Source organism: Abrus precatorius, unplaced genomic scaffold, assembly GCF_003935025.1.
Source record: "Abrus precatorius isolate BTA unplaced genomic scaffold, Abrus_2018 Scaffold2, whole genome shotgun sequence".
NCBI classification, from domain to species: Eukaryota; Viridiplantae; Streptophyta; class Magnoliopsida; order Fabales; family Fabaceae; genus Abrus; species Abrus precatorius.
The window spans coordinates 32,990,223-33,055,748 of record NW_020874362.1 but is presented as its reverse complement, the minus strand read 5'-3'; the positions used below and the strand labels follow the sequence as shown (position 1 = coordinate 33,055,748).

The following is a 65,526-nucleotide window of genomic DNA, read 5'->3' as shown; positions in this document are numbered from 1 at the left end:
GTGAACTTTGATAGTGTGATTATGCTTACAAACAAAAATAGATAAAATTAACTATATTATGGTAGTTCATTTAATATTTTATTATAACTATATTATTACTATGGTAAGCATATTTTTCAAACTACTTAATAATAAGAATAATTTTTTTTTTTTTTTTTGAATTATCTATGTAAAGATTTTTACACAGCCAAATAATTAAATATATGGTAGTTACGAATTTTAAATTAATTATTATAAAATAATTAATAATTTTCACTGATAAAAATAATTCATGATTAGATTACATTGTAAAGCCGATTTATACTACTGATTTGACTGACAAAAAAAATTAAATACTTTTTAAAAATTTAAGAAAAATTCAAATCTAATAGTTTTGTCTAACAATTCAACTTTTTGTTACTGTAATTCTAAGTAGTCTTTTAATATAAATATTTTATTTGAATAAATTCAAAACTTCTAAATTATATTTTAACATTCCTTAATAAAATAAGGGAATAAATCATATTCTAAAAATTCTACTACTCAAAAAGAGGATTGTTAAATTTCTTTTTGACCTAAATTATAAATACAATTCTATTTAGGTTCAGGTTATGGACAATAAGAATATCCCTTCTCTATCAAAAGTTTTTCATTTTGTCCAAGGTGAAAAGAATCACAAGGCTGTAATATTGGAGGAAAAAAACATAGAATGTTTAACACTAGCATCTTCAAAAAAAGTCATCTAAGTTTGGATCGTTTGTTAAGTTCTCTTAAAAACCTAAGAAAGATGACCGTTGGTGTACTCATTGCACGTAGGGAATGGTTTTATTTAGGTTTAAAAATAAAAACTACCATTACCTGAATTCAACCAAATAAATCATATAAAACAAAAAAATTTGAACCCCCCAAACTAACCCTAATTTTGCTATCTTGTTTCTGAATTTCTATAAAGCGTTACTCTTCTTTTAATCCACATATCCCCCTTTTCATCTCATAAATCACTGTCTTTCACTCAAACTTCTACATACACAACTATACCTCATGGCCCTAGTCCTTTTCCTCAACTTTTATCTTCTTTTTCTTTGTCTTTCGTTTAATTTTTCCTCAATCATCTCATCGCAAGAATCAAATCAACAAACAAAGGTTTTTTCTTTTGGTTTGTTTCATCATCAACGCTGGTCTATCTTTTCATTTGTTTATCTCGACACCATTCTTTGTTATTGAATTCTCCCACCTATAGAAAACTCCAACCCTACCTTTGTTGTTGCTTGTTCTTTTGTTGACTTATCTATTGAAAGCTTTGTCTATCTTTCTATTGGGAGACCTAGATTTGTGTTGGGGAGTCCAAAGGCTAATAAGTTACGCTACTATGTTAGGATTTTATTTTTAGATTATTTTTGTTTATCTTTCTAATTTTTAGTTTATGGTTTATTCTTCTTTTATTTAAAACTTTTTTTTTTTTTTATCTAAAACTATTTGCAGAGACAATGTTGACAGAGGAGGGACACCTTTATTGTCAAATTGACAGGTAGAAAGACAAGAACCAAGCTCTGTGGTGGATAAAATGTTATAAATTGTGTTATTCATGCATGTATGTTTGAATAATAAATATATAGATATATCAGTTGATATATATTTATTTTGCGTGCCCTTTTTATCTTTTAGATTATTTTTGAATAGTAATTTTTCTCTGTTATTTGCAGTGAACTCTGAATCATAACCAGTTAAAGAGATTTTTGTCTACTTTGATAGGAAATTTGGCATTCTAATATACCATCTTACTTTTCTTGAGTTTAATCTGCGAACAATTTTGAGGTCTGCTAGCAGGCAGGTTTGTTTCATAGTAGAGAAATATAAATTTTGCCTCAAAATTTATTTACAGTAATGTTTGTTCTCTCTTAATTAGCCTATTGTGAGCGACAATGGCTTAGTCAGAAAAAAATATTGAAACATTACTGTGTTGATTGGAAATTTAATATATACCATCTCACAAGATTTTCTACTAGTATAATTAAAATTTTAATAATATTTTTATAAAGCCTTATATGATCAATTCAACTATAAAATCTTTTAAAATAAGTTAAAAAGAATTTATTTTGATAAATTATATTTAAAAACTTATTGAAATGGAAGTTATAAGTTACTTCTATCTTAACATTCTTTGATTCTCTTGTTACTTTATAAAAAATATGAAATTAAAAAAGCAAATACATATTGGAAATAAAAATATAAAATAATTTTATTTAGAAAATAATAAAAAAAGGAAATATATAGGAAAACATAGAATTATTTTTTTAACATTAGTTCACACTTGATATATTTGTTAAATTTGACATATTTATTATATGTATGAGTTTTCATATTTTAAAGATTATTAATAAAAATAAATAAGAAACTATTATTAATAAAATGTCAAAAATTATATATTAATTATTTTATGATTTAATTAGAAATACAATAAAAAGAAAATGAATTAAATGAGATTTTGATTTTCGAAAATTGTTTTTCTTTTTCATATAATACCTCTATTTGAAATTCATTAGTTTTTTTTTTTAATGCGTAACATATAATATGACTCATATAATATAACATAGAGTAGAGTTGACGTAGATGGTTATGTAATATTTGCACTTTCTTTCCTTTTATATTTTTAAATTTCAATTTTATAATTATGTTCTACGTCAATCAAATTGAATGTCATCTAAATAAATAATAAAATAAGTTAACACATTACTAATAGAGGGACTAGATAAATTACTTTTATTTCAATTTTATTTTTAAATTACTTTGACGCCTCTTCTGCATCCTCAGAACAGGGAACTCAACTCTCAACGCTCTTTCTTTCTGGTTCTTCCCTCCACCATCCATCACTTCTCAGAACTTCTATGGAATGTCGACAAACGTGACATTTCTTCCCTCTACCATTCATCACTTATCAAAATCTCTATAGAATGTCGACAAGCATAGCATTCACGAAGACAACAAGTTCAGGTTTTCAACTCTTCAAAGATCCTTTGTTTTTCATATTCTCATTCGCACACATTATTATTGTAGGGCAAGAATCCCCTTTTTGTGTTTTATATTGATACCCTCCTGCTTAATCATAATCTCAAACATCGGGTATAGCCATCACACGGATGCTAAGAAGCTTAAAGATGACGGTGTTTGCACGGTTGAATCCATTACTTACACTCCTAGGAAAGACCTCCTACAAATTATCATGTTCTTGTCATTTATATATTTTTAAGCACTTATTCTAAGACCTTAACATATTTGTAGACACCCTTGTTACAATATTAACTAATCTTCCATACAAAGGTGGCAACATTGGTACCGTGACAGTTGGCCATTGTTACTCCATTCTAACTTCAAACCGCGAGTACCCTTCTTGACTTGGAGATATCAAAGTTAAAATGGTTGGAATGAGTCAAACTAAATATGTGCAGCACAAATCAGAGACGACGTATAGAGGCTTTTTTTACATGTGAAGTTAACATTTATAAACTATTTTTCAAAATAAAAATGTTTTGAAATAAAATAGCAAGATGGATAAATTCAAGGTAAAAATATGACAGAAAAAAAGAAAGAAAAGGAGTTACAACACTGAAAGTTGATTATTCTTTAGAAACTACAGCGTTAACCGTTACCGTGTCAAAGCTTAGATTGGCTTGAAATTATCCTCATGGCATAGCCGTAGTTATATCAAAACTGAGAAAACTTGCGTGACAAGTCATTAGATTAATTAGTCAAATATATTTTAAGCAATTATGTTGATTTTTTTGGTGAAATTTAAATTAAATTATTAAGTATGATGTAAATTTTTTAAGGCTTTTTTCAAATTTTTTAAATTAATCTATACATTCTTATTCATGTCTAAAGCATTTTTAGATTTTAAATATTTTTTTCAATTATAAATATACCTATCTAATTTTGTCAATTTAAACCAATCAATTAAATCACTAAATTATATCAAAATTTGAATAATTCAAAATTTTAATTTATTTGATCACCATAAATATTTTCTTAAATTAAATAATATTTTCAATCTTAGATATATAATTGATAATGAATAGTGAATTGAAATAATCAAGTTACATTACCAATCTCTCATAAATAGAGATTTTATTTAGTATGTTTCTTCTAAATAATACTCTCTTTGATTCAAATATAAGTAAATTTAAAATAAAGTACGGTGGTTTAAAATATAAATAAAATTTAACTAATTTCATAAAATAGAGAGAAATATCCTTAAAACTAGTAGACAAAATTTAGATCTCTTCTATTAAGATATTAAAATTAATTTTCACAGATCAAGACATTAAATGAAATTACAATCTTTTTAATTAGCATAATTTAATTATTTTTTATTTATATTTAAGACCGGAGGGAGTAATAAATTATCATGTTGATAGAAATTAATTTATATTATAATCACTTTAAAAGTTATATTTATAATAATTTTTAATAATGTATAACAATAAATATTTTTTTAATTTTATATTTTTATTTTACTTTTAGTCATGTTATTTATGACCCTTATCTATTCCTAGTAAAAGTGGATAGTAATCTCTCATTTATTAGCTACAATTTTCTTATTTGTGTTAGTTTGTTTCATTTTCTCATAAATGCCTTCTGACTCTTTTATTTTATAAATAAATTGTATATTTTGAATGATGATTGTGTCGACTCAAACGTTATCAATTTAAATTTTTTGTTCATTTTGTCCTATTTTTATTGCCACTATAGCTATTTTTTCCTATTTCTTTTTTCTCGTGATCTTATTACCATTAACATTCCTTACTTGAACCTTTTTTTTTTCAAATTTTGGTCAATAACATCCTTTTGTGTTTTATGTTAGTTGTTTATTTTTCAAAATTATAAAAGAGTATTGATATTTGATCCAAACGTCAGATAAATTTCCTTGTTTAGTTATTGATTCATTTTTTCTCTTCACTAATAATAAGCACTATTCTTTTTGATATTACTATCTTATGCTTCTTGAAAATATGGGTATTCATGTTGAGTTTTACTTGGGAGATAAGAAAAACATTATAATATTTTGTAATAATTGTTATTATTATTGTTACTATTATTGATTATCATTTTCGTTATTATATCACGACAACTATCCATGTTAATTGTTTTTGCCTTCATTATCGTTGTGGCACTATAAGATATCATTGTTGCCTTTGTTCTTCCTCCCTCGTCACCCCCACTATGTATTACTTTTAATCTTGTCTTGCAACCATTGTTAGTCATAATTATTACTATAGTTATATTAATGGTAATTATATATTTTAATCACTAATTACTATCACTCATCACTGTGCAACTATTATCATCATCTAGTTCGGATCTCTCTGCAGCCATTCAGCGTCTCCCACATAAATCTTTACCATTAATTTTGCATCTAATGGTTATAAATGACTATATTATTTTATAATGAATTAATTTTGTATTTAATTGTAGGCAACTTTTCTGCAAGAGATGCTCGACAGGTAAATAGAATCTGAATGAATTATTATCATAGTAATTATTATTATTTGTTACTACTTTTATTATTATAATTATCACAATAAACATTTTTATTATTGTCACTACTGTAGTCATTAATTTTATTGTCTTCTTAATTGTGATGACTCTTGGTACTATTATTATTTTTGCTACCGAGTTAATCAACACCATAAAAAAAACCTAAGCATGAGTGATTTGTATAATTTAGATTTAAAATTATATAAAAATAAATAAAACTTAAAGAGTGAAATTTAAAACTATTTTTAGTTTTTAAAAATGTTAAGACTTAAAACTAAAAGTCACTCCAAAATTCCAAATAGACACTAAATTGTTGTGTAGTTTAATAAAAATATTATATCTTTTAAATTTTTTTAGTTTAATTGAAAAAATGTCATCTTATTTTAAATTTTTTATTTTTAAGATTTGTATAGAAAAATACTGATTTTTTTTTATTGTGTACTAATCTTTTAAAAATAAAAAATAAAATAAACATTATATATTATTTTTGTAATTAAAAGTAAAAATAAGTGATACAAATTATAATTATTTTCTAGCCCTAATATTATATACATAAATACTTTATTGAAAGCTAAGTTTAGACAAAGCTGATTTTTTTGCCTATTTAAAAGATTTTACTATATAACATAGACTTTTAAATAAGTTTAGGAGACATGTTCAAAAAAAAAAAACAGATTATACTTTAAAAAATTATCCACATAAATTAAATAAATAGAAATTCAGAACAAATCAAGCAAGACTAACTTGTTAGAAAATCTAATAAAATACATCATTCTTATTATCACAGATACTAAGAGGAAGGGTCATATATAGATCGTTATATCAAGGTCCACCTTCTCAAGTTTTCCTCTGCGTTATTTAAAGAATACAACTGTGCTAATTGGAATTTAGTAGGCAAATATAAAGACAAAATGGCAATGGATGAACATGACATGTTAGAAGTTGCTAGATAAGTACACATACGACAACATGGTCCCGTAGCTCAGTTGGTTAGAGCGTTGGTCTTATGAGCCGAAGGTCGCGAGTTCGAGCCTCGCCGGGACCATTAGCATTAATATAATAATTTTGTTTTGGTTCAACGTTGTAGCTTATGAATCATGCATGCTCTCACTCTTACTTTGTTTGTCTTCATCCCAAAATATGATAAAGTATATCTTTTTGAAATGCACGTTCATCAATCAAAAACACTGCGCTAAAAAGCAACTGGGTCACCATCAATATTCTGTTGTCATGGTTTGTTCTGCTGTCGTTGTAGCCTCCGTTGTTGAATTCTCCAAAAATCCAACCAACTGATTCATATAATACTTACGTTACTCTCTCTCTCTCAACTCCACATCAATATTCATTTTTTGGTGTTTTTCTCAGTTGTGGGCCTTGTCGTGTTTATATGCGTCGGTTGAGCCTTTGATTGAGTGAGTGAGACAGAGAGAGATAGATTTTTATTTTCTTTTCTCTTTTATATTATTCGGTTTTGTTTTCTTTCTTTCTCCATGTAAATCAAGGGGGATGGTATTGGGCCATAGCATTCCATATTTTACATCTGTCTTTTATTCTTTTCTGAGCCTTTCTCTTTCACTCTTTCCATTCATCTTGCCTTCTTCTTTACTTCTATACTGATATTATTGTCCCCCACTTCCTTTTTCTATCAGATACCTTGTTCTCCAAGTGAGGAAAAAAGGATTGCTTTGGACACTTTTCACCACCTTCTCTGGTATGTCAGATGCATTTTTGTTTGTCTTGCATTTTCTGGGTTAATAACGTGATTCTAGGATACCCATTGGCATGTTGGGGGGTATTCTGAAGCCTAGGTGGATTTTGACATATTTTGGTTTGCTTGCTTGCTAGACAATCCAATCATGTGTTTTCTTATTTATTTATTTATTAAGCAGTTTAGTTCTTGATCCATTTTTTGCTCTTCTGCTTGATGAATCAAAGTATGAGTATGATGTGGAAGGAAAATCAATGAGATTGTTTTTATATCAAATTCTGTTGGTTGGGTGATTATTGTTCGGATTTTTACATATTTTTATACAGGAAAGAAACAGTTGGGGTATCAACTATAACTGCATGGATATAATATTAACTGTTGTTTGGCTCAAAATGTGAAAATAAATGTTTTTTTTTCCTCTGGCACTATGATCCAGTTCCAGTCTGAATTGTAAATTTGATTTGTAGTTTGTAGTTGTAAGACCCTAGTTCTGGTTAGATCATTATAGGTGTTGCTGTGTGAAGTAGAATTGTTGAGTATATTGGTAAAGTAAAGGAAAGAAGAGATTGAGGAAAAGGGAGACAGAAATTGGGAAATAAAGAAATGGAGGAAGACTAGACTGAGGAAGGAGAAACATAAATTTTAAAATAATTTCAAGTCTCAATTAAAGTCCAACGCCCAAACTTAGTAAGTAACCATCCTTGAATAGCTTGCTTTATTCACTGCATGTAGCAATCCTAATTTTAATTAAAAATAATAAAATGCTCTACAATCTTGAAATACTAAAATTTCCAAAAAAATTACAAGAAATTCCACATATACTTCTTGCTCCATAAACCTTAAAATCCGAATATTCATTTTCTATAACCCAATGTTCCACTTGTTCCTATCCCATTCCCGATGATCAATATGATCTTAATGAGACAAATGTTTGAGAAATAGGACTGAAGCTTGCAGTTAATTATTTGGATAAAGAAAAGGACAAAAAATGGGAACAGGATCACAGGAATTCCAGCACTGTTTTTTTATTCTTTTTATGAAGTGAAATTTTTATTTGTGTAGTTCTGTGCTAATCCTTTTTATATTCATTAAAATACTCCCCAGGGTTATGTAACTTTGACGAAATAACTTCACATCAAGAATGGGTTCTGGTGATTGGTTTAAGACAATAATTAGCTTAAGAAAATCAAAAGAAGGCAGATCGAAGAAAGCAAAGGTACAATACACTTTCTTTCAATTTTAGTTTCTTGGACTAATACTTGCACGGATCAAGTTGAATGAGTGTAAAACTCTTTATTGTAAACCTTTTTATTACAATTATTTTCCTGAAAAATCAAATAAATCTTTTGAATGATTTGAAGGTCATTTATCTTGCTCATGTGGTATAACATATGCCTTATTTTAGCTACCAAGGTTTTGTGATTTGGAGAGTGAATGCTCATTTCCTATGAAGGATGAAACTGTAAGTTATCTTTAGACCCGAGTTATTGAAATGATGGATATTTTGTCAAAGCATAATACTTAGTTGACATTGTTAAAATCTATTAGAATCTTGTAAATATAGTAATTGTATATCTTGTAATTATTTACTCTTCTCTATAAATTGAAATAACTCCGCTGTACCCTAAACATAGAAATTCAATATTTTTTCTCTCAACATGGTATCTAGAGCCTAGAGAGGCAACCCTAATCCATTTTTTTTTCTAGTGGACCCACTGTTCACCAGTGCCTTTTTTTTTTTTTTTTTTTTCTGGCGCCACCACCATTGTTCCAGCACCGCTGCCGCTGTCGCTGCTGTCTGACTCTGATCACTACGGAAACCCGCCGTCGTGATCGCCCTTGTCAGATCGGCCGAACCCCACTGACCGCGCCTTCATCAGAGCCCTCATGCGCTCCCATGTCCGACGTCTTTTCTTGACGCCATCGACTGGGGTTTGTTCGCCCCTCTCTCCTCTACCTGTATCCGGCCTCGGTTAGTTGTTTGGACATTTATTCTCCCTTGTTTTGCCCTTTTTCGCTGTTGTTTGGGTATTTTCTCTCTCTTCTCGCTGACCAATGGCTGCCTCTAGCACTCCAAAAGCTGATACCCAGATTTTTACCAACCATGTCACTGCACCTCTTTCTTCTGAGCAGTTGGACGGTAAGCACTACTCCTCCTGGGCTTCTCACATTGAACTTTGCCTTGTTGGACGGGGTTATGATACACATCTCACTCAAACAGTATATGATGTCCCAAAGGCCGACTGTCCTCTATAGAAAAAGGTTGACGCCCAGCTATGCTGTATCATCCAAGCCACCATTCACCCATCTCTTCGTGATGTCTTTCGCACTCACAAAACTTGCAAAGCTATTTGGACACAAGCCCAACAACTCTTTACAAACAATTCTCGGCGACTCTACCAAGTTTGTGAAGACATCATGACTGTCCTTAGTGCCCATCAGATTAAGGATTCTATGTCGACCTATCTTGGCTCGGTATCAAGCCTTCTTTGTGAGTTCAAAGAATTGCTTCCTCCCGCTGCCACTCCAGATGCAGAACTTGACAATTGCAAGAAGTTTTTCATGTTCTTGGCTCTATACGGTCTGCCCCCATAATATTCTCATGTTCGTGATCAGATCCTGGGGAACCTCACAGAAGCTACTATGTACAGTACCTGGGCGACCCTCCTCTGTGTGTCTCCCAAATCCTCCTCTGAGCCTTTGCTTCCCTTTCCTATTGACTCTTTGGCTTTGGTTTCACGCAACACCAATCGACCTCCACAGCGCAAGAGTGGCAAAGGACGTCCCTGGTGTGATCATTGCCACCGCCCGGGACACACAATTGATAAGTGCTAGACTTTACATGGTCGACCTCCTCGCACTGTCCAGGTGGCTCAAAGTTCTGTGTCTCCTTCATCCACTTCTGCTCTGCCATTGGCTCTGGATCTACATCTATCACCTTCCTATGACGATTTCTTGAAATGGTATGACGATCATCAGGCCTCCGATTCTACTGCTGTTGTTGCACACACTGGTAATTCCTTCGTTGGTCTCTCTCACTCTTCAAGCCCTTGGGTCCTTGACTCTGGAGCCATCGATCACATCACTGGTAATAAATCTCTCTTTTTTTTTTCTTTTTACTTCTGGTTATTTACCTTTTGTCACCATGGTAAATGGGTCTCAAACTCAGTCCTAAGGTGTTGGTATTGTTCATCCTCTTCCTTCCCTTTCTATTAATAATGTCCTTTATGTTTCGGGGCTCCCTTTAGTTTATTATCCATTAGTCAACTTACTCGATCTCTTGATTGTGTCATATCTTTTACCAAAAATTCTGTTTTCCTGTAAGAACGGATTACGGGGAGGACGATTGGCTCTAAATGTGAGTCTCATGGCCTCTATCAGCTCAACAAGCCCTCTCTTGTTGGTTCGGCAGCAACGTCTTCACTTCTGATTCATGCTCGATTAGGACATCCAGGTCTTGATAAGTTGAAGCAGCTATACCCTAGTCTTTCAAAGTCAGAGTCTTTGTCTTGTGAGTCATGTCAATTAGGCAAACATGTTCGTAATTCTTTTTCTAGTCGCATTATGAGTCGGGCTTCGTCCCCTTTTTGTTTTAGTTCATTCAGATGTTTGGGTCCAAGTCGTATTTCCTCTACATTAGGGTCTAGGTATTTTGTCACTTTTATAGATGATTTTTCCCGTTGTACTTGGTTATACTTAATGAAATAACGTTCTGAATTTTTTTCAATTTTTCAGTCTTTTTTTTATGAAATAAAAAATCAATTTGGTATCCCTATTCGTACTTTACAAAGTGATAATGCATGTGAATATCTGTCCACTTAGTTTCAGACCTTTATGGCATCACATGGTGTGCTACATCAAACATCTTGTCCTCATACCCCCCAACAGAATGGAGTTACAAAACGCAAAAATAGGCATATACTTGAGACCACACGAACTCTTCTTCCCCACTCTCATGTTCCTCATCAGTTTTGGGGGTGATGCGGTACTCACTGCATGTTATCTCATTAACCGTCTGCCTTCCTCTGTTTTATAAGGTAAAATTCCTCATTAAGTTCTATATCCCCACCACTCTCTTCATCCTTTACCCCCTCGGGTCTTTGGTTCTACATGTTTTGCTCATGCTCTTGGTCCTGGCATTGATAAGCTCTCTCCTCGGTCTCATAAGTGTATTTTTCTCGGGTACCCATGGTCTCAAAAAGGATACAAGTGTTATTCCCTTACTCTTCGCAGGTATTTCATTTCTGCTGATGTTACTTTCTTTGAGTCCATTCCATTCTTTGAACCTAGAACATCTACACTCGAGTTTTCTCTGTCCACGACTGCCCCTAGTTCAATCCTTTTCTGTCCTCCAAAGGGGTCTCCATCACCTTCACACCCATCTCCTCCACCTTTGCAGGTATATTAGTGTCGTACTCGTCCTGTTTTGGAGCCACCGAGCACTGACAACACCATGGACTCACCTTTGGAGCCACCTCTTTTGCCTCATCTTCCGGTCCCACCCTCTGAATCTAACATTCCCATTGCCATTCGAAAAGGTATATGTTCTACTCGTAATTCTTCTCCTCATTATATTTCTTTAAGTTATCATCGTCTTTCTCCTTCCTATTATTCTTGCCTTTCTTCCTTGTCCTCTGTTTCTATTCCTAAAAGTGCTAGTGATGCATTTTTCCATCCCGGGTGGAAAGAAGCTATGCTACACGAGATGTATGTATTATAGAACAGTGGGACTTGGGACCTCGTTCCTCTACCACCAGGGAAGTCAGTCATTGGTTGTCGGTGGGTGTATACAGTCAAGGTTGGTCCAGACGGCAAGGTTGACCGGCTTAAGGCCCGTCTCGTCGCCAAAGGCTATACTCAAATCTTCGGGTTGGATTATGGCAACACCTTCTCTCCCCTGGCCAAATTGCCCTCTGTGCGACTATTCATATCCATTGCTGACATACGTCATTGGCCTCTCTATCAATTGGATATCAAGAATGCTTTCTTACATGATGATTTGCTCGATGAAGTCTACATGGAGCAATCGCCTTGCTTTGTTGCTTAGGGGAAGTCCTCTGGTCTTGTATGTCGATTGCGAAAATCTTTATATGGCCTCAAGCAGTCACCCAGAGCATAGTTCAGGAGATTCACTACTGTGATTCAATAGTTTGACATAACTCGGAGTGAGGATGACCATTCTGTCTTCTATCGTCACTCCTATACCGGTTGCATCTACTTGGTTGTTTATGTTTATGACATTGTCATCACAGGTAGTGACCATCAGGGCATCATACAGGTGAAGCAACATCTCTTGAAACATTTCCAGACAAAGGATCTTGGCAAACTCAAATATTTTTTGGGAATAGAAGTAGCACAGTCCAAAAATGAGATCATCATTTCCCAAAGAAAGTATGTAATGGATATTTTGGAAGAAACAAGAATGTTAACTTCCAAGCCAGTCGACACTCCTATGGATCCCAATGTCAAGCTCTTGCCAAATCAGGGGGAGCCTCTTCTAGATTCTGAAAGGTACAGACGGTTAGTAGGGAAGCTGAACTACCTCAATGTTACCCGTCTAGATATCTCATTCGTAATGAGTGTAGTAAGTTAATTCCTCAACTCTTCATGTAAGGAACATTGAGATGTAGTGATTCGCATTGTTCGATACATCAAAGGAGCTCCAGGAAAGGGTCTTTTGTATGAAGACAAAGGACACACTCGAGTTGTGGGATATTCTGATACAAATTGGGCAGGATCTCCCGTAGATAGAAGGTTCACCTCTGGATTCTGTATATTTGTCGGAGATAACCTTGTCTCTTGGAAAAGTAAGAAGCAGAATGTTGTAGCCCGGTCGAATGCGGAAGCAGACTATTGAGCTATTACTATAGCGAGTTAGGAGCTTATATGGCTTAAACAGTTGCTTCAAGAACTAAAGTTTGGAGAGGTCACACATATGTCACTTATATGTGATAATCAAGCCGCTATGCATATTGCTTCAAATCCAGTATTCCATGAGAGGACAAAGCACATTGAGGTTGATTGTCACTTTGTCAGAGAGAAAGTCATGTCCAGAGAAATATCTACTAGTTTTGTCAATTCCCATGACCAACTAGCAGACATCTTTACTAAATCACTAAGGGGTCCTTGGATTAACTACATATATAACAAGTTTGGTGCATATAACCTATATGCTCCAGCTTGAGGGGGAGTTTTAGAATCTATTAGAATCTTGTAAATATAGTAACTGTATATCTTGTAATTATTTACTCTTCTCTATAAATTGGAATAACTCCGTTGTGCCTTAAACACACACACGGATTCAATATTTTCTCTCTCAATAGACATAAATTATAAAACACAGTTTAGATTTGTTCTATATGCCTAGAAACTATTACAATGTGAACTAAGTCTTATCAAACTATTTGGGGTCAATTAACTTGGATCAGTTGATGCCATTGGGCTAATGCAATTAGTTTTCTAACAAGACTTTTGAACATAGAAATTTAATTTGTCTGGCATCATGTTTATGAGGGGCAGCGTGTGTTATTGTTTATGAAATGTTAATTATTAATTTTAATTGCTTATATTTAATTTATATAGTATTTTAAATATTTAAATTAAGTCTTTAATATAAAATTAGGACTTTATATTTTATACATTTTATTTAAATATTTTGTATATTTTTCTTTCTTTATTTATATAAATCAATAAAATAACATACCCCAATTATATTTTTATTGATTATTGGATGAAATTTTAGGGTGAATAACTTAATTTGAGCATTTACAAAAAATGAAGAGACTAAATAAGAGTGATTAAAACTAGAGTGACCAAAATTGCACATACATTAAAATAGAAGGACTAAAAGCTCAATTATGCCTAATTTATTTATTTGTTTTTAATTTAGGTTGCAGCAATGTCATTTATTAGAGTATATTTGAATTTGTGTATTAGAGCTGTTGTGACTTGGGAGTTTCTTATCCCTACGAAATCTTTAGCTTCAACGAAAATTAATTGTGTTGCAGACTAAGAATTATAGAGGAAAACGGTCCAATGGCTTAGCAAATGGCATTACAAGTGAAAATCTTGTGTCTACTGGGGTAACAGTTGAAAATATTGCTGCAACAAGGATCCAAACAGCGTTCAGGGCTTATAAGGTATGTCAATTTGAAAGTTTCATGGAGAAGAATCAGACCAAGTCCAACCCAACTTTTTTTATTTTAGCACTTCCTTAACAAGCATGTTTTTTTTAATTTTTTTATATACATAAAAAAAATGATCTTATATTAGTGTAAATCTAAAAATTCTTACACTTAACTTTAGACTTTTATTTAACTTACATCTAACTGTATAACCATGTAAATTAAATAAAAGACTCAGATTTAGTGTAAGAGTTTTTAAATTTAAACTAGTGTGAAAAGATTAGACCATATATATATATATATATATATATATATATGGATATAGCACAGAAAATGGATACAAACACTTCAACATGAAAATTTTTGAAAATCTTAGGACACAACACAGCTATATGATATCCTATAAATAAATCTAAATAGAGATCTTAAATCACAAGAGAAAATTCATGTTTCAAAAGTGAGTGAGCATGCGTCATTTGTAAATATAATAAAATAGTAAAGCTTATCTAATTATTATGGTATTATAGAAGTGTTTGTGCTTCTTAGACGTCTATGTGCTATCCTTTTATATGAATACCACTTGTGAAATTATTTGAGCTTATGTATGTATGCATGTACGTGTTACTAATTTATCATAGTAATAAACCTTCTGTTAATGTCTTCTGCTGGTTTTTGTTTTATGATGCTGACTTTTGAATCTGCCAGGCTAGAAAATATTTACGTCGCTTGAAAAGATTCACAAAACTGAAGATCATGACTCAAGGTTCCTCTGTTCAAAAGCAAGCCATTACAACTATAACTTATCTTCATTCATGGAGCAAAATACAGGCTGAGATTAGAGCTCGCCGAATATGTATGGTGACAGAAGACAGGATTAGGCGTAAGAAACTACTTTCTCAGCTAAAACTTGAGGCAAAGCTTCATGACCTGGAGGTAACCTTCCCTGCATCATAGTGTGTTAGATTGTAAAGTTCAAAGGTTTTCAGTGATGGTATTCTAGAATTTTTCTTTTCTAACTGATGCCTGTTTGTAGTTCACTCTTTCAACTAATATTCTTTTATATCAATAGCCAATGGTATACAAGTGATTTCATTTGGAGGCAACCTTATATTAAGTATCTATTTATTTTTCTATCTGATTAGTAAATGCATTTAACTATCAAAACAGTGCATGGGTGGGGATCCTCTTGAATCAGCTTGACTTCTAAGATGTACTATCATATAGTTAGTGTAGTGATTAAAACATGCAAAAGTATCTCCTACTTGTATAAATCTACGAGCATGTCAAATATGCCCTTACTGTTATCACTTACCACCTTTACCTCATTCCCTCTTATTGAATCTGCATAGATAATTTATGTCTTGAAGAACCAATTACTGTAAACTGGTGGTTCCTTTTCTTGTTATGTTAGAAATTAAGAGAAGCATTTCTAGCCTTCTAAAAACTTTCTTTTCTCTTTTCTATATCAGTATTAAGTTAAAATGCTTAGCGAAATGTCATAAAATGTGTACTCAATCAAAATCAGATTCCAGATATTAGTTATTCCTTTTTCCTTTTCAATTATGGATGAAATGCCTTAATCCTTTACCATTAACCATTTATCTTGAGTTGGTTAGATTAGGACTCCCTTCAGTTACTCTTTTTCTGACCAGCAGTTTAATTAAACAAGTAACAGGTGGACTGGTGTGGTGGTTCTGAAACCATGGAGGAAGTCCTTGCAAGGTTTCATCAGAGAGAAGAAGCAGCAGTCAAGAGAGAAAGAACCATGGCATATGCTTTCTCTCATCAGGTAGGAAAATGTTAGTAATGAACAGATATTCACATTACCTTATTTTCCCTTATCCAACTGAAAATCAAATGCATATCTTATGATTCATAGTGGAGGGCCAACTCTAGTCAAAGCCAAATGCTAGGTAATTATGAACTTGGCAAAGCTACTTGGTGTTGGAGTTGGAAGGACCGTTGGATTGCTGCTCGTCCGTGGGAAATTCGTGTCCCTAGTGCAGCCATTAGCCCCAAGAAAGCGCAACATAAGAAGTCAAGCAAGGTTGAGAAGGATAAGAATGCATCAACACCTAAAGAACCAGTTTCAGTTAAACCTCCTTCAGCTAATGCTAAAGGAACTAGTCCTTTGGGTAATGCAAAAGGGACTTCCAAAGCTAGGAGGTTGTCTTACCCAGCCACAGAGAAAACGGAGGTGCATGAAGCAAAGCACTGAGTACTCAAGGTAGATGCTAAGAACAAGTGCATGCATATTTTATCAAGCCTATTGTATAGCATCAGCAGAGTCAAATTGGTTTTCAAGTGGTTACAGTGTGTAAAGTCTAATGATAAAAGGCAATATTTTTTATTCGTTGGATCACTTCCGATTTGTGCATAAACGTGAGTGCAATTCAGTGATCTTAGGGATAGCAAATGGGCCAACAAACCTGATGTGTGTGTGATTTGTTGATTGCTGTTGTTTATTGTTTTCAATCTTGTAAATTTAGTGCAGTGCGGAGACAAATTATAGATAGATCAATCGTTCTTTTGTCTACTTCGTGTGTTTGTGAGAGTTTTTGAAGCCATGATCTTCTTGTTCGCTTGTCTGTGGTTAATATTTTTATGATCATATTGAGGCCCCTTATGAATAAATATATTTATTTTGTAATTATTAAATTTTTTTTTTAAAATAATACCAATTGATTAGATTTTTTATAAAATTATTAAAATTAATATGATAAAATTAAATAAATTTTTATATTAAATTTGTAACTATTAATATTCATTAAAATTATTTTAAAAATTAAAAAATAATTAATTAAACATAATTCATAAAATTGTTTAAAATTTATTTAAAAAATTAAATACACATGATAAATAAAATATTTATAAAAAATACACATGAAAAGATAAACTTTATAAAATGCTTAATTATATACTGCATAAAAATTGATAAATAAAATATTTTTTCTTTTATTTTCTATTTATAATTTTTTTTTGAAAGGTTGTTTTAAACCAATAAATACACATAACATTAACTGCACAATAAATTAAAGTACATAGTTAAATGTTTCGTGCAAATTGATAAGTTAATGATAATTTATTTTTTAATTTTTACTTTTATTTGTTGATTTTTATAAATATTTATTATTAAATAGGTAAAAAATATTTGGGTTCACAGCTTTTTTATAGTTTGTTGGCTTTACTCCCACAACAAAGCAATGGGATGAGACAAGATGAAATAAAAGTAAACTCTTGTAATGTCAAATTTCTTTTGACCAATTGGATTTTATATACTTGTGCTACTAATCATATATTCATTTTTGTCATTTGCAATGATAATCTTTTTAATAAGGGCAAGTGTTTTATCTTGAATATAATTACGAGAATGAACCCAAAAATTATTCTCAAGGTATTAAATATGATTTTTGGAATACAGTTATACAATTATGTAAAATGAGCTCGATACACTAGAAAGGAACCAAACATGAAAAATAGTTGAGTAGCCTCCAAACAAGAAATAAATTTACTATAAATGGGTATATGAAATTAAATATAAACTAGATAGAATCGTGGATAGATATAAGGCTAAACTTGTTGCTCAATGATACATTAAAGTTGCTCAAAACCGGTACTTGTTCTACCAACTTATATAGATAATGCTTTTTTCTATAAAAATTTGAATAATAAAGTATACATGATTGTACTTAAAAGGGTTATTACTACAAAATCAAACTAAATATGTCTTCTCAAATGATCTCTTTATGCCTTAAAACAGTCTAGTAAAAAATGATTTTCAATGTTATCTACAATATTTTTCAATGTTATCTATAACATTATAATCCAGGGGATACAAACAAAGTCTTGCTAATTACACTTTATATATGAAATCTATTAATTCTAGTTTCACAATATTTCTAATATAAGTTGATAATATGATACTAATAGGAAATGAATTAAATGAGATCAAGGTACTCAAACAATCTTTACACTAAATTTGCTAGATCTTCAAAAAAAAATATAGTCTTGTCTCAAAGGAAATATACATAAGAACCCTTATATGAGTTAAGATTACTAGATTGTAAGCATGCTAAGACTCCGATAGATAGCTCTCTTAAACTTAGGAAGGATAATGAAAATGCACTACAAGATATAGCATCTTATCAAAGACTTATTAGTAGATTACTATACATCACCATCACTAGGCTCAATATTGCATACTCCATACAACAACTGTGTCAATTCCTTTTAATCCCAATTGACATTCATCAACAAGTTGCAAACCGAATCTAATTTTATATTTTTTATCTTAAGATACGTTAGTGATTAGGTTGAGAACATTAATTAACAGTGATTAGATTGTTTGTTCAAATATCATAAAATCTATACCAGGTTATTGTGTTTAACTAGGTAACTCCTTATTTCTTGGAGAACTAAAAAGCAAATAACAATTGCAATTTAATGGTTACTTTATCTTCTCTTAGACTTCAACATCACTTCATCTCAATCACTTCATCTCAACTTATTTCCTAATAACAATTCACATTGCTCAAAATCTTTCATTCCATAAAAAAATAAAATATGTTGAGCTAGGTTATCATATTGTTTGAGACAAATTCAAAGCTAGACCTATTCATCTTCTATCCTTATCCATAGAAATACAACTTGCAAAATTTTTTTACCAAAGTACTCTACACATCATTCTTCTTCAACCTTCAACCCATGCTTGAAATGCATAGTATCCATTCATCAGCTTGCAAGGAACTAACACACAGTATTGGTTGTTAATTTGTTAAATTAGTTAATTTTTATTTTTTAGTTGATATATATTAGTAACAATGATTGTAAAGTTATATAAATAATTTAAAGCAAATGTATCAATTTGTTTTGAATTCAATATGGGTTCTTTGTTCACTCAAATTCTCGTTCTCTCTTTTTATAAACTTGTTAAATATGAATTCATTATAATATATTTCATATTTAATAGAAAAATAATGTTTGTTGTATTTGTATTCATTAGGATATAATTTTTTAGGTATTTATATTATAATTATATTTATTATCATTTTTAAAAAAATATATAACAACAATAAAATAATTCATTTTATGTTACTTATATTTAAAATTCAACTGTTATCCCTTTACTTTTATTTAAATTAATTATTTTTAAAAAAAATTTAATTTTATAAAATATTATGTTATTATTTAATTATTGTATAGTTAACTTTTTTATTACTAAAATTCTTTATTAAAATTATAAGTGATTAATATACTGTATTAAATTTAATTAAAAATTAAACAAATGAAAGAGTTCAATTAATTATATGAAGTATTTTATAATCTTTTTCAATTTAATTATATTTAATATTGTTTTTTATTATGATTTTTTATTATAATTTAATAAATAATAAATTTATGATTTGTTAAAACATATTTTTTATATTAATTTTTTTAATTAAATTTAAACAAAATAATTTAATAAAAATTATAAACAAACTCATACACTAATCTTAATTGATCGTTTACTTCATCTGTTAACTTGTTTTTTTATAGTTTATTGCTTTAGTGTGTGTTTTGTTCTACTTTGTAATATATATCATGGATCTGCATTCGGTCTAGAGTGTAGCATTTAAAAGTTAAACATAAATCTTCTTTGAACACATATCTTGACATATTATTAGGTTTTTTTTTTTCATGTCCTTTGATGGAAAATTAATTTAAATATGGTGTTTTTGTTAATTATATATAGAAATATAGAATTTTTGGCATAATTATGCATATATGGTCTTTTCAAAAAATGTCAATGACAAATTTGGTAGTAGAATATGTGGTGCAATGCTAGTCAAGTTGAAGTCTGGCTTGGAATTTCTTCCAAATAGAGAAAAATTTACAAGTCCAACATGATTAATCTCTAATATTGAAAGTATATATAAGACTAATTAAAACTTATTGTAAAGGAATTTATCATAATAATCGGTCACAAAAACTCATATAATTGATTGAAACGTGTTCTGTAAATTTTAATTAGTTTTATACATACTTCCAATGTTAGAAGTTAATCAGAACACGTTTCAATTGTAAGTCTTTATAACTGATTAGTTTATGATACATTTTTTTAGAAATAAGTTCTAATTAGTTTTATACTTAATTTCAATGTTGTAAGTTTAAAAAATAGCTTTGACATATTTATCAACTCTAAAATTTATAATAAAAATAAAGAAAAGTCACATTAACAGGTCCTTGAAAAATTGTTAATAATGATATCTTTTTAAAAATCTCATTTTATTTGATTATAAGTTTCATATTTTAATTAGGATTTTGTTAACTTTAACCCTTAAAGTTGAGTTTAAATATTCACAAATAAAAAATTTTATAAAAAAAAAATAATTATTATATTAAAATTATAAAAATATAATAAATACTTTTTTTAATAATTTTTTACTATTATTAACTGTTTATCTTTAACTCTGAACAAAACAAAATTTGTTTGATTATTATTACGAACTTTTTTCATATAAAAAAAAATCAGCATGTTTAGTTTGATATGAAATTAAAATAAAAATATTTCTCAAAAAGTCTTCAAATGAAAAAAAGAAAAAACACTGCACAATAATTACTAATTTCTTTACATGAAGAAAAGAATATAGAACTTATTCAATTATTGTTGAAATTTTCTAATTTCACCCCATAATAACTCAAGCTAAAAGAATTTACATTAACAAACTTTTAACTGATTTATCAAATAATCACTTAAACTGTTTAGCTGTTGACCCAAGAAAGAAGGACTGTTTATCAAATATTTCCCCTTAGTTATCTGTTTGTCACAGAAACATTTGAACAGCTTATTGGCTTCGCAAACGCCAAAATAAGCACACCACACGTCCATTTGTACAACAAAAGTAGTTATTTATTATTCACATTATATAACCCTTAAAGAAACTAAATACTTATCAAACTATTAGCCAATCAAATTCTGTTAACCTGTCAACTTATTTCACCTCTCATAAATCATATCGATTATATTTTAGAAACATTCTTTTTTTGGGAAATGAAACTGTCACAAAATACTTTTATAAAGTATTTTTAACTGTAAAATTTTTTATATTGTTAATTAATTAAAAATACGTAAATATAACTTTTAAATAATTATTATAAAAATTAAAAATATCAATAATATAATAATTTATAATTAAATAAATTCTCTGATTTGCTTATAACAATATTTTAACTTTAATTACATATATTAAGAAAGGCTATTAAAAGTAATTAATATATTAGCTTTTAAAAATTAATTACAATATTTTAAATTTACTTTTAATTAAAGTTAAGTTTTATTATTATATTAATTATTAAGAAGTTAAAAAAATAACAATAAATATGTAAACAAATAAATTATTATTAAAATTTTATAAAAATCTTATATTAAATATTAACAAAAATATGAAATATTCTTATAAAAAAAAATCGAAGCAGTAACAGTTTAAGAAACCTACCTTTTCAATTTCAAATCTTGTTAAGTTAATCCAGGTTCCCTATCTGATTTTCATTAATTTCTGAAAAAAGGAAAAAGTTAAAGACAACATAATTGACCAACGTTGGGGGGGTTGTTGGCGTTATTTTTTTACTGTGACACACATGGTTTCCATTCTGAGAACGTTGTCGACAATAACATCATCCATATTACCCAGAGCATCTATCTCCAAATTCATGGCTTCTTCTACAAACGTCAACATTGGAGGATCTCAGAGGCTCTTGGCCTTAGCACAGCACCTTCGCCAGTACAAGCCACCTCCTTTCCCTGAAGATATTGTGGAGCAAAGCATTGAAGAAATTGGTAACAAGGTTGTTTCCCTAGTGGGTTTTCCAGAATCAGCCACCCCAATTGCTCAAAACCCAGAAAAATTCAGACCCACAAAAGCTGCGGTTTTGATCTGCCTCTTCGAAGGGGATGATGGGGATCTAAGGGTCATACTCACTAAGCGATCCTCTAGGCTTTCTACTCACTCGGGTTAGTCCAGTGTAGGAGAATATGTATCAATTGTGTTTCAAGTTTCTCTTTTCTAATTTAAAATCTAAAAAATGTTTTTTTTTTTTAATAATTGCAGTTTGGACCCTGTGAAAATTAACAGGGGTGTTTTGTGTGTGTTTCATGGGTTGTTTTTGCAGGTGAAGTGGCCTTGCCTGGTGGGAAAGCTGAGGAGGGGGATAAGGATGATGGGGACACTGCAAAAAGAGAGGCAAAGGAGGAAATTGGGTTGGACCCAGAACTTGTCAATGTTGTTACTGTTCTTGAACCGTTCTTGTCTAAGGTATGTGTTATATTTGATGCTTCAGAAGATGAAGTAATTGGTATAGCTTTAGATGGATCTCTTCCCTGACCTGCTTGTGGCTGAAAGCAAAATAGAGTGTTCTGCAATTATGTGTTATTTGTAATTTTGCTGTAAAACTTGTAGATTTATAAAGATGGTTGATTAATGAAACAATTTTGTGCTGGAAGGTGCTGGTTTTGGGTGGTGAACCTCAACTTGTCTACTTTATTTTTTAAGCATCCTTTAAGTGAAACTCAAATTATGACTTCCTGTATTATCATAAAGGGGATTTGCTCATTGCACGCTATGAGAGAAGTGGCCATTAGATAATGTGTGCTGTGAGAACATGAGAGACGGAGGGTAATGATTCATGATTTTGAAAATCAATTAAAAGAATTTCATTTTATAATTTTACGGGTGTATTTCTTGTAAATTTTGAATAATCTCAGATTCACTATCTACAGAATTGAAATGCAGTTGAGGTACTTAGTATATTGTTAATTAATTGTGATTGTTGTCTTGGATGATAATTGATTTGTTAACTGTACATATCTGTATAACATAATGTGGTAATCCAAAGGTATGAGTTGCATCCTATTTCTTGTTTTTAGGGATTTCTATCTGACGAGGACAAACTAAATAGGTTTCCTCACTGTCCATATGTGATTATTTATGGATATAAAAACTAAGAAATTTTACATTGAATGATTCGATTTGGCCTTTGTTCCCAATTGAAGAAAATCGCCAAAATATAGATAGCCATGTATCATTGCCGGTCATTGAACTGGGTAAAGATTTTCAATGGTTCACAGCCACTAAACAAATGAAAAACAAAATGGCAGAGGGCTCTTTATTGTCTTCTTATTCTTTAACATTTAGAGGATGCTTTGATAAGTAAAAGAATTTTCCACATATAAACTAACAATAGAAATTGTTAGTGTTAAGGATTGCCCATTAGAGTGACACTAAACATTTGTGACAATAACAGCATTACTAGATGTTTAGAAGTTTGAGTAATATAATAATATCTTCATTCATTGATTCTCCTTGTCAAACATTGCATGGAAATAAGTTCTAAATAGCAATAACTGATACATGATGAATGAATCAATTTGAGGAAATGATGGACATAATCGCCACAGATTCAAAACTGTACACATAATTAAAACATAAAAACTCTAGCCGTGCATATCTTCTCATTTTTATTGATGGCATTGATGTTTAGATTCCCAGATGTTAGATAGTTTGGGCACTTTTTTGTCAGTATATTTCTCATCTGCTTCATATTATAATTGAAAGAGGAAATTTTACCAGTACATTTGACCTATCACTGTTTCATTTGTAGCACCTGCTAAGAGTAGTTCCAGTTATTGGCATACTTCATGACAAGAAGGCATTCAAACCTGTTCTGAATCCTGCTGAAGTGGAGGCAGTATTTGATGCACCTTTGGAAATGTTTCTCAAGGTTCATACTCAATTCTATGTTTACCACGTTTCCTTCGTTCTTTATATTCATCTAGAGGGTGTCTGACTTCGTAGGATGAAAATCGGAGTCAGGAGGAGAGAGAGTGGATGGGAGAGAAGTATTTGATACATCACTTCGACTACAATGTTGAGCATAAAAGATACCTCATATGGGGTTTAACGGCTGGGATCTTGATTAGAGCAGCATCAGTTGTGTACCAACAACCACCAGCTTTCATGGAACAGAATCCTAAATTCAAGGTTCCACAGGTTGTATCCAACGATACTGTCATGCGTTGAGTTCAATGTTCAGTGTACTTTGTCCGTGACATTTGTTATTCACGGTGCAAAAATATTCATAAATAGAATCCATAGCAACTGTTTATAGAAAAAGGTACTGTCCCATCACTAGAATTCATATTCCTGCTCACCGATTGCCATCATAAAGTTGATAGAGTTGCGGACATTGCATTTGTTAAAAGAGTGCCAACGAGTCGTAGAAGCATTTGCTGACTAGTAACTTGTTTTACCTCAGTTCTTTAGGTCAGTTTGGCCTTTGTCCTCCCAAAAATATTTCATGGGTGGCAGGGCCCTATCAAAAAATATGTTTGGTCTTTTAATGTGTTTTCTTTGATTTGTTTGGTAGTTAGTTTAACTTAAATGATTCAAGAGTGTTTGACCAAAATAAAATGGTTCAAGAGTGGAAACACGTGGCATTTGCCATCCTAAAATTAAGCACTGATGTTGCTAGGTTAGTGTTGGAAGGCCTACTTGAATACAGGAGTTTATTTTGTGACTTATTTGTTGAACAGATTTGTCTCTACAACTCTAGTCATCTTATATGATGCTGTCAGCAAATTTTGGGAAAGGAAAATGAAAATGACAAATATGTCGAGACTTGTTGATATGCACCATATGCGGTGATACAGCCGTGGATTCGTGTAGGCACATATGCGAAAAATAGTTTTACTCTGGTTTGTATTATATATTTTAGATGTGTGGAGAAAGTTCATACTAAGAGGTTATCATTTTACCGAAATACTAATTGTTTTTTCAGAGCTAATAAAGGACTAAATGTCATTTGAGAAACATCTTTTTTATTTTATAGGCTTCTCAAGCATATGCCATTTCCCTTTATAACGATTTCGATTTGGAAATTTAGGGTAGTACCCCGCTCTTACTTTGTAAAGTTGCAGATTCAGAAGAAAATATAGAAAGATCCTCACACCGTATAACGCAATAGGCCTGAAGTTTCAATCTTGCTCATGTTATTGGAAGATGACCATAGAAAAGGTGAAAATGTAATAAGGAAAAGTGGTAACAAATTGAATAAACACTAGATATGTTCAGCTGAATACCTCATAAAATTTCTCAATGACAAGTAAACCTGAGTCTATGGATTCCAAGGGATCCTTTCGAAGACGGTGTCTTAGGCAGTTAGGGATGACAGTAGCAATATCCTCTGCACTTACCTTGTCTCTCCCCTTGAGGGAAGCAAGAGCTTTTGCAGCTCTGTTGGTTACTATGTCTCCTCTCAATCCATCCACATTCAACTCTGCACAAACCTTGGAGGTTTTTACCTTGAGATCATGATCAATTTGAACAGAAGAAAGATAACTCCTTGCTGAGGCAATTTGTTGCCGGAGCTTTTTCTGCTCTGCCTTGTAAGAATCTCGGAACTCCTTTGGGTTCTTGTCAAAACGAGCTCTCTCCTCCACAATCTTAACTCTAAGCTCGGCATCCCTTACAGTTCCTACTTGAGCATGCATTCCAAACCTGTCCAGCAGCTGTGGCCTGAGTTCCCCTTCTTCAGGGTTGCCTGAACCAATTAAGATAAACCTAGCAGGATGTGAGATTGAAATACCCTCTCTCTCCACTGTGTTCCAACCTGATGCAGCAGAATCCAACAAGACATCAACTAAGTGATCATCCAAAAGATTAACTTCATCAACATATAGAATTCCCCTATTAGCTTTAGCCAGTAGGCCAGGCTCAAATGCCTTTACACCGTCAGTGAGGGCCTTTTCAATGTCAATTGTACCACAGACTCGATCTTCCGTAGCTCCCAATGGCAAATCCACCATGTTAATTTTGGCGAATACAACCTGAAGTTGTTCTCCTTTCGACACCCGCTCTCTCACTTCAATACCCATGAATTCTGGATCTTCTGGATCTGAATTATATGGGTCACCAGCAACAACCTTGATTTCAGGAAGCAAATCAACCAATGACCTAACAGTTGTAGATTTCCCTGTTCCTCTATCGCCCATGATCATTACACCTCCAATCTTGGGATCAATCACATTTAGGAGAAGGCAAAGCTTCATCTCGTCCTGTCCAACTATAGCAGAAAATGGGTACACCGGCCTTTGGCTTTCTTCAAAAGCAATCTTCTGAGTCTGGATTAAATTTACATAGTTAAGAAGTTATCAAGACAGAAAACAAAAATTGCAAAGGAGCAACTTTAATCTCACTAAGGTTAAGAATGACACGAGCAAAAATGGCAAGGTGAAAAACAGTTGAGTAAAAACCTGACAGGGTTTTAAGGTATTTGCACGCTACAATATAAGCCCTAGCCTTTTTTGTCATTTGACATTTCATCCCTATCAAATCAAACATCAAATGTGTACGCTTAATAGAAACTGATATACAAAATATCTCTCTATATATGGACCAAAAATTACATCAAAAGTTCAATCAATGCTTTGCTGAAATCATTGCAGATGTTCAATGACCCATAAAACATGAATCTTTCTCCAACAAAACCTAGAGTGCAACAAAAGTCCACTTTGCACCCATTCTACGTGAAAACTCAACGCAAAAGCCAGTATTATAGTAGCTTTTAATTTCCCTGATTGAAGAATGCCCTGAAAAATTATGGCAAAGGTAAAAAACACTGCAATAAATTCTGACTTCAAAACTGAAATATCCCTTACCTACCTGTTCTGCAGAGTTAACTTCAGTGGCAACACTCGCAACTGGGAACCGATACCTTCCCTTGACGCCATGAAATCCACAAAACTTGCGCCCAAATATTTGCCCTGCAAAGCCATAAACAAACATTCAATAGCACTGAAAACAGTGACACAGTGCTGGCAACCCCCCAAATTCCATTTCGGTTTAAAACACCCAAAGACCAGATATGAAATTCTCGCAAACCCACCAAAAACAAAGTTTCCGATGAGGGTTAAAAGAAAAAGCGAACTTTGGGAGACTATATACCTGTGGTTAGAGAGAGAGGGTGAAAGGAAGGGGAAGAAGAGTGGTATCGTGAAGGGAGGAAGGTAATTGAAGAAGTGCTGAACATGGACGCCATTATTTGTATGCAGCTTCTTCCTTTGTGCTGTCGCGCTTTTTACTCACATACACAGTCCAGCACTCAGATTGGTAAGTGAGGCACTGAGGCTAAGGATAAGAAGAAAGAAGAATAAAGAAAGATTTGATCCATATCACTATTTCAGTCGTATCTCTTTCTCGTCTCTCCTTTTAATCATTACCCATTGTTTAGCTTTTGTTAAAGTTTATAAAGATGGTATGCACCGTTTGCGAAAACATTTAAAAAAAAAAAAAACCCTAAATTCTCTTATTTATTATACCTATAATTTTTTATTATTATATTAAAAATATTTATATTTTTAAAATAATAAACATATACATTTTTATTTAATACATACTTATAAAAGTAGAAGAATTATTAAAAAAATCTCTTTATAAAAAAAAATTGCAGAAAAATATAATAAAGTTTAAGAAAAACTAGGTTGCTACTATTAAAAAAATGGACTCCTATACTCTTGCTAGCTAGCAATGTTTGATTATTTTTAAGGACTATATTTGATTGTTCAGTTTATTGGTTGAGACGTTTATTAACTATGGGTAAGAACAATCTTCTTGTCCTTGTCCCTTTATTTAAGTATTAATTTTTAAAAATAAATTACCAAAATATAACTTTTTTAAAACTATTTTTTTTTATTTTTTCTGTCACGTGTCATAAATTTTATTATTTCAGTTAGTAAAATTTTAATTTTTTATTTTAAAAATAAATTTTATTATTAAAACACTCGTAAGATATTAACATGTGTCAACTTATTTTTAGTTTCATAACTATTATAGTAAAATATAAAATTTGTATTAATAAAAGTTAGTTTCAGTGGTAAATAATTTGGTATTTCTCAAACAAAGTCTTGTATTCGAGTTTTTCTATATGCAAAAAAATTTTAATAATAAATTCACTCATCTAGATTTTTTAATATATTATAATATGGATAAATTATTATCTTCATCCCTTAAATATTCAAGTATAATGTTTTAATTTTTTAAAAGGAAAAAATTTATATAATTTCATGCTCCCAATTTTGTCAAAAGTAAAAGAAAATTCCTAGAGGTTAAATATATTTTGCCCCTCAAAATATAACAAATTCAAACAAAGAATAATTTTTAAAATATAAAATAAAAAATATATTTAAATCAAATCCTAATTTTGATATTCAGCTGAAGATATTTTACATGATAAAATAAATAAAATGATGACACTTTGTACTATTAATAATTAAATTGGTATAAAAATATTTAAAGGAGTTATACTTTTTCAAATATGAAATTAATAGAAGGCAAACGTCAATGATTAAATTATTAGTTTTGTTAACTCCGGTTATTAAGATTAAGTTTAAAGATTTAAAAGTAGTACATCTTTAGTTTTAAAAAAACATCTGCTACACTTTTGTATTAAAGTAATAATTATTCTTAAAAAATAATATTTTAGACGTTTTAATTCAATTTTAAATATTGAAATTAATGAAATCATAAAATTAATATTTTGTTTGTTTTGCAGTGAGAAGTGCTGATATCATAAAATGAGTTTTTATTCACAATTTTTTATTTAAAAAGTAACAAATATTAAAATAGATGGTTATGATGGAATCTGGATTGAAGATCCCACTGCAGACGATCCATGAAAACTCTGTTGAAATGTCTCGTGATTCCCGTAACGTGACTTTCAAAACGCGAAGACAAACAAACTAATGCGGTGACTAACAGTAACACTAATATTTTAGTTGGAGGCAAACCTTTACATAATAAAAAGATTATATTGTACTAACGTAAAAGTAAGCCTAAAAGCACTCTTTGTTTGCCCTTTATTCTAATACTAACAAATGCTCTTAAAACATTGATTAAGGAATTAAAAATAAAAAATACTAATAAATATAACAATGCACTTACTTTTATAACTTTTATTAATTAATACATATTAACATAATTTTTAATTAAAAAATATAATTTCTTAATTAATGAGTACCTTTTGTTGATAAAATCCTTAAAAATTTGCGAGAATAAGTGATAGTTAAATCAAATTTTTATGAATCATGCATTTCTAACAAGTTAATTACAAAACATTAAATAAATAATATTAATATAATAATACTAACACAAGTAATGGCAAATTTATTTAAATAATGTTAATTTAAAAACAAATTCTTAATATAAGTATCTTTAGAGATAAATTATCTGTCTGGTATTAATTTTGGTCAGATCAGTATCTATGTCGCATATGCATGTTAGATAGTAATTTTTTTTGTTAATTTTTTAATACACTATCATTTGAGGTAATCAATACTAGTTTAAATGTGAACACGTGGTCGAGAGAGAAGAAGTATCGCCAAAACAAGAGATGATCTGGACAGGTGTATCGGCCGGTTCCATACGATAAAGCATGAGTGACTGACATGTGGCAACGATAGCTGTATCGCTGGTCAAATTGCGTTTGCGTTGTCGGTTGTAGAGTACGATACAAATACAACACTTACACGTGTAAAAACTGCTGGTTATTAACCAGATTGCATTATTTATCCACGAGTTGATCTATCTCTATATATATCGCACTGTGTGAAATGGCCGCAACGTGAAGCTAGAAAATTTTTGCAGAGCTGAAGGTTGAGAGGTTAGTTAAATTTGTGAATTTATGTTATTTATTTATTATGATTTTTAATTATATTTGGGTTGAGAAAAATATAATATTTTATATTTATTATTTATATGAAATTGAATTTTTTTAATGAGTAGTTAAAATAAAATCGTATTAGTGTGATGAAGAAAAATTTTATTAAGAAAAAAAATGATAAATAGTATGTTATTATGTATTAATAATTAAAATTTTTGTAGATGTTATTTAAAAAATTACAAAAGTGTGAGAATAAATATAAAAAAAGATAATAAAATTAATTTTAAATAAAACTGTTATAAAAATTTTGGCTGATTTGAGTAAAAATTTATTAACTATATAAATAAAACTTGGCATATAAAGTTATGTCTAATAAAATTTATAAGCTGGTGTGATAGGTTACGTTGGTTTTAATATATAAAATTTAAACAATTTAATAATGCATATAAAGTTGTTGTTTAATTTACGTTGATATTTAAATATAATATACTAAATGTATTGTGTTAAAAAATTGAAGAAAAAAATATAAAATATATGTTAATGCATTATTATTTAATCTTGTATGGGTAGGGTCCTAATTAGGTACATATAGTAAGAATTATATTACTCTATTTATTTTATAAAATTATTAATTTTGATTGATTAATTTGTTTTATGTAAATTTAATTTGTTAATGCAGGATAAATGATTTTGTGATAATAGTATATTAGAATGGTCGAATATTCTCAAGTAACGAGAGTGTTATCTTTAAAAGAAATAATAAAATGATTAAAATTGAACGTGAAATAAGTTTTGAAATATTGAAAGGAAAAATTCATAAAAAATTGAAATTTTTTACTAATCAAGTTATATCTAGATTGATTTCACTATTTTTAGTAGAACCAAGTAGAACCAATTGGTAGACAATACACGATGATAGTTATATGTAATGATGAAGATATTGATTGTATATTAAGTATTTCTTTACAACAAAATCAGATAATTGCAATTGAAGTATATGCAGATATTGCTTCCGGTAAAAGTTCTTGTATTCGATCAAAATGTGTGCTTTTAAATGTTTCAATTTTATGTGACATTACAAGTGATGATGATGAACCTCCATTTGAATTAGGTATAGTAATGTTTTTGGTTTGATGAAAAATAAGATTTAATTTGTTATAACTATCTTTACATAACAACAAATTTTATGCTTATGTAGAAAGTGAACATGAGGATGAGAAAGTTGATGACAACAAAAATGAATGAAAATTCTCAACAGATAGTTCTTCTGATACATAGAGGATGAATTTAATTTGATATTGAATAGTCATGAAAATGCACAACATGGAGGTAGGACTGGTTTTATAATTTAATTTATATATTTCATGAATAAACTATATTAACTTCAAGGTTTGGTTGTAATGTAGGCGTGATTGAAACTCCTTTTTAGAATTCAAGTCTACATTATACTCATATTAATTGGGAATATGCTGATCAAGAAATGGACAATTTAGATGTTCATATAGATGAAACATGGAAGGAGGATAATGCATTATATGTTGGCCAAGTATTTGAGTCTAAAGATGATGTAAAAATGACTATTAAACATTTTGTAATGAGAACACATCAAGGCTATTTTGTAGTGAAATCAAAACCAACAAACTTGCATGTAAAATGTCCAAATCATACAAGTGGATGTCCTTAGAGAGTTAGAGCAACATTGAACAAAATTTATAACAGGTGAAAAATCACAAGATGTGATAATGATGTCTTTAGACTACAAAAAAACTTAATTCAAACTTTATTAGCTTTTGTGTTCTTGATAAGTTTTACTAAACTAATTATCATTGTTTAGGGTTTATCTTGTAAAATTTATTCAAGAACGTTACTAATATTGATATTCTTAATTATTTTGTAGATATAGTAAAAGAACAACCATAGGTGCCAATCACATTAATTCAAGAAAGAATTAATGGTTAATTTAATTATCAAGTTTCTTACAAGAAAGTATGAAAGACAAAACAAAAAGGTATTGTAAGGGTTTTTGATGATTAGGATGAATCGTATACTACATTACCAAGATGGTTAGAATACATGCAATTTATGATCTTGGGTTTGTTTATAAGATTGAAGCGTTATGGTGCATTCTTCAAGTGATATATGAAAGGTGTGTGTGTCTCAGGCCTCAATCTTTCAACTAATGCGATGATTAAATGCCTATCCAATGGAAAGTTGGCAAGCTGTGCCACTCCAGTAAAGCCAACCATCTTTAAATGTGATAGAATCTTCGCGGGAATAACATCTAACTTAGCTAATATAAACTGACACTTCCTAATCTTCATCATGAGATGCTCTCGACCATCCCAAATATGTTCAGACACATGTATACTTTGAAATTGCAACAATGATGAATTCTCTGACCCTGGATTAATCACTAGACCTTATGAAAAAGATAAAGTCATCTAATAATTTGAAATAAAATGTTAATATTATTAACATATTAAACATGACAATCAATTAATAAAATTAATAATTAAACGATTTAAATACACTACAACAAATTTAGTCAATCAAGTTACATAATAATTGTAAATATACATAATAATCATAATAATTGTTTATAATATTATAATTACATATTCATACTTAATATTATTTTAATTTTATATTTATACTTATTAACATTACAAATATAGTTACTACAAATTAGCATTCATATTAAAAATTCTTTTTATTTGCATACAAATTTTATTATAGCCGTACTACTTTAATATTTATGTATGATAATATAATTATTAACTTATATAAATTATTTGTTCAATATTTCTATTAAACCTTTTACCTTTAATATACCAAAATTCAATTAATGTTATTTAATTTAATTCTTACTTTATTACATTTATTTATTTTATGTGATATTATAAAGTTCTTTCGTAACAAATAATTAATATTAATATATTTTTCTATCCATTTTATAAATTTATTTCCTTATATATTATTATATTATAGAAGTCAAGCTCAAAAGTTTTACAAAAAAATAAGTATAATTATAATTTTACGTAATTACATTTTTTAATAAATTTATCAATATAAATTCTATTTGACTCTATAATAACCTAAAATTGAATTTTTTAACGTATTATAAATATAATTCTAACAAGTTATGTTTTTTTTTTCTATCTGTAATAAATTTTTTAAGTAAATATTACTTTTAACAATATTACAATTTTATTATTTTAGATCTTTCTATATTTCATTTCAATTATTTTTTAAATTTCCTCTACATATTGTCATTAAAAATTAATTTATTTTTAAATTTTATTATTTAAATTTTATTATTTCTAATTTATTGGTAACAAGTTTTAAATTACTGATTACTATTTTTTGAATTTCTTTACCTAAACTTTTGTTTCACTCTACTCAAAATTATTCTACATTTAAACATTTTTTATTATATTATATTTTTAATACCTTTAATTTACCCTCTAATTAATGTTAACAATAATAAAATTTATTACAAATTTTATTTAATTTTTAATATTTTATTATGCTTTTTTATATTTTTTAATTTCACTAATTATCTATTTTTTTTATCTCAACCAACTTAATATATTATTATACTGTAATTATACACTACTGTAATTTAAATTTACTATTTTATAAAACACTCAACCAAATTTTTATTTTATTCACAATTACAAAAAAAAAATTTCATCTAGTTTTACTAACCTTACAAAATTTTTTACACAAAATTTACCATTTTTAAAGTTAACGCACTTAAACCTAAACATATTACAAATTTTACAAACATGTCATTATTGCTAAACTTCAGATTAAATATAACAATTAATTAGCAAAAAAAATATATAACAATAATTAATCAACTTCTAAATCTATTTTTTAACTACAAAAATTAATTCAAATATTACATTTTCAATTATTTTTACATAAAATTACGGAAAATATATATAAACACTTAAATAAATCATAAAAAATTATATATAAATTTTTTATTCATTCCTAACCTCTTTGTTACCGATTGTAAATGGGTTCCACTTCTATACTCTCTGACACCGGCAGCTGTAAAAATAGAAAACATAACAAACTGTTATTTTTTTCTAAATAAAATAAATATTTTTTTTTCATAAAAGTATTTTTACCTTTCGATTCCGCACAAAATAACACTGCCAAAATCAAAGCATGGTTTCCAAATATTTAACACCAATAATGCATAAAATGCTTCACACCGGCGTTAATGGAAGATAGTGCAGGAGCGGAATAAGAAGCCATTTTGCGGCATCCCTTTCGACAATGCCACATGTCCTCATCACAATAAATATCGCCACATATGCTTCGATAGCGTAGTCGAGAAAGCAGAGTCGACACTGCATTGGATTTAAACACGTGTCCTAATTCTCCCTCCTAGCCGTTGATTTTAAAACGATATCCTCGATATTGAAACGATACAAATGGTCATCCGACACGTGGCGTTTATCGTCTTTATTTGTTTGATATTATAAAATTATTTATTTATATTTAATTTTTATCTAAATTATTTATTAAAAAAAATATTGTTATTGAACATGCACGTGCGATATAAATCAGACAGAGAATTTGTTTCCAAAGATACTTATATTAAAAATTTGTTTTTAAATTAACATTATTTAAATAAATTTGCCAACAAGTAAGAGACACTTCAAAACTCCTTCACTCATTAAGTTAAAAAACTCGGCTTCGTAACGAATTCAGTTTAGATTTGCCATGAAATATACTTCATCTAAGAGGGGTCAAATAGCAATTGGCTTCACGACACAAAAGAACAAAAAGCGTGTTTGAATGTACAATTTGATTAAATAATTTTTTAACAATAATTTATATTATAAATTCAACTATATATTTAAATAAAATAAATTAAAAATAACTTATTTTCATAAGTTATACAATACGATTGAATACACAATTTAATTATAACACTTATTCAACATAATTTTTTAAAAATGGATTTTAATTATAAAACTTACTAAAATAAGATATTAAAATAAAATAAAAGATACTTGCGAAAGTTATAACCTATTTTCATATACTGTTCATAAGTTTTACGAAACAAAAATGGATCCCTAAACTAGAGACAAGCTCAGCATAAGTCACAACTTCAGCAAAACCAGAAACAATTAATTATCAAGGTTCACAAACAGTTATAAACATAGAGAACCATACAAATGCTTCTTGCTAAACTCAAAAGGAAAGTTACGGAGATTCTGGCAACCAAGACGTCGTCCTCAATAAGCAGGTAATTCAACAACAGAATCTATATAGTTTTTTTCCTAAACTGTAAGACATGTATGGGTAGTTATGATTTGTCTTTTATGTTGTCACCAAAAGATACGCTAGGCCTTTCAGGTATTCAACAATCTCTGATCCACCAAGCTTTGAACTTCCAAATACTCTATCAACAAACGTGATTGGAACCTGTACACGTTTGAATCTTAAGTCAGCTATGAAGTGAAAATTAACAGGGTGATAAGTATTGAACAGGGTAATCATATTAAGAACTGTAAGCCATCCACTTCTCAGGTATTTGGGAAGGAGAAGGTGTAGCAAACACAAAAAGGAGGGGGAAAAAAGGCTAAACTGCTGAAGCACATTAAGTAAACACATCTTGTACCTAACAACTATTCAAATTTCACGCATAAGAGAAATGCATATATAGATTCAAATATTAAAGTTTAGAACATTACATTTTTTATCTAATCAAATGCATAAAAAGTTAAAAACTTCTTTGTAATGAACTGTGGAATAACAAATGCTGATTGCTTAAACATACAAAGCATATACATATATCATGATTATTCTCACCCATTACTGAATCAACTTTAAGATAAGCCCAAGGCCAACCAAAGCCACATGATTAGGGTGTATATATACATTTGGAAACACTTTTAGTTTGAGGATTCCCCAACAAATATGCGTAAGCTGCAGCCAATTATAACATACAGTTTTAAAAAGTGACATGTTTCATTGTTCAATTGACATGTTTACGAACAAAAAGTTAAAGTTATATATCAAAATAAATTATGCTAATTATATCAAGGGTCAAGACATGGACGAATGGCATGCACATAGTGTAAAGATCAATGCTATTACATACCTGAAAGCCAAGACCTAATAAAGTCAGCATAACAACCAGGTCAATATTAATCATAAAGTATCATGAATTAAGCAACTGTACCTCCTCAATATGATACCCTTTTCTGGATGCTCGTACTATCATCTCCATTTGAAAGACATATCCCTTACTAACACAGCAACTAATGATATCTTCAAGCACTGATTTCCTGTAAAGTCTACAAAGAACAACAATACATCACTCTCAAACCAGGCAACAGGGGAGCAACCAACTCTCACCAAACTACTAATAGTCTAATACCAATTCTCAAGCTTTATACCTAAAAGACCCTGTCAAATCTGAAACACCAGGCCATAATAGCGTTTGTGCAAGAACATTTGCTCCCCTGCTAGTTAGCTTGCGCATAAGATTCCATCCATGCACACCACCACCTTTAACATAACGAGTCCCTATAACTATATCAGCACTGGTTTCCAACTGCTTTCTGAAATACAAAAGGAAGGATTCATTAAAGTGTGGCAGGTAACAATAAAAAAAGAAAGAAATTATTAAAAACTTTACCTAATGAAGCTTGGCAAATATTTTGGCTGCACAAGAACTAAATAGATCAGACAAAGAGAAATAAATAAGACAAAAATAAAATTCTGCAAAATATAAATTCTCTAAGCTAAAAATATGACAAAGAGGTTCATCCAACTCTTAATTTTTTTATTCCCTTTCAAATTTACAGATGATTATATATGGCTGGAAACAGTTTTGTGGCTGATGAAAAAAATTGCATCAGGCTGTGTTATTTTGCATTTGAAAGTGTGAGAATCATGGTTGTATCCTAAAATAAACAGGCTCTTAATCGTACTTCATAAATGCAAACTATCATTGACAAGTGAACAGCATAACTTACATGGTGTGATAGATCAGCATCCATGATGACGACAAAATTTCCAGATGCATGCTTCATGCCATGAATATAAGCAGTTCCTGCAAATTAATTGTATCAAGGGCTAATTTATCAAAATCATTTAGTACAAGTATCAGGAACATACCTAAACCCAGTTTCCTAGGTCGTGCTCTTAGCAGCTGGAACCACAGGAATAAACATTGTTACTCTAAATGATATGAAGGGGGAAGAGATAAACCCCCCAGAAAATACGATGTATCAGGGATGACTAGTTGATCTATATGAAAATTCAATATGTATAAGTCACTGCTTACAATCCGATCTTCTCCATAAACCTGCTGTAGTTGTTTTACAACATCCTGAGTACCATCTGGACTCCCATCATCCACAACAATAATTTCAAAATCCACATCCCTGATTGAGCAACAAATATAAGCATTCATAAACATTATTAATCATATATAGAGATGGCATAGAAGAGATAGTTTTCTAAGATTTTCACAAGGTAAAAAACAAATTTCCTAACTAAATTCTCTCCCTTTATATTCCTCAAATTGTAAGATACCCACTGAGGACCCAGCTTATAAACTAAATCCATACTAATACAGAGAAAAAAACAACAAGAAGGGAGCAGATATAAATATAATTATGAGATTGAGAAATTACCGAAGGTGCTTGAAAATGAGGTAAACAATGAGACCAATGTTGAGACGCTCATTATAGGTTGGAACAATTATACTGTACTTGTTTTTTTGCTTCTGATGTTGCCCATCCATTCTAATCTGAACTCAAATCCACTCAATGCAGTGAGTTCAATGAACTACCACAGACGCACACACACAAACAGAAGGAAGCACATATAATGCAGCAAAGTATTGGACAATGTATTTCTAATATGATAGACCAAACAATAATATCAATTATCACTGTCTTATACATTGAAGCAAAACTCCACCAGGAATTATAGTTAAATATGAGCTTCCACGAATGTAATACAAAACAATCAACGTGTTATGCATAGAAAGTGAAATTTCTTTCAATATACTTATGCTGATCCAGTTTATATAATGTTTTGGAGAAGTATGATACAATTTTATGTTACATTAAGACATTGCTTTCTGATTTTCAGAAGCATAATATAAATGGTGAATACGATTGTAAACAGCAAAGAGTAAGAACCACTGAAGTATTCGCCACTAGTCACCACAATTGCAGCAACGGTTAGGGTTCAAACTTCAATGATTGAATCGTGAACAAGCAATAGGGGAATCCAAACGAAGTTACGAGAGTTCGTCGGATTAAGGATCACAGATAACAGGAGAATCAGAGAGATTTGGAATAGAATTCGAGAGAATCACAGAGCTTAGGGACGTGACTTAGACGGAGCAGAGATCCTCTCAAATTCATCGAAACGAAACAAAATTAGTAAAGACTCTTCTTATTCAGAAGATTCAACAACAACAGCTCACCCAAATGGATAAGCTGAGAAAGTGGTTTTGCCGATAACAAAATCTAACACTAACAGATTCTGTCAAATAACGCAGGATTATTGTGATTAAAGAAAAGTACAGCGCAAGTGGCAGAGATGAACTAACCTAACGACGCTAGAAAACAGAAGTGACGGAGAACAAACAATTCACGAGCAATGGCAGCTTCAGGCGAGGGCCAACGATCAGCTCCGAAATCAGAGACGCCAACCCATTGCTTCCTCTTTTTATTTATTTCTTTTACATTTTATAATGGGTTTAATTGTACCTTTAATTTATTTATTTATTTTAAATTATAAGTGACTTTGGTTATTTAAATATTTTAATTATTTATTATTTTTAAAATTAAATAATTTATAATTTTTATTGAATTTATTTTACTCAAAATCATTTCTCTACTTGTAAAATCATTTAATTTTAGTCTTTAAATTATAATTATACAATTTAATCTTTTATTTTTAATTATAATCACTTCTTTAGTTATCGATAAATATCTTTTAAGAATTTTGTTAACTAACATTCTTGAATTACTAAGATAAAAAAAAAGATAATTTTTTAATTAAAAATAACATTAAAATGTATTAAAATTACAACAAAAAACATATTAAGAATATTTTATTAAAAACTATTTTTTATTTCTTGATTAATGTCTTGAAATATTTGTTTATATTAATTTTTTAATATATATATATATATATATTAAAACAATAAATAATACTTTTTTATTAAAAATTATTCTATTTAACCTTCATAATATATTAAATTTTATAATTTTTAATAATTATTTTATTATATATTCTCTTATTAACATTAGAAAAATATTTTTTTATTATCATAAATTAGTAATGATAGTAGAATTGACTTTTGTTAACTAAATTCTTATTTTAGCTCATGAGATAATAAGTGTTTAATATTTAATTTTTAAAATTTTAAAAAATATCATATTAGCCTTTGACTTATATTTTTATAAGACATTTTAGCTCATATTTTTATTTTTAATTATTATCAATAAAAAATAATAAAATATTATGTGATATGTTTATTAAAAATTATTTTTTATTTCTTGATTAATTTCTTGAAATATTTGTCTGTATTAATTTTTTAATATATATATATTTAAAAACAATAAATAATAATTTTTTATTAAAAACTATTCTATTTAACTTTCATAATATATTAAATTTTATAATTTTTAATAATTATTTTATTATATATCTGCTTATTAACATTAGAAAAATATTTTTTTATTATCATAAATTAGTAATGATAGTAGAATTGATTTTTGCTGACTAAATTTTTATTTTAGCCCATAAGATAATAAATGTTCAACATTTAATTTTTAAAATTTTAAAAAATTATCACATTAGTCTTTAATTTCTATTTTTACAAGACATTTTAGCTCATATTTTTACTCTCAATTATTATCAATAGATAATAATAGAATATTGTGTCATATGTATCATTAATTATGTGATAAAAATATATCGTATATAATATGATATGTATTTTTATTTTATTTTAGTCTATAAAGTTATCATTTCTAAGCATTTTAGTCTCTAATTCTTAAAACCTTAGAGAACTAAAGACTAAATTGACTTAATAACTGAAAATTTTAGAGATTAAAATAAAATCAAAACATAATCATATGATATCGATTTTTATTACATAATTAACCATTCATGTTACTTAATATAACCTTAGAGAATAAAACGGAATAAAAATATATAATTTTTGTTACATAATTAATAAACATGTATAATGAGAAAATATTAAATAAGAATTGAAATAATGAATGAATAAACAATGGATAATATGGATTAATCTCTATATGTATACAATGAAGAAGAAGATTGCTATGCAAAAATAGCAACTATAGAGACATTAGAGGGGAGAAACAAAATACAACAGCACTTATTATACCTTGATAAATGCCATATTTTAATAGTTTTTAGTGTATATTTTGACACTTATTTTATTCTTTTTCAACATAGTTTGCACTTATATTTCTTGCAATTTATATTTTCATGCAATTAATTTCATGTCATTAAATTCAGCAATTTTAATTTTAATTTTTTCAAATAATAGAAGATATTTAATCCACTTTTCTTGTATAAATTTTCTTAAGGGTAAAGACTTGATAATGTGTTCACATTTATAACTTTATTATGTCTTCAAAACACTCTTCATATGCTTCATTTTGAAACTTTTTACCATTTCTTATTAATAGAAATGATTTTGGCTTATTTTACATTAATATTTTAATTTTGTATTTTCAGCTAATTTGACATTTGTATATTCTTCTGGTCATAATTTTTTCTATAGATATTATTTTTGACTAATTCTAGTTGGATTGGATTTTACATATCCAAAGGCTTCAAAATGCATATATGGTTTAATGAATTTGGATTTTTTTTCCTATTTTTTTATGACTTTTAAAAGATAAGACAAATTTGCTAAAGTCGCCCAGATTTTCAAGTATTGCTCAAGCAAGAATTTTCTCACTTGAGCTCACTTGAGTGAGAAATGTAAAATTCAAACCAGTTTTTTTTGTTGGTTTTCTTGCTTGAGCGAGAATTACCCTCACTCAGGCGAGAATTGTCTTGGTTGAGCGAGAAGACCTGTAGTTTTGGATTGTTTTTTGCTTGAGCGAGAATTGACTTACTGAAATGAAAATTCACTTATTGCCCTATAAAGATAGAAAATTTGACTCAAAAAGGAAGAATTGGAAAGGGCTTTAGAGCCCTAGCATACAATGACCTAATTTTGGCATTACAGAACAGTGGAGGAGCTTGGGAAAGTAACTAAGAACCATTAGGGAACTAATTTCAATCTTTTTTTCTTGCATTTTCTTATTGTATTATGCCATAAACGGTAAGAACTCTCTAGGGATTGGATGTAATCTTCATACTTTGAATGTTTTAGTATTTTTAATACATGTTTGTTTATTTGTCATGAGTTTGGTGTGTTTATCTTAATTGTAATGGTTGTTTCTACTTTACGAGAAATGATTCATGATCTGCGAATCTAAGTTGAGTGTGACATCTAACTTAGGACCAACTAAGATAAACTCACGCAATAGGTTAATTTATAAATAGGTTCCAACTTATTGTATGTTATATAACTCTTGTTAGTATTGTCAGAGTGTTTCTTGTTTAGATAAAAAATTATCACTCAATAAAATACTCTTAAAATCTCGAGTGCAAGGAATCAAAACGAGTGAATATAATGAGAGTGCGTTATAAAACTTTAGTAATTGTTCAATATGTATTAGAACTAAAATATGAAGATGATGATAGATGAAGTTCAATCCCCACCTTGATTCCTCTAAAAATGAAGCTTGAAAGTCGCCCCAATCTCTCTCTAGCTTTCCTAGGATGTTAAAACAAATGGAAATGAAAAAATGACAAAATATCCCAATTCTGAACTCTCAACTGCTATTTATATTTTTCCTGCCTCTTTTCACGTTAACACTTTTATCACTGAGAGTAATAAAGTAAAAAGCCTTCCAAAAGCTTCTAAGGTTGAAGTATAAACTTTAATCGTCCAAAGTTGACACTTGAAAGTAGTTTCCCAAATTATGTTATTGCGCGTAGACACTTTCAATAGCAAGAGTTGCTACGTGCATGTGTTCAATGTGAATTTGTCTTGCATGTAGCTACTTTCAGGAGCCAGAGTGGCTACACACAATTGCGCTTTGGTACTTTAGCTGCCCAAAGTTGTTACGCACAAGTCTGTTATATGTTTTAACCTTGCGCGTAGCTACTTTCAGTACCAAGAGTTGCTACGCGCAGGCTTTCTGTGTGAATTAGGCTTAAGCGTTGATACTCTTACTAGGTAAAGTGTTTACGCGTAAGTCCTTTCATGAATTTTGTTGCTGGAGTAGTAACTTTCAGCACTTAGAGTTGTTATGCAATTGATATTTATAATTTTTTTTTTCAAAGTATTAATACTATGCACCTAAAGTTGCTATGCCCAGCACATATCACTTTATTCTTGATCTCTTAAGCTCAATTCTTCCAGTTTCTTCAATTGAATCTCAACTTTAAAGTCTTAAACTCAAGCTTTTGTACAAAATTAAGTCTTTTTAAGCAGAATTGTTTCAAAATTAGAATAAAATCTAAAATTTCAAGTTATTTATACAATTATGAATAACAATGCAATTTTTATGATATTTTGAAGTTTATTTATTATTTAACTACTTATTTACTAATAAAAACAAAGCTAAAAATGTATTAAAATGTGAATTTATCAGTTGTAATATAAGATTTTAGTCATTAGTAACTAGAGGAAGTGGAATATATGATTGTTGATGAACACCTTGGCATGACTTCAATGGTGACACATGAAAAATAAGATTCAAGTGGTTGAGGGCAACAACAACTTGTATGCAACCGAACCACACATTAGATAATAGGGAAAGGACTAAAACATCTCCTATGCCTAGTTTTTGGTTTTTTCTTAATGCAATAGAATGTTGTCTAAAAGGTTGGAGCTTAACCAATACCATATCTCCAACTTTGAATTTTACATGGTGTCTCCTCTTATCAACTTGCTTCTTTATATACTATTGAGCCTTATGCAGAATGTCCTTTAACCGATGCAAAACAAAATCACATTGCTACATCAACTCCTATAATGTTGGAGGATCATTTGAATATGTAACATACTTGTCAATCTAAGGATGATCCTGCACAAACTACCTTGAATAACATCATACTTGTACTGAGGTGGTACAAAGCATTAAAAGAAAAGTGATGTTATTGTTCCAATGATTGAATATGATGGATATTGTAGTTTCAAGTCCTCATCTTCCTTGAATTGGAACAACAAGTATTATTTGTTGGGGTATTTATGGCTAGGTAATAATTTCTCATCACAAGTGAAACACAATCCCTTCTCCATTCTTAATTGTATTTTTATAGCAAATATTCTTCTAACATTAGAAAACTTAATTGATTGTTGGTTGGGTTGGTTTGTAGTGTTTGGGTTGGGTAACAAAGGTGGTAGGCTCATGGATTTGGTTGTTTGTGCTACAGATGATGGTTGGTATTCTGGGTGAAGGGTAGGCGAATGTGGCTTTTTATTTAGGCAGGTATTTCTCTTTAGAAAGCTTAGCTAATGAAATAACACATAACAAGGAGTTTGGATTTTGAGTAATAACACCTATACGAATGTCAATCTTGAGGTCACTAAGGAAATAATCAAGTAAAGCATATGTAGTAATTGTTAAAATTTTTTATAAAATTCATTATTGGTTACAATTAATTGTGATTTTTTATTTTGTCAAAAACAAGCTAATATTGTGATTCATTTGAGGATACTTAAGCCTACTAATAATGTGATCAATTACTTATGGACTTTGGACACTTAATACTAATTATGTGATACATAGTGTGAACCTAACCTTTAGGCCCATGATGGGAGGTGCTTAAGGTTAATAAATATTGTGACTAAGTCTCTTTTGCTGTCAGGGAAACACATTTCATTGCTCTCTAGGTTTGTTCCAATGAGAACATATGATTAAAAAAGCATGATTAGGTAAAGGAAGATCTTTATTTTTCACTTATGTCTACAACAAGTAAATAACTTTATAATTGCTTTATAATTGGTATTCTAAATTCATATAAAAGATCTATCAAATTTTATTCTTACATTTGGTATAAGAACTTATCATTATATGATTTAAGATCTAATTATTAATTTTTAATTAATTTGAATTTAGATTAAATTATATGGTATTATTTTTTGTTGTTGTTTGTATCATTAATAGTTTATTTGCATTGATATATATCATATTACCGATTGTGATTTTAATTTTTAAATTGATTCAATTTCAATTTCAATTGAATTATTACTTCTGTCATTGCATTGTTGTGATATGATATTAATCTGAATCTGAGCTGTTGCAATGTGATATTGATTTGATATTTATGAGTTTTTTTTTGCTAAGTTATTGTGATGCAATATTAATTTGATGCTGTTGGCCACTTAATCCAATATTTATGCAATATTGTTGCTAGCCACTAGCACAAGGGTTAATAACAAAAAAAAATTAAAATTAAAGTTGTAAAGAATTAAACCTGAGACTATGATTTTGTTGAACCAACACTCAACTAATGTGACATTACTAATTTATGTTATGTATTTTATGGTGAATAATATGTTACTTTATTTTGCATAAGATTATATTCATGCTTGCATTATCATTGTTATATGTTAATGTTTTGTTGTTAGGTATAGTTGATAAAATTATAATTGTTATTATGTTGCTATAGATTTAGTTATTACTGTTCAAGTCTAAAATATATTGAGAATGCAATTAATGATTGAAGAACAATAAGTAAGGATGCTTTTTGATGCATTTGTCTATTGACTAAATCATAATTTGGACAAGAGAATATTAATTCTTGTATAAAGAATTTTTGTGGATTAATATAAATCACTACCATCAAAGTGCGATCATTTTTATTGGTTCATAATTTTTTTTTTGTAATTTGAGGAATGCTTTTAATCTTTACATTTAATTGTTTGCTCAAAAGGGGTATTGTATCTATAGGTTGAAAGTTGAATATGGATGGAGTTATTGGAAAATGCATCAAGTTGAGAGATTTTTCCATCCAAAGAGAATAATGTTTTGAGCTTGGTATATGTTGATAGATTAACCAACCTGTGAGGTATTGACCTAGGTAATTACCTTGGTTAGCATATTCTACCAAAAAGGGAATATGTTGTTTTATGGGCCTTACTTTGATAGTTTGTTTTCTTCTTAACCTATATCTTGTCTTATGATATGTTTTAATGCATTCATGTTATGTCTTGAGAGTGAATATTTCTATGAATAATTGTTTTGCATCCATTGAGATCCTAACTAGATCAAACTATAGTAAATGGAAACAAGATTTGAACTTATTTTTAAGAATTGCTGATCTTGATTTAGCCTTATGTGAGAATAAACCAACAGTTAATGCAGAAGGCACAATTGAACAAAAATAGTATTTGGTTTAGTGGGAGATGTTTGGCACGTTAAGTCTTATCGCTATTAAAAGTACTATTTCTGAACATATTTTGAGTGGTGTTCCAAAGAAAGGGACAATTAAAGAGTTCATCACTCTAGGAGAGAGGTACCAAATATCTGATAACGCTAAGTCTAGATGTTTAATGAAACAATTAATAGACATGAGATATGACAATGTTGGGGAGTAAGAGAGTTCATTAAGATATTTCACATTCAAACTAAGCTAAAACCTCACCAAATTGACCTTAATGAAAAATTTTATTGTCGAACATGCCTTAAATTGCTTATATACTTAAATTTATTCAAATCAAAACTTCCCATAATACCATTGGTGCAAAATAGGGTTTGAATTACCTTATCATCAAGTGTGTTGCTGAGGAAGAGAAACTTAAGAAAGAAAAGAGTGACTTATCTTTTATCTATCCATGACAAATCCACTTATGGTAAAGAAAAATGCACAAACACAAATAGCTCATTTAATGCTTCTTATAAATATCGAAGTTTAGAAAAATTAGGTAAAAGTTTATACTACAATGTAGGAGGACGTAAGCCATAAATCTTTAAGAAGAAGATTTGGTGCTTCTAGTATAAACGAAAAGGACATAAGAAATTTGATTGTAAAAATTTCTAAGGCTTGTGGAGGTAATTGCTTAACTCTTATCTATTATGAATCTAATATAGTTGACATCTCTATAGACTCTTGGTGAATTGATAGTGATTCACCATAACTCATATTGTTGTTTCTTTACAAGCATTCAAAACTCTGAGGGAGCCCAACCTGAGAGAAAGTAAGCTCAAGGTATGAAATGATCTTAAAGTTCTAGTAAAGAAAGTGAGAGATGTTAGTTTAGTTGTAAGTTATGGATTTAAATTAATTTTGAATAATACCTTTTATGTATCCTCTTTTAGGAGAAATTTGACTTATATTTCTTATTTGGATAAACTTGGTTTTAATCACTTTTGGAGATAGGAAAATAAATTTTATGTTAAACTCCCAAAATTAGTTGTAGATTTTCGATTGATGGTTTATATAAATTTTGTTTTATCTTTTGATAATATTTCTTCATCTTTAATTGTTGAGAATTCTATTGCTAAAAGATCTAAGGTTGAGGGAAAATCCTTAATGTTGTGGCACAAACATCTAGGTCATTTTTCAAAGGAAATGGTTGAACGATTAACAAAGACAAATATTTTACCTTCATTGAATTTTGATGATTTGGAAACTTGTGTAAGTTATATTGGGGAAAAGTTTAGTAAGATGAAAAAGAAATGTGCAATTAGGAGTACAAACATTTTAGAGATCATTCACATCAACATTAGTAGGCCTCTAATTCCTACGATTTATGATAAAAGGTATTTTATTACATTCACCAATGATTTTTCTGATATGGATATCTGAATCGTGCTAAAGGATACAAGTTTTTTTTTGTTCTGGTAAGAAGAGCAAAATAATTGAGTCCATGAATGCCAATTTTCTGGAGCTTAATGTAGTATATCATGTTATAATATTCAAAGAGACTGATGTTTTATCGCCAAAGACTATTGCGTTGCCACTGCCTACTCTTACTATTAACATTCTGACAGTTGTTCCAAATGAGGCTAAGGTTCAAAATGTTCTAATTGAGAATGAAAATTTGATTCAAAATGTAGCTACCCCTCATGTTGATAATATGTATAATCCTCCGATAATATGTATAACCTCCTATTGGAGTAGATATTTGTTCGTAAGCAAGTGTACCTATTGAAAAGTAATAAAGGGTTCTAAAATAAATTTATAAATTATCGTTCCACAAGGATTATTTCTAATTACTAAGAATTTATTGATTTAATTGTTTGAATAACAAAATTTATATTAAGCATTTTTAAAAATAAATCAATTATCAATGAAATTTAAAGCAAGTAACATAACACATTTCTTAACTGAACTTATAGAAAAGAAACTTAAGGCATATGAGTTTACTTATTCAATCATTTATATTATTCTTCTGTTTAATTCTAAATTCAATTTTTTTTGTGATTACCAACTATTCATACAAATACTATCAATACTTAATGATCATGTAATATTCATATTTTTTTAATCTAAATTAACATCTATAATGGTCATACAATATATCAATTAAAGAAAGTATAAAGCATCTATCAACTTGTTGATTTAATAATGATTGAAAGAAAAAAATTAGTTTCATTCAACAAATCTTTTGTCACGTTTTATCCTAGAGATCCATTAACTACTTGTGGTACGGTTGCCTACGATGTAATTAATTAGGATTATGTTAAAAATGATCCATTTACAACATACAATTATGCACAATAGGACAAATACTAATCATGGACAGAAATCAAACTTAGATTTAAACATCAAAATCACATAAATTCATTAATAAGAGTTCTCATAATCCTAGCTATGGACTTAGTTACTCATGCTATAGAAAAGAACTAAAACAATTATAAATAAAGACATAATCAAAATGAAATAGCAAACTAGATTATTCCTAAAGATTAGGGATGAAATGAGTTCTCGGTCTTCAAGTACGATCGCTTAATGCTCCAAGTTCTATTAAGAATGTGTCAAAGATTAAGAGTAGAGTTATGTAAAAGATATGTCATATGAAAGAATGGATGGGATGAAAACAAGATGAGAAACAGGGTGCTCAGTCGTTGCCCTAATGTCTCTTTTATAGGTTTGAAAATCCTAAATTTGCTTAAGATTTGGACTTCCCGCGAGTAAGCATAGCTGTGCAATAAACACGATTGTGCATGTGGTCAAATCATTCCCGTACTGACTGTTAGGATTTAAGCATGTTGGCTGCTGCAAAACTCTATTTTTTTTTTATCAATTTGGGATCAAAATGCACCAAAAACATAACTTTGGCCTTCTCATATTAATATGCATAATAATAATAATAGAAATTAGTGCAAAATTCAAGTAAAATAATGGGCATTCATTAATATATATATAGGTTATAAAAACATGTCAAAATACAGACTTATCAATATTTCATAGCCTATTCAACGAATTATACAGATTGCTTTGAGAAGATCAACTAGAGAGAGATGATATACTATTGGTGATGATTTTGTAGTCTATCTTAGTGAGAATACATACAATATTAGAGATGTTGTTGATCTAAAGAACTATAAAAAAGTTGTATCTTGTCCATAATCTGAAATATGAAAGCATGTGATGAATAAAGAAATGTTGTTCATGTTGGTAAATAATGTTTAGTTGCTTAAGAATTGTAAGACATAGGTCTTCAAAATGAAGAAGGGCTCAAATGGTAAGATTGAGAGATTTAAAGCAAGACTTGTGACACACAAAAGAAGAGAATTGACTTTAAAGAAACTTTTGTCCTCGTGTCAAGCAAAGACTCCTTCAGGATTGTCATGTCATTGATTGTTCACTTTGATTTAGAGTTGCATCAAATGAATGTGAAGACTAATTTTCTAAATAGTGAATTGAATTAGACAGTATACATGCAACAACTTGAGAGATTCCACATTGATGATAGTAAGAACTCGGTTTGTAGACTCAAAAGGTCAACCTATGGTTTTAAAACAAACTTCTAGATAGTAGTACTTAAAATTTGATGAAGTGATAACTTCTATAGATTTTAAGGAGAATAAATTTGATCAATGCATATACCTTAAGGTCAGTAGGAGCAAATTTATCTTCCTAGTGCTTTATGTGGATGATATATTATTGGCTTGTAATGATTTTGGCATGCTACATAGGACAAAACAAATGTTGACTAAATCCTTTGACATGAAGGATATGGGTGAAGCTTTCTTTAGGTTAGGAATTAAAATTCATAGAGATAGATCATAATATATGCTTGGATTATCTCAAAAGGCTCACATTAATAAAGTTTTAAGGAGATTCAATATGCAAAATTTTAAACTTGAATATGTTTCAGTTGTTAAAGGTAACATGTTCAATAAGGATCAATGTCCTAAGAATGAGATTGAGCGAGTAGGAATGAATGACATACCTTTTGCAAGTGCATTGAGAAGCCTCATGTATGCACAAGGTTTGACATCGCTTTTATAGTCAGTGTTTTAGGTAGATATCAGTCAAATCCTGAAAATGATCACTAGACAGCTGCAAAGAAAGTAATGAGGTACTTACATAAGACCAAAGAACATATGCTTATGTATAGAAGTGTTGACAACCTTGAGATTATAGGATACACAAATTCAGATCTTGGTAGGTGCCTCGATGATAGAAATCGACTTCAGGATACGTCTTTATGATAGTTGGAGGTGCAATACATTAGAAGAGTAAGAAACAAACTCTTGTTGCTTCTTCTACTACGCGAGCAAAGTTGATTGCTTGCTATAATGTTGCTACTCATGCTATTTGGTTAAGAAATCTAGTGAAAGAACTTTGAATTATGAACTTATTGTTAGGCCACTGAGGGTTTTCTGTGACAACAACGTTGCAATGTTCTATACAAAGAATAACAAGATTTCTAAGTAGATCTAAGTACTTGGAGCTAAAGTATTTGATTGTTAGAGACCTTGTAAAAAATGGTTCAATAGTGATAGAACACATTGACATGTATTCCATGTTAGTTGACCCCTTGACTAAGGGACTTAGGCCCATTATTTTCAAAAGGTATGTTGACAAAATGGATATTATGGAATCTTTTGATGTATTTGGTTAGTAAGAGTTTCTTTTTGGTTTTATATTATTTTACGTTTATTGGATTCTTATTTTTGGATATTAGTAAATGGTGTATTGATGACATTTTGCATTTGATTTGATGAATGAATGATGAGATATTTTTTCAAATGTGAATTATTGAGCTCGACATTGTTGGAATCACTATGATAGTGGTAGATGCTAGTTGGAGCTAAGACATAATGGTTCGTAATGAATTATGTAATTTATTTGACTTTTAAGCATTTGAGAGAAATTAAGGACTAATGTGAAAAATGATAGTATAACTATTTGATCATATTAACAGATCATTTTTTCATTACACTCCACATTGATAACTAGTCAATAAAGTCAGTGATATTTATAACCATGGAAGGAGTTGCGTCAATAAGGGATGCAATTGCTGCCATAATTCGATATTGCATTATTTTGTTGGATGAAATCTTAATTAAGTGTTGTATCTTGGGATCATATGTTTGTGGCCACAACATATTATTAGCTCGAGAGTTAGTTTTTTATAAATTTCCAAAAGTTATATAATACAAAATTGATTTTGCCTAAGTGAAAGAATGTTATAATTATTTTTATAAATTTATTATCGATTACAATCAGTTGTAATTTTTTATTTTGTCAAAAATTGGCTAATATTGTGATCCATTTGAGGATGTTTAAGCCTACTAATACTATGATAAATTATTTATGAGTTTTAGACACTCATATAATGTGAGATTAACCTCTAAGCTCATGAAGAGAAGTGCCTAAAGTTAATAAATATTATGGTTAAGTTCCCTTTACTGTCACGGAAATACATTCCATTGCTCTTTAGGTTTGTCCCATGTAGAATCAAGGATTAGGAAAGCCTGATTAGGTAAAGGAAGATATTGGTTTTTCACTCACAAAGGATTTGTACTTCACATAAGTTGTCTATTGTACAATTTACAATGTCTACAACAAGTAAGTGACTTTATAATTACTTCACAATTGGTATTCTAAATTCATATAAAAGATCTATGTAAATTTTATTCTCCTTAAACATGATCGGCTAAACTTGTAAATTCTCGGCAATAATATTGAACCGATCCCGTTTGCATTAGTTTAAAAAGGGTAGAATGATGGCACTTATAAGGAGATGGGCCAAATTCTAGTTCCACGAATGAGGTAAAACCAATCCATGATTGAAATGAATTGTTCTTAGCTATCATTTGGAGCCGAAGAATCACACTTGCTTCCATATGAACCTCAACAATAGTAAGACATTACTCCTCTAGAGTATTGTAAAATATGAAAAATTGTTCTGCCCTAAAGATCCATTTTGGCACTATTGAAACGGTTGCACAATGGGTTGTGCATATCGAGATTCTAACGCTTTCGATGATGTATTAGTTACATGCAATAACGTAACTTCAACCTCAAGGCTCTCAAAACAAGTAGAATATTTTGCGTGTTGAGATTCCATCGACTCTAAAATTCACTTGACATCTAAGGACAATTGTGTGACATTTGTGGAAAGCTCCTTCAGTCGAGTGTTTTTAGCCATAAATGGAAATGAGTCGAGATGAAAGCACTAATGTAACTAGGAAACATCAAATAAAAATTGAAATAATAAAAGAATGAACAATGGATGGTATGAATAAATATCGGTAAACATTATTGTATCGATGTGTTTATTACAATGAAGAAGAATGTTATTATGCAACAATAGCCACAGCAGATACACTAAATAGAAGAAACAAAATGTAACAATTCCCATATTGTTCCCTCCTCCTCTTTCATACTTTATAACTAATTATTACCTCACACGTAATTTCTCACACATAATTTATCACCGTAATAAAATTATAGGATAACTTGACACTAGTCTATTCTTCATAATAGAATTATTCTTTTTCACTCTAATAAAATTATTCTTTTTTACGTTTATTTATTGAATTATCCTTGTACTATTTTCATTTGTGACAACATTTCATTTAACGTAATATGTTATTATTTTAAAATTTTTAATAACTAAAATACCCCGATATTAAGCTTTGAGGTCCGAAACAAGAGTTACGTCATAACCATCTAAGTCCGTCGCTAAGCGCGTGCGATCTTTTCTCTGTTAAATTATTGTTTCCCGCCTTTCTCAAGTTCGGAGTTAGAAGCCGTTATAGTATTTAAAGATAATTCAAACACAGTGTCTAGTTTTTCCTACTTTCATCACTTCCTCTTCACTCTGACGCTCTCGAGCTTCCACCTTCATTTTCTTTGGAGCCAAACGGCCAATTTACTCTCTCTTCTCACCACAACCAAACAAAACCTCTCGTTGTCGAACATCGTTTCATTCGGTAGCGGAAATCGTAAATCCCTACCATCTCTCTAGTTTTTCATCTTACGGTTTCTGTTTCCGCCGAGTCCACTTGGTTTCTCGGATCTGTAAGTCACGGATTTCTTTCCTCTTTTGAAGATATCTCTTCGCCAATCACTAAATTTCGTGTGTCTGAATTACAATTGCCATAAGCTTATGTCAAATTTTCTATTTACGAAGTTCAACTAATGCCGGTTATTGGAACTGTCGTAGATTCGTGTGTACTTGATTTGTGACCAGATTCTCTTTATTTTTAACGAACTAGTACTATATTGTATCAATCGTACATTTATATACCTCTGTTTATTTTCTACTAATGCCGGTTACTGGAACAATCATAGATTTATCAAATTGTACTTGGTATATCTTATTGCTAGAATTACAAATTATGATCTATTGGCGAACAGAGTTCTGACTTTGGAGGATGAACCAAAAGAGTGGTCTGAAATGTTCAAAGATGGTTCATGTGGCTTCATAAAAATTCCTTTTGTTTAACTCATTCTAAACAAGAAACATGTTCGTAGTACATCGGATATTGTAATTTTCCGTATTTTTTTTATTCTCGTGAATTATTAATAATTTGTATTTTCATCGCTTATTTCCACAAATGCTTGATAGTTGATACCATTCTTTCTGTTCTTATTATCATATTTGGTTACCACTTACCAGAGTGGCCACAGGCCAAGGGAATTGTCTTACTGATCTGACATTTTTATTTATTTATTTATTTTTGGTTTTTTCCTTCTTAAAACATCTATCGTAGATGATAGCGGTATTGTTTTTGTTAGTAGTTGGAATTATAGTAAGAGATTTTTATTCCCTACTTTAATTTAAACATGGCAGTTTTGTCCTAGGTGAGGTGAGAATCAGAAAGTTTACCAACCTCTGGGAATGACAGAACAAGGCAAGGAATCCTCAACTACAGATTCGAAGGAGAAAAATTCATCTTTAGGTTATGCTCTACATTGATTTTTACTTCTATGATGTAGGGAGTAGTACAAGTAGATTCCTTCTAGTTCTTTTTATCAAAACAAGTAGAAGTATGAGAAGAAGGAATGGATAATCTTGGAATTGATTGCATTTGATAGTAGTGCATTTAGTTATTGTATTTACTTTTCAGCACTATTTTGGAATTAGTGCATGTTGATGGTTCATAAAATTCAGGGAAGCATAGCAAATTTTTGCAGTTCATGTGTAGCTTTTTGGGTGGATTCCTAAATCTGCTCTGAATTTTATGTCTTTTTGGATTGAAATCAGGACTTTGGTTTCTACAAATGAAATACTGTAACAACAAATCTTATCATAGATAATCTATCTTCAATTTTCATAGAAAATGAAGTAAACACAATATTATAAGACCACAAGTAAAAGAAAATTCAGCAGTCATAATTTCTCAAAGATGTAAGTTCTTCGCACTACAATTAACGGTTATTATTTGTTTTTCAAAGTCATGCATTCCTTAATCCCAAGTATAGATGGTGAGAACCAAATATTTTTTTTTTTCTTTTCTTGAGGTTGTTTAAAAACAAAATTAATGATATTATGTAAGTATTACCATCTTCTGTACATTTTTCAATCCAAACAGATGATGAAATTGGAAAGGGGTTGCTTAGCTCCTGGAAATCCATGTCAATGGCAGATGATGATGCAATGGATTTTAGCTTTGACACTGTTTCTAAAAGCAAGAAAAAGACATTTGACTTTGAAAAACTGTAAGTCTTCCTAGTTCTCCAAAGTTAAGAGTTTAGGTTATGCAAAGTGAAAGATGAAGAGCACAGGCACTGTTATTGCTTTCATTCAGAATCCTTCTCGATTTTAAAATCTTCTTAATTTGACAGGTCACAGGTTTGATGTTTAGTATCTTGCACTTATACAAGAGAAGTGTGATATAATGAATTGAATTAAGTATTAATTATTTTGATCTCTGAGCATATCTCGAGTGATTACGATGTTTTATATAAAATAGCATTTCATTTAAGGAAGAAATTACCTGGATATACCTATATGCTTCTGTAATACAGCTGAGTTTTAAGTTACTAATTAGTTGTTTTACAATAATCTTTGCCAGGGACATAAATTTTAATCTGGATGGTGAGTTTGACAAGATATCATCGTTTAAGTTGGACATGTCAGATCTTGATTTCACATGCTTACCAAAAAAGACTTCGCAGTCTAAGGATAAAAAGGCAGAAGCTTCTGGTGCAAAAGCAGGGAAACAAGATGGGTTTAATTTCAGCTTTGATTTTAATGAGTAAGCGGGTGAAAATATTCAAGGAAATAAACATTTAATGTGCAGATACCTTATTTTTGGTTTCTGCAGCATCAATGTGAGTGATTTTAAGGTATAAATCTATTTTTACACATTTGTCTTTTATTGGCATAGGTTGGATAGCTTTAATCTTGATTCAAGCTTAATAAAAGTAGATACTAGTTCCAGCAGTAACCCAAGAAAAAAAGGAGTTACTACAGATGGAAGTGATAATGAAGCTGCTAAAATGCCAAAAACCAATGATGATGGTGTCCATACAACTAATGGTAGTTTGGCATTGAAACCCCCTGCGTCAGAGATGCTGGAAACTATGAAGGTTGAGACTTTAGATGGTAGCCTAGGGAATATAGTTTCCAAAGAGGATGGTTCTGTTTCCAAAATTTTATCCGCAGGGAATCTCGACCTGCTAATTGAGAATCAAACTTTTGATACAAGTAGATGTAAAAGTGCAGAAGAAGTTGATCAAGAAAGAGATATACCTGAGAAGACAAAGTCATCAGAATTAAAATCGGAGCAGGTTATCAGTATGGCACCTTCCCAGTCAGTAGGTAAGAGTGATTCAGAGCAGGACACTATCTTAAACCAGCGGACAAAAGTTTTTTCATCTGGAACAAGCGTCATCAACGTGTCAGGAGATACAGAAGAGGTTAACAATCAAGCGGTATATGAGCATACAAAAATGTTTTCATCTGGTAGAACATTAATTAATGTTTCAGGTGATAAACATGAGGTTAATGATAAGTCAACATATGTAGATTCTGATGGGGTAGACTTACCATTAGAACATACATCCCCTCCTCACATCAGTAAGTCTGATAGCAGTGTTGAAGAAGCAATTAATCTAGGTAGCAGTACCCAAGAAAGAGTTACTAATGACCCTCATCCAGAAAAAAGATATACGGGGTGTGAAAATATAAATAAAGCCGATGCCTTGAAGAACGTATCATGTGACAATGACACCGGAGAAAACCGAAAAACAACTTCTGAGTGTCATTTGGCTCCATCAAGCAGGTCAAATTATTATGATATTTTTCATTTTCATGTCTTTCTGAGTAGTAGTTCGTTTCTATTATTAGATGAGTAGCTGAAAATGCTATACTGTAAGGTAGCAAGGACATGAAGTTATTCTTTATAGATATATACTGCTTTCACAATGTTCATTCATTTGATGCAGTAAACATTTAGTTGATAAAATGATGCCAATGAAAGATAAAAAACTTCAAGATATGCAGTCAAATATGTTCAGCATGCCAGAGGACAAAAGGTCTTTAAAACTACCTTCGTCAACAGTTGGGACAAAAGGAATTTCCTTTGGAAGCAAAAAAAATGCAGACATGCACCTGGGATCCATCACCCAAGCACGGTGTGATATGATTTTCACAACAATTAAAGTTATTGAACTTTTAATGGTAGAATGTTTAATTTATGCCCTCAACAGGGAGAACTTCAGATCAAATGACACAATGCTTGGAAGCAAATTAGTAAGCAATTCCATTGAATGTTCCAGCAAACTAATTAGGGATGCAGCAACATTGCTTGATAGCAAAGATGATCCTAAAACTCGTAGCAATACCAGGTAATATTTACGTTCCTGGACTTCAGTAGTTCAGTTATACTAGAAGTTTCTTACTTTATAATCACTCTTTTCTCAAATGCATAAACGATATTTTTGCGGGGGTTAGCTTGTCACTTCCTTGTAATGAATGTGACTGTTATTTCTAATAATGATCAGGGAAGAAATTGCTTCTGATGTTATGCCAAGTACAGGCAAGTTGGCTGGAAATATGCAATCATTTCGCGAAGAAGTAAATAAAAGCAAGGCGACATTTCTAGAAAATAGCATGTCAACCAAAGATTTGACTATGTTGAGGTAAGGAAGAGGCTTTTGAGTGTTGACTTTGTTTACTGAAGTTGGTGGTAGAACTAGAAATAATGCACCTGAATCCAGATAATATTTTGTAATTAAGACTTTGTATGTTTGGCTTTGCTAACGTGCAGCACTCTGAATTAAATTGGTCATATTGGCAAATGTTTTTATTTAAATATAGCCAAAAATTTCCACTTGAATAATTATGACAATTTAACTATACTAGATGTCCTGGATTGGGTAAAAGAAATGAATTGAAGAATGGGATAAATAAATATTGAAGAGTTAGTTGATCGAACTATATGAATATAATGCATCATTACACGCATTTGTGTCATGGTCTTTCACCACTATGATAAAAATAAATAAATGAATAAATCTAAAGGTATTTCTTTGATGAGAGGTTTCATGATATATCACTTCTACTATCTTCACTGTGATTGTATGGTCATCAAAATTTAATAGGGCTTAATTGTTCATCAAACTTAATTTATATCATTCAATGCTTGGATTGTTTGGTGATAGACTTTTTGAAGATCACTTAATGTATATTTTGTTTTCAAAATAATATTGCCAACCATTTAATTCAATGTATTAGACTCTAATATTTACTTCATTTTAGTTATCTTGATTTCTGGAAATTAATGCTTGGGTGTAGTAAGATTGTTTTAGCTAGATTTTAAGATTTGAAGAAGTCATTTTTGGGATTATCATACCAATGGACCATAATTTGCCATTCTTTGTGGAATTTTTCAGTTCTCAAGTTAATCCTTCCTGCTTAACAGAAAAGACAGGTAGAACTACTAACCAGATATCGGTGAATTCTCAACCTGAAGCTTCAGGCAAGGAGTCCTCTGAGAAATCAAGAATTGCATCCATAGAAGGAAATAAACTCTCTTCTTTTAAATCTTGCAAGATCACTCCTACTCTTTCAAGCTTAAAGACTTTAAGGTTTGGTGCCGAGTGCATTACTTCTGTTTCTCTCTTTAATTACATGCTGGGACGTTTTAAATGAAGTTTTGGTTATCTCAGGAACATTGGAGCTAACAGGGTTCAAGCAACTTCTTTACATAAAAATGAAAAAAACTCCTTATTAAGCTTGGGACAGAGGATGGAGATACAGGGTATTACAGCACCTACGAATCACCATCTGACTGACAGTGGTGACAATCAGAAGTCTTCAACCCCATTCTTGAAGAGGAAAACTATTGAGGTTTGACATCATTAAAAGACTTATTTCCTTTTGAATGAATTGATGGAAAAGAGTATCACTCAAATGATTTGACACCCACCAGCACAACCTATGCCTGATCACATTTCTTTTCTTTTCTTTTTTTAATGTCATATCTGCAAATGTCTTCATTTAATATCCCCTGCTATGTACTTTTGGTACATAGTTCTTCCCCTTGGACCCTTGGTCAACACCCTTTTACTAAACTGGAATGAATTTTTTATGTTTCTTCAAAGAAAAAAAGATAAGGTAAAGAAGAGCATAGAAAGAACTTAAACTATATTACTCTAATGTAAAGATATACTACATTTGTTTTGAAAAGAACCATCTTAAGAGATTCTTGAAACATCTATAAGACTTAATTCCACAGGTTTCTGAAGCAGACTGTACATCCTTGAGGTCCTTAAAGCGCCTCTGTCAATCTCCTAGTAAAAGCAGGTCCTGCAGTACGAATTGATTGTTTTACTTTCAATAGATTCTATACTTTTTTTATTGGTTCTTCTGGATAAGTATCACAGTTCTTAACAGCTGCAGAAATTCTAAAGAATCTTCAGAAGAAGTTGTTGGAGAGGTACATAAAGTTTGGGGTTTATTTTATCTGCTGTCTTGTCATATATTTTGATGCCTACTGATAAATGCAAGGAGACGGGGGATATTTTAAGTGTGATAATTGTCAGTACTTTATTTATTTATTTTTATATATTACCTTAATTTATTCCATGAAAGACAGGTAGAGAGTATCCCCAACAACTTACTCTACAGTCATTCAACCTCTGGACTTAAAAGTCCATCGGAGATTAAAGTGACAGAAATGGAAATGCCTGATTCTGCGGCACTAATGGAAGATAACAGCAATGTCGAAAAGGCTGAAGCATATATGAAGGAACTTGAAGACGTGAGTGATCTAAACATATTTTTCTTCTATGGATTTGTTTACAAGCGTTATATTAAAATCATTCAATTTACGAGGTTACAAAATCATAAATAAATATATTTAAGCAATAGAACTGATATTGAAAAAACTAATAAATAACTAAGTAGTTATAACAGTTAACAAACAATAACAGAAAATAGCTATTACTGCATAACAGCGGATTTCTTTTTAAATGCAATTTCTTGCAGATTTGTAACATGCTGAAAAAGAAGCACGAGGAAGCAAAAGAATTATTAGTCCAAGCCATTGTGAACGACAATAACTTACTAATGCTTAATCATCCCATTTATGAAGAAGAAATATCCTCCCACTCTTCTTTTATGTCATTTCCTCCTATTCATTTAATGGTAGATATTAATGCTGGTTATTTCCTTGACATTTGTGAACATTCGGAAGGTTCAGAAATTTGCTTTGCAGTTGATGTCTAAGGGGATTCAAACTTGATCAGCTGCAAATTGTTGCATTTGAAGGTATGTATGCATAAAGATATTTGCAATGTACCCTATTTTGAACACTAAGATTTTTCAGGGTATTAGTAATCATTTGAATTTAAAGACCAAATACGTGTATTCCTTCAGTGTTGTCTGCACTCAGGACTTGACTAACCTTTGCCGTTTGCTTAAGATGAGAAATTGTTAAATTTGTCGTTTCATTGGTCTATTAAGGTTTTAAGTTTGCATGAACTATGAAGTATATATTGATGCATGTCTCAAGTCCGTTTCAACCTTTAATTGTCATCTATGACGGTTGATTGACTTAACTTTTTAACTGCGTACCAGAAAAATGGAAAGACAGAGAAAGAAACTAGCTTTTCAGCCAAAACCTTCTGCATGTATTTGAAGATTCTGGACTACGACTTTTGGTCCTGAGAATCAATGCTGAGGTTATACTGTTAGTAAGTTATCACTGATAATCGAGAATCATCTATGATTCTCATCCTTAGACATGGCCAGTCCAATTGAACGTGAAATAGCTTATAAACTATCGAGTCTCGAGAAATAGAGGGAGGCTCCGGCATATATCTAGCGCATGTTCAGGGTCTAGTTATTAGCCAGTCAACAATTGAAACTGAAGAATGTTAGTAACAGTTTCTTTTAAATACTCTGTCGGTTTGGAGAAATTTCTGAATAACATAGGTGCATTATGTATTAAAGGGGTTAGCATGAAATTTCCCTAAATAATTGGAAAAGGTGCTAGAAACAGCATCTACAAAGGAAACTAGGTTATTGAGAAAATTTTTAACACCAATGTGCCCTAAAGAGAATTTTTTTTTTAACTATAGTAATAGTAGCCGGCCTTATATTCAGAGAATTTGACTTCTAACTGCACTTAATGATATTATTTGATCAATGTAGTCAACTTCACTAAAGTTTGGTTGATGTTATTATTGTTGTTGTATAGTGTTGATAAAAGAAACTAATGTAGTCCTAGAACAAATTTGTGTTAAATCCCGTGGTGAGTCCACGAACGTCGTGTAAAGCCCCCTTATTTTTTGTCATTATTTGGTGAAACCTCTAAATAATCTGGGTCCAATATTTATCAGAGGTCAACATAAGATTTCACCCAATACCAATGTTATCAATGACGTACGGCAGCAAGCCTAATACCATCATTAAAGCAATGGCGTATTAACTGCGATGATGTTGCGGACTGTGGCTGAAGCGTGGTAATCATAATGAAGAGGAAGAAACGAAGGCATATACTTGAGGCATTAATAAGCAAGCTCTTCTAAATTTGATCTACTTGTAACATCTTAAATTTCTTTGGCAAGTAAACATCACGGGTGATATTCATCGTATATGCAGGACATTTGAAGGGAGTCTTCCGAGTGTTTCAGGCTGTAAGGCATAACGAATATTAGCAAATTAAACCATGAATTCTTTCAACATAGGGGTTAATCCTTCTCCTTCCGTCAACTGGTACTACTGCCCAGAAGGAAAACCAATCACCAACCAGTAAATTAGCAAGCATGTATGTTAATTAAATCAACTTAAACATCATAGGAAAACAAATTTTAAACTTGTAAGCAAGCATGCATGTTGACTAGCTTCAAAATAAGTCTGGCACACAAGCTGTCATTCGTGGTGGGAGTCTTTCAAAGGGTGAAAGGGTACATGGCGAGAGATGGGGATACTCGGCAAGACTAGTGTTTTTCTTTTTGCGTATCCGACATAGCAACACACTCATTAGGCAACAAATTGGCACTGGGGAGTTGAATAATGTGGCCGAGGATCAAACACAACAATTTTGGCTCTACTTATGATATATCCAAAATGTATCTTTATAGCACATTTGTCCAAACAGAGATATATATTTAACGTACAAGGACAAAAAAACCTTTTGACGATTAGCTGGAAGTGCTCACAAAGCTACAAAATAAATTGCACGTCAGACTCAGACAAATGTTTTTATGTCCTTGGACTTCCACTTGGATTACTATAACATAAAATAATGATAACGAGCACCTAATGCTGGTATATATATGTGCGTGTGTGCTGCATTTACCACATTGCTTGGATATAGCAAGTCTGTCAAGCATCTTCAAAATCTTGAAGGGAAAATGACTAGACTGAGTTTCTGTTTCTGCACTTTGCTCCTGTTGCTTTCATTATCCTTCTCTGAGACGCGGCCAATAAAGAGTCGTGATCCATTTTCTTCTCATTTCCCCCCTAGTTCTCTCTTCCTTAGTACTATCAAGCACTACCTTTATTCAGGATCTGAAGGCAGAAGCCTAGCCAACCCAGACAGTAAAAAATTAGGGAAAAGCGTTAAGGTCTCTGACAGCATTGGGTTCAGAAATAGTAATGCAACAAGAAGCCAGTACTACCGTCCCCGTCGAGTGAGTCCGGGAGGCCCAGATGCACATCATCACTTCTAACAATGAGCAATATATCAAGTTAATTTCTAAAATTATGAGTACAAATCAATTTAGTTTTTAAAATCAAACGCTGTTTGGTCTTTGAAATTACAAAGCATTAGTCACTGTTGTCCTTAACTTTTTTAATTTGAAAAACTGAAATAATCAGTACTCATAATTTTTGAGAATAATTTAATATATTTATAAAAAAAATCTGTTTGTGGAGGACGGGGAAGATAAATCCATGGCGTGTGTTGTGAAGAAGAAAAACGAAGATCCACTGTGTGTTTAAGTTTTTCTTGTATGAAGTTACGATTTATAGTGACGAAAATAAAAATGGATCCTTCTTTAAAATAGGGTCATGTTTTATTAGAATAAAAACACAAGCAAAATTTTCAATAAAAGGACTTTGTTTGGTACCCGAAGGTGGCAGTGGCTTGCGATGCCTTTTAAAAGGGCTTTGTTAGGTATTGTACGTTGTAATTGTAATGAATCATTATCCTAATGAATAACATGTTTCCTTTTCTTTAATCTGATTTGCGATCAGTCGGAGATAATGATTACTTAAATTATCGATCCGAATGATAAAGCAGACACAAATCATTGACTATTTGAATATTAAAGTTATATTAAATTTAAGTTAAATAAAAAATTTAGATTAAATTTAAATTTTTTTAAATTTATCAAAAAATATATATATATATATATATATATAAACTTTGTTATAACAAATCGACTTTTTCTAATAATAATAATAATTTTATACTTATATTTTTTAATAATTTTTTATTTTCCTTTTTTATGATATAATTTATTATATTATTTTGTTTATTATATATTATTTTGTTTCTTTTCTTCTATTACTCTCTTTTGTTGTTTAAATTTATATAAGAGAAATTATTTTTTGAAAGAAAGATAGATTCAAATTCTGATGAGAGAATTGAATGTTTACTTTCATTTTTATTTAATTGAAAATAGATTTATTTAAGTAAAAAAATAAAAAAATTTAAACAAACATTTTTTTTTCTTCTAATTCTTCCTCTTCCACTTCACAAAGTTTCTCTCTTCCCCCACCTTCCTTCTCTTTCTCTTTCACTCCCTTGCGGCCCCTACTCCTCCCCAACTTTCTCTCCTCCCTTTTCCACCTAACCCTCCACCCGCACTCTGTTATCCTTCCCGAAATCTTAGCAAACTTTAACGACTCTCTACTCACTTCCAAGCTTTCCTAACCTACACCCGCATTCTCCTTCTCTCCCGAAATTTCAATAGACTTCAATGACCTCCCACTTGCCTCCAAGCTTTCCTAATCTCCACGCGTTTCTCCTCCGTCCTAACGACAATGACCAAATTCGAAATAGACACAAATGGTTTCTTTTTTAGTATTATTTGACAATTGACTAAACTCTCACTTTAGTCTCTGAAAGAATTTAAGTTAAGCATTTTAGTCTTTGAGACATTTAAAATATCATGTTACTTCCCAACTTTTTTCTCTACAATTCATTTTAGTCTCTAATATAAGACCCGTTAAGAAACTGTGACAGAAGGTTAAGTTGTCATGTTAAGTGCTACGTCAGAATCTCACCTGACAGAAACAACGTCATTTTTGGAAGCTGTCTAATACCTCTAATAGTGAAACGATGTCGTTGTGATTCAAGGACCCAACTTAATGACCTCACTTAGAATAGGAATACCACATTCGTGACCAATTGTTGTCTTCTCTTCTGGTATTGTGACAAGATTTGCTAAAACAGCCACCGCCTTATCAACCATTCTAACAGCAAGGTCCATTAACTCTACAAGATGCTTCATAGCACCAGCTTGCATGATCCGATCCTTGTTTTCATGAAATATTGACAAATTAAACAAAGTAGTGACAACATCTTTTTTCCCTCTAGGGCTTCCATTCTCAAATAAATCAACCAATGGTCTAATTAGCCCAGACCTCCCTATCTTGATTTTATTTTCCTCAATTACCGATAAGTTGAAAAGTGTGGCAGCTGAGTTCTCCTTGACTTCTGAACTCCCTATCTTAAGGACATGAATCAAAGGTTCAATGGCCCCAGCATTTGCAATTGCAGTTTTGTTGTTATCATTGATTGATAAGTTAAGGAGTGTTGTAATATAATTTTCCTGGATTGTAGTATCAGTTGATTGAAGTAAATTAACTAATAAGCTAATGACACCAAAATTTGAAATCACTATTCTGTTATCCATACTGTGCTTAGCAAGAAGGTGGAGTTCTATTATTGTGTCTCTCTTAGTATCAAGAGAATTGTTCTTTAATTGTTCTACTAATTTTTGAACCTCAGTTTCAGTAGCAAATAGATTGTTCGTCATCTCCAAAACAAAAAAAATGACTCAATAAATTAAGAAAAAATATTTTTACCGAATTCTTTATCTGTTAGCCACTTCTTCCACTACAACGAACTTCAATCTATAAATATTTTACTTCTAAATACAATGACGAACAAAAATTTGGGCGATGTTCTATGTGCATTTAGGGTAGGGTTTTTCTTTGACACAAATTATGTCATTAAGTTAGGGCAAAAAGGGCTTGGATCACAATGACATCGTTTCACCATCAGAGGTGCTACGAAAGGTTCCAAAAATGACGCGTTTCTGTTAGGTGGGATTCTGACGTAGCATTTAACGTGACAACTCAGCCTTCTGTCACGGTTTCTTAACGGAGTCTGACGTTAGGGATTAAAATGAATGACAGGGAAGTTGGAGACTAACGTGATATTTTAAATGTCTCAGGGACTAAAATGTTTGAATCAAATTCTCTCAGGGACTAAAGTGAGAGTTTAGTCTTTGGCAATTAGAAGTAAACGAGGGCATAAGACGTTTTAAAAAAATTACAACTCTTAAAGCTATTTTAAATAAATCACAGGTTTGAAAATTTTTCTTTTTCTAAGTTGATCGTTATAATGTAGCACCTATGACAAGAATGATACCATTTTTAATTAAGTATTATTTGAAAATGTAATACAAATAACAAAATTCTTCATGCTTGAGGTCCATTGTAGATTCCATAATTGATAACAGGCTCCCAACGCCAACAAACATCTAATTATAATTATGCCTTTTTTTTTTTTTGGGTTTTGTCCCCCATGAGACGTCAGAAAAAAATAGGTAATGTGCAAAACATACTTTCCTCCGAGATAACATGTATTTAAAAATATCGAGATCTCAACACCCACAAAACACGTGATATCTGAGAGGCCCTAAGGAAATAATAATTTTCGAACCTACTTCTCAACTCCAAAAATTATAGTATGATTTGAAACTATTGCGTCTTTGTGATCATGGCTAATAAAATAAACCTGTGAGCAAATTTTTATTAATTCTTTCCCTAAATTTTAAAATATAATCATATTATATTTTTAATTAGACAGAACTATAGATACGTAATAACTACAATATTTTCTTAAAATTTCTGTTCGAACATGTATGGAATACGTGAAGGAGAGTGTCTGGATTATAAGTTTCAGAGACTTTTTTTTATATAAAATACTTTTTGATAATATATTTTAGGGTAAGGCTCTAACCTCAACTTATATACTACTATATGATATATTCCTAACTCACTTACGTAAAACCTATATTCTAAGAATATGAAAGAATTGTGATGTAATAAAACGCAATATAGAAATAAAAGCCGTATCCAATATAAATATTAAAAAGCCTTTCCACTCAGAAGGAAACAAAATAACTAGTCAATACATTTGCTTTAAGTGGAATACTAAAAAATATATTAAAGTGTCCATAAAAAAATATATATATAAAAGTCAATGGCCATAATATGGAGTATGTACAACTGCT

At 30.5% G+C, this 65,526-nt stretch overlaps 6 protein-coding genes and 1 non-coding gene across 9 annotated transcripts; 4 read left to right on the top strand and 3 right to left on the bottom strand.

The window, feature by feature from the left end:
* The first annotated feature begins 6,482 nt into the window (after positions 1–6,482).
* On the top strand, positions 6,483–6,556 carry TRNAI-UAU. Its single transcript has one exon. It is a non-coding gene; the product is annotated as a tRNA-Ile (tRNA).
* Positions 6,557–7,001: 445 nt separating this feature from the next.
* On the top strand, positions 7,002–16,994 carry LOC113857994 (protein IQ-DOMAIN 1). 3 transcript variants are annotated; one of them, XM_027490379.1, is made up of 7 exons: positions 7,002–7,020; positions 7,161–7,222; positions 8,324–8,435; positions 14,227–14,358; positions 15,049–15,276; positions 16,019–16,132; positions 16,223–16,994. In XM_027490379.1, the coding sequence occupies exons 3-7, from the start codon at positions 8,361–8,363 to the stop codon at positions 16,559–16,561; spliced, it is 888 nt and encodes a 295-aa protein (XP_027346180.1). In that variant the 5' UTR covers positions 7,002–7,020; positions 7,161–7,222; positions 8,324–8,360; the 3' UTR covers positions 16,562–16,994. The 3 variants fall into 3 exon arrangements, with proteins under 3 accessions (XP_027346180.1, XP_027346179.1, XP_027346178.1); XM_027490377.1 differs by lacking the exon at positions 7,002–7,020 and adding an exon at positions 8,625–8,681 and having other exon boundaries at positions 7,093–7,222; positions 16,223–16,953; XM_027490378.1 differs by lacking the exon at positions 7,002–7,020 and having other exon boundaries at positions 7,031–7,222.
* Positions 16,995–21,913: 4,919 nt separating this feature from the next.
* On the top strand, positions 21,914–24,711 carry LOC113858206 (nudix hydrolase 15, mitochondrial). Its single transcript, XM_027490724.1, has 4 exons — positions 21,914–22,333; positions 22,492–22,634; positions 23,980–24,099; positions 24,174–24,711. The coding sequence occupies exons 1-4, from the start codon at positions 21,961–21,963 to the stop codon at positions 24,396–24,398; spliced, it is 861 nt and encodes a 286-aa protein (XP_027346525.1). The 5' UTR covers positions 21,914–21,960; the 3' UTR covers positions 24,399–24,711.
* Positions 24,712–25,346: 635 nt separating this feature from the next.
* LOC113857432 (magnesium-chelatase subunit ChlI, chloroplastic-like) lies at positions 25,347–27,578 on the bottom strand. The gene is made up of 3 exons (XM_027489319.1): positions 27,321–27,578; positions 27,039–27,139; positions 25,347–26,497 (listed from the first exon to the last, which is right to left on the bottom strand). The coding sequence occupies exons 1-3, from the start codon at positions 27,412–27,414 to the stop codon at positions 25,445–25,447; spliced, it is 1,248 nt and encodes a 415-aa protein (XP_027345120.1). The 5' UTR covers positions 27,415–27,578; the 3' UTR covers positions 25,347–25,444.
* Positions 27,579–35,167: 7,589 nt separating this feature from the next.
* LOC113858753 (dolichol-phosphate mannosyltransferase subunit 1) lies at positions 35,168–38,745 on the bottom strand. The gene is made up of 9 exons (XM_027491501.1): positions 38,633–38,745; positions 37,704–37,819; positions 37,352–37,451; positions 37,183–37,216; positions 37,041–37,117; positions 36,701–36,726; positions 36,459–36,623; positions 36,242–36,356; positions 35,168–35,481 (listed from the first exon to the last, which is right to left on the bottom strand). The coding sequence occupies exons 2-9, from the start codon at positions 37,811–37,813 to the stop codon at positions 35,377–35,379; spliced, it is 732 nt and encodes a 243-aa protein (XP_027347302.1). The 5' UTR covers positions 37,814–37,819; positions 38,633–38,745; the 3' UTR covers positions 35,168–35,376.
* An 8,254-nt stretch (positions 38,746–46,999) lies between these two features.
* On the top strand, positions 47,000–59,275 carry LOC113859863 (uncharacterized protein At4g18490). The gene is made up of 13 exons (XM_027492531.1): positions 47,000–47,231; positions 54,132–54,258; positions 54,615–54,797; positions 54,930–55,826; positions 55,990–56,079; positions 56,254–56,391; positions 56,548–56,685; positions 57,439–57,633; positions 57,715–57,895; positions 58,284–58,351; positions 58,448–58,484; positions 58,644–58,808; positions 59,036–59,275. Exons 1-13 carry the CDS (start codon positions 47,000–47,002, stop codon positions 59,273–59,275), a joined length of 2,691 nt encoding a protein of 896 aa, XP_027348332.1.
* A 3,753-nt stretch (positions 59,276–63,028) lies between these two features.
* LOC113859862 (U-box domain-containing protein 4-like) lies at positions 63,029–64,041 on the bottom strand. Its single transcript, XM_027492530.1, has one exon. It carries the CDS (start codon positions 64,039–64,041, stop codon positions 63,355–63,357), a length of 687 nt encoding a protein of 228 aa, XP_027348331.1. The 3' UTR covers positions 63,029–63,354.
* Positions 64,042–65,526: the final 1,485 nt, after the last annotated feature.

Coding starts and splice junctions, on each gene's coding strand:
- LOC113857994 (XM_027490377.1), top strand. CDS start 8,361: ATGGGTTCTGGTGATTGGTTTAAGACAATAATTAGCTTAAGAAAATCA. Junction 15,277..16,018: donor CAAAGCTTCATGACCTGGAG/GTAACCTTCCCT, acceptor AACAAGTAACAG/GTGGACTGGTGTGGTGGTTC. Junction 16,133..16,222: donor CATATGCTTTCTCTCATCAG/GTAGGAAAATGT, acceptor TATGATTCATAG/TGGAGGGCCAACTCTAGTCA.
- LOC113858206 (XM_027490724.1), top strand. CDS start 21,961: ATGGTTTCCATTCTGAGAACGTTGTCGACAATAACATCATCCATATTA. Junction 22,334..22,491: donor TAGGCTTTCTACTCACTCGG/GTTAGTCCAGTG, acceptor TTGTTTTTGCAG/GTGAAGTGGCCTTGCCTGGT. Junction 22,635..23,979: donor TTGAACCGTTCTTGTCTAAG/GTATGTGTTATA, acceptor TTTCATTTGTAG/CACCTGCTAAGAGTAGTTCC.
- LOC113857432 (XM_027489319.1), bottom strand. CDS start 27,414: ATGGCGTCCATGTTCAGCACTTCTTCAATTACCTTCCTCCCTTCACGA. Junction 27,140..27,320: donor CCCTCTCTCTCTAACCACAG/GTATATAGTCTC, acceptor ATGGCTTTGCAG/GGCAAATATTTGGGCGCAAG. Junction 26,498..27,038: donor AAGTTAACTCTGCAGAACAG/GTAGGTAAGGGA, acceptor AATTTAATCCAG/ACTCAGAAGATTGCTTTTGA.
- LOC113858753 (XM_027491501.1), bottom strand. CDS start 37,813: ATGGATGGGCAACATCAGAAGCAAAAAAACAAGTACAGTATAATTGTT. Junction 36,624..36,700: donor TATTTGCCAAGCTTCATTAG/GTAAAGTTTTTA, acceptor TTTGTATTTCAG/AAAGCAGTTGGAAACCAGTG. Junction 36,357..36,458: donor GATTTGACAGGGTCTTTTAG/GTATAAAGCTTG, acceptor TGTTCTTTGTAG/ACTTTACAGGAAATCAGTGC.
- LOC113859863 (XM_027492531.1), top strand. CDS start 47,000: ATGAATGCCAATTTTCTGGAGCTTAATGTAGTATATCATGTTATAATA. Junction 47,232..54,131: donor GTATAATCCTCCGATAATAT/GTATAACCTCCT, acceptor CAATCCAAACAG/ATGATGAAATTGGAAAGGGG. Junction 56,686..57,438: donor AAAGATTTGACTATGTTGAG/GTAAGGAAGAGG, acceptor GGAATTTTTCAG/TTCTCAAGTTAATCCTTCCT.
- LOC113859862 (XM_027492530.1), bottom strand. CDS start 64,041: ATGACGAACAATCTATTTGCTACTGAAACTGAGGTTCAAAAATTAGTA.